Source organism: Tachyglossus aculeatus, chromosome 9 (assembly GCF_015852505.1).
Source record: "Tachyglossus aculeatus isolate mTacAcu1 chromosome 9, mTacAcu1.pri, whole genome shotgun sequence".
Classification (NCBI taxonomy): Eukaryota; Metazoa; Chordata; class Mammalia; order Monotremata; family Tachyglossidae; genus Tachyglossus; species Tachyglossus aculeatus.
Window position 1 is genome coordinate 64,691,029 of NC_052074.1, and position 60,948 is coordinate 64,751,976.

The 60,948-nt window shown below is 45.1% G+C and overlaps 1 protein-coding gene and 1 non-coding gene across 2 annotated transcripts; one reads left to right on the forward strand and one right to left on the reverse strand.

Annotated features, from left to right (window-relative positions):
* Window positions 1-33,753: 33,753 nt before the first annotated feature.
* Window positions 33,754-33,860, reverse strand: LOC119932633. The gene has a single exon (XR_005452378.1). It is a non-coding gene; the product is annotated as a U6 spliceosomal RNA (small nuclear RNA).
* Window positions 33,861-47,191: 13,331 nt separating this feature from the next.
* Window positions 47,192-58,237, forward strand: LOC119932470. Its single transcript, XM_038751682.1, has 4 exons — window positions 47,192-47,368; window positions 49,304-49,400; window positions 51,387-51,447; window positions 56,691-58,237. The coding sequence occupies exons 1-4, from the start codon at window positions 47,198-47,200 to the stop codon at window positions 58,096-58,098; spliced, it is 1,737 nt and encodes a 578-aa protein (XP_038607610.1). The 5' UTR covers window positions 47,192-47,197; the 3' UTR covers window positions 58,099-58,237.
* The last annotated feature ends 2,711 nt before the right edge of the window (window positions 58,238-60,948 follow it).

Sequence of the window (60,948 nt, forward strand, 5' to 3'; positions counted from 1 at the left end):
CCCCACCCTCCGGGTAGAGATGAGTGTTAGCCCGACTATCAGTGATTCATTCATTCAATTGTATTTATTGAGCACTTACTGTGTGCAGAGCACTGTACTAAGTGCTTGGGAAGTACAAGTCGGCAACATATAGAAATGGTCCCTACCCAACAATTCATTCATTCATTCATTAAATCGTATTTATTGAGCGCTTACTGTGCGCAGAGCACTGTACTAAGCGCTTGGGAAGTACAAGTTGGCAACATATAGAGACGGTCCCTACCCAACGGTGGGCTCACAGTCTAGAAGGGGGAGACAGACAACAAAAAAAACCATGTGGACAGGTGTCAAGTCGTCAGAATAAATAGAAGTAAAGCTAGATGCACATCATTAACAAAATAAATAGAATAGTAAAGGTGTACAAGTAAAATAGAATAATAAAACTGTACAAACTGATATACAGGTGCTGTGGGGAGGGGAAGGAGGTAGGGCGGGGGGGATGGGGAGGAGGAAAGGAAAAAGGGGGCTCAGTCTGGGAAGGCCTCTTGGAGGAGGTGAGCTCTCAGTAGGGCTTTGAAGGGAGGAAGAGAGCTATCTTGGCGGATGTGTGGAGGGAGGGCATTTCAGGCCAGGGGGAGGACATTTATAAAGCCTGGAAAATTCATTATTAATCGGATTTTAGTTTAAGTAGTTATCGTGATCATGGCTAAAGCACCATAGTGAAAGATCCCACAAAACACATCTAGCCTTTATTAATAATAATAATAATAATAATAATAATAACGGCATTTGTTAAGCGCTTGCTATGCTACGAATCAATCAATCAATCAATCAATCAATCGTATTTATTGAGCGCTTACTATGTGCAGAGCACTGTACTAAGCGCTTGGGAAGTACAAATTGGCAACACATAGAGACAGTCCCTACCCAACAGTGGGCTCACAGTCTAAAAGGGGGAGACAGAGAACAAAACCAAACATACCAACAAAATAAAATAAATAGGATAGAAATGTACAAGTAAAATAAATAAATAAATAAATAAATAGAGTAATAAATATGTACAACCATATATACATATATACAGGTGCTGTGGGGAAGGGAAGGAGGTAAGATGGGGGGATGGAGAGGGGGACGAGGGGGAGAGGAAGGAAGGGGCTCAGTCTGGGAAGGCCTCCTGGAGGAGGTGAGCTCTCAGCAGGGCCTTGAAGGGAGGAAGAGAGCTAGCTTGGCGGAGGGGCAGAGAGCCCCTGTGAGAGACCCTGTGCTCAGACTGTGAGCCCCCCGTGGGACAACTTGATCACCTTACAACCACCCCAGCGCTTAGAACAGTGCTTTGCACATAGTAAGCACTTAATAAATGCCATTATTATTAATCCCCTTTTTACAGATGAGGTAACTAAGGCCCAGAGAAGTTAAATGACTTGCCCAAAGTCAAACAGCTGACAAGCAGCGGAGGAGATGGGTGACCTGCCCAGAGCCCTTCTGTAGAAAGATGATCCGGGCAGCAGAGTGAAGTGTTCTGTACACAGCATTCATTCATTCATTCATTCATTCATTCATTCATTCATATTTATTGAGCGCTTACAGTGTGCAGAGCATTGGGCTAACCGCTTGGAAAGTATAATACAGAAAGAGAGACAATCTCTGCCCACAAAAGGCTTGCAGCCTAAAAGTGGGGGGAGATACAGGCATCAAAACAAGCTCTCTACCTATGATTGAATGAATGAACTGGGTGAAAGACAAAAGTTTTTGAAGCAAGAACCCCTGCTAGTAGGCCGGACAATGTGGGCAGGGAACACCTCTGCTAATTCTGCTGTATCGTACTCTCCCAAGAGCTTAACACAATGCTCTGCAAATAGCTCTCAATAAATAACACTGACTGATCGATTGATTTATGTAGAACTGAGAATACACCGTTTCCTCACTCTTTGCCGTTTGCAAGAAGGTTAGGAAACATTTGTCTGGAAACTCAAGATGAAAAGTGGACGATTCCAATTCCACCTCTAAAGAGGCCAATGCTTAGGTACTTTTCTGCATTACCACATTAACAAGAAATAAGTTCTGACTGGAGAGAACAAAGGAGACTAACATCAGCGGCTAAATTATTTTCCAATCATTTAAGTCAAAGAATTCAGAATTCCCCAACTTTTATCATAGAGAATCCTGAAATGTAATCAATTACGTCGCAGTGCCACCAACAGCAGAGCGTGGCAAAATCTTATTTTCCATTAGTTCATTTCCTTCGGGAAATACAAACACCCTATATGCCTAATAGTCCAAAATATGCATGTCATTGCACTTGAAGATTGCCCATTAATGAGCATTTGGGTTTTTATTAAAAAATAAGGATCTCTAAAAACAGTGTTTAAACGCTACCGTACCTATTTGCAACATTAACAACGTGAATCCATCAGTTTCTAGTGTATCTTTTTAATAAAAACATCTACATGTGCTGTATTTACATTGCATTTTGAACTCATCTGAAACGGCTCATTCTCTCACTAATCTTAGGCAGGACTTCATTCGCACTCATTATGGGCAGGAAATGTGTCTGCTAATTCTATTGTATCGTACTCTCCCAAGTGCTTAGTACAGTGCTCTGCACATAGTAAGCACTCAATAAATACCACTGATTGAGTGATTGATTCACTAAAGTAAGAAATTGGGCCAGATGGAATGTCCCCGCAAACAAATCCAGCTCTTCAGTGGCAGAAAATTTCCACCGGACCCTATAAAGCGGACCATGGGAACCATAGGGAAATCTCTCTGCTGGCCATCGCAGGCAAGATTCTTTCTAGAACCCTTCTGAAAAACATTGTGGTGAACTATGGGCTAAGTAGTGAACTACGAATCAGTTAACAATGTAGTGAACTATGGGCAACGTAGTGAACTATGAATCATTTTGTAAAAGAGTCCCATCAGGGAGTCAGAGGATCTGGGTTCTAATCCCCGCTCTGCCAACTGCTTTCTGGATGACCTTGGGTAAGTCATTTTACTTTTTTAGGCCTCAGTTCCCTCATCTGTAAAATAGGATTTCAATACGTGGTCTCCCTCTTACTTGGACTGCAAGCTCCTTGTGGGACAGGGACTGTTCCCACCTGATTACGTTGCCCCTATCCCAGTACATTAGGAATATGTTCGGTGTGTAGTAAGAGCTTAACAAATACCATTAAAAAATGTCAGTATGCATCCAGATCTAAGTGCAGCACAACTGATATGAACTTTGCAATGCATCAGACCTAGGAAAAGTGCAAAGAGCAGCACCAGGCGTTCTATGCCATGTTCCCTGACCTTATCAAAACATGAGGAAAGCGTGATGTCAATCAGACGGTCCTTGAGAAATACACCAATATTTTTTGACTACTGCATGAAGGAATGATTGATAGAGTCCGCAGTGAAAGAATCCTTTTCCCCTTCAGTCAATGGAAGGCGATTATCAAAAAAATCAACGGACCGATTCTGTAGGGTTGGGAGGAAAGTTTCTACCAAGAGCCATATTCGTCGGTGAGGACGCCCTCTCTGACTCTATTTCTGCAACTTCTAGCATATGTGTACAGAAAGACACAGCCTGATGAAATAAAAAGAGTGGACTGGAGATCAGATCAGGACACCAACTCATCTAAGAGATGGATTTTTTTCTGGTCCCGCTATGAAACCATCTGAACCGTCTCTCGGGACCGTTCATTCATTCAGTCGTATTTATTGATTTATCGTATTCACTGTTGTAGTTAAAGCATTTATTAATGGTATATTTCATGCAAACACATATAGGGAGTTATGGGGAAAAAAATGTAAAGTGGAGAAACAGACCTCAACCTGAGCTTACGTCTTAATTATATACGTGGCAGTAGTAATAATATTTATTAAGTAGAACAGTGTGTAGGAGAATGTACTAAACCCTGGATAATAGAATGCACAGGTGAAAGTAGGATATAGATTTATGACCTCATTAGTCCCTTGCTGTCAAAGAAAGGTTGTGAGGAGAGAGGGCAGCCGACAAATAAGGAATGGAAAAATGACAAAGCAACAAAAATAGCATAAAAGGCGAGGATAATGCTACGAACAAGCCCAAAAGGATATTGGGGCTAGAGGAGTGGAATTTCAGGCTGCTTCAGATTCAAAGTCCACCATTGAATCTGAAACATAATAATAATAATAATAATAATAATAATAATAATAATAATAATGGGATTTATTAAGCACTATGTGCTGTTCTAAGCGCTGGGGAGGTTACAAGGTGATCAGGTTGTCTCACGGGGGCTCTGGTTGTCTCACGGGGGCTCACAGTCTTAATCCCCATTTTACAGATGAGGGAACTGAGGCCCAGAGAAGTGAAGTGACTTGCCCAAAGTCACACAGCTGACAATTGGCGGAGCCGGGATTAGAACCCATGACCTCTGACTCCAAAGCCTGTGCTCTTTCCACTGAGCCACGCAGCTTCTCACATGACATCACAAGCACATGACAGTAAAATGTTGTCCAACATCACATGGTTCTCTACCTCCAGTAATTATTGAACTATTATTCTTAATTCCATATAACTCGATAATTTCAAATCAATCAATCAATTGATGGAATTTAATAAACATTTATCATGTGCAGAGTGCTCTAGTAAGGGTGTGAGAGAGTACAATAGGGTTGGTATACATGATCGCTCCCTACAAGGAGCTTACAATCTAGAGGGTGAATTTACCACCTGCCACATATTATTGAAGGAGCAGACATTGACCCGGATTCTCCTAAAGGAAATGTCTCCTTGGAAATAGGGTTATTTGGAAGATTATTTCTGAAGACATAATTTTGGTTCATTAAGTCTTCTTAATAGTAGTACTAGTAGCAGTAGTAGAGATAGTAATAGTAGTAGTTGTTATAATGAGATTTATTGAAAGTCCAAGGGGTGCGATACACTGTACTAACTGCTTGGGAAATTACAACAAAAAGAAGAGGCCGACATGAAAATATTTACAAGTAGTATCATCCGAGGACATAACCGAAAGTGCAATTGAGCATTGTCTGGAGGGTTGAAGGTAGGTATAAACAAATATTTTTATTAAAATCTGCATAAAGTTCTTCATGTTTTCCATGCATTCATCCTGTTTGCTTCCTGTATGTTGACTACTTTTCTCAGATAAAAGCCTCAGGCAAAGAACAGACTCTCCTTTGAACTCAATATGGCCCATTAATTTATCCCTGGGGTTCATCCACTACTTAACAGCCCTCAATCTATTTTCAAGCCTCCCTGAGCTCTCTCGAATTATTTGTTTGGCAAATGCTAAGTGTAAAAAGATGCTCTTTAAACTCAAGTATTGTTCAAAGAGCAAAGTGTTGGTCATTAGAAACAGGATAGGTCCTTGGCATTCAGGAACGCATATGGCATGGGACATCTTACCCATGAGGTGCTTTGGGCATTTGAAGTGTCAGTGAAAATCAAATTTGGTCACACCTAAGGAAACTCTTGTTGAACGCAACAGAAAGCGACCTAGCAGAAAGCAGAGTTTTCGCACGTTTAGTAGAATTACTATTTTTTATTAGAATTAATATTTATTAAGGCCTTATTGCATGCAAAGCAATAAGCACTGGGAGAAAACGCCCAAATCTCTCATGGGACTGAGGCTAAGAGTTTAAAGAAGAGATTAGAGACAAGCACATTAAGATTGATGAAGCGTTGAAATACAACACAAACGAATGGAGAAAATGGGCTCAAAGTCTTGGTGGCAGAGGAGTGAGGGGTCTGAGAGCAGAAAGGAGAATTCAGGGGGGTGCCAGGACCCTCCTTAGGTTTCCATGGGGATTAACATGCTACAAAAAACAGTTGGAGTAAGTAGAGACCTAGAAGGAAGATAAGCACAACCCAGCCCAGGGAAATCATCATCTCACCATTTTTTAAATCATATTTCTTAAATATTTACCATGCGTCAAGCACTGTTCGAAACGCTGGGGTAAATAAAAGTTTATCAGGCCACCTGGGGCTCACAGTCAAGTAGGCGGGAGAACAGATATTGAACCCCCATTTTACAGTTGCTAGGCAGACTTTCTTTATCTTTATCTTTATTCTATCCTATTTATTTTATTTTGTTGGTATGTTTCGTTCTGTTCTCTGTCTCCCCCTTTTAGACTGTGAGCCCACTGTTGGGTAGGGACTGTCTCTATGTGTTGCCAATTTGTACTTCCCAAGCGCTTAGTACAGTGCTCTGCACATAGTAAGCACTCAATAAATACGATTGATTGATTGATTGATTGATTGATTGATTATCTGGGCTTTATCCGCTAGATAACACGACTTCTCACTATCCTGTGTAATGGTCGGATCCTCATTTCGGGATTCAGCGTTAGTCTCCTCAGGAAGATGCAACTAAAACAAAAATCCTGCCTAGAAACTTTTGGAGTCAAGGTCCCCGTTTAGGATTAGATTCGCTCTCCCTCTAGGCTGCAAACACTTTATGGGTAGGGAACGTGTCTGCTAATTCTGTTGCATTGTGCTCAGTAAGTAATCAATAAATATGATTGATTAATTGCTTGTCTCACTGACCGATCAGGAACCAAAACTTTGGTTTTTCCTTTTCCTCTTAATTGAATTATCTGACCTAGATTCCTGAAGAGGCAGGAATAACTCATTTCCCAAATCCTGAGGGAACTGTCTGAATAAATAATGATGGTATTTTGTTCAACGCTTACTATGTGCAAAGCACTGTTCTAAGCACTGGGGGGATACAAGGTGATCAGGTTGTCCCACGTGGGGCTCACAGTCTTCATCCCCATTTTACAGATGAGGGAACTGAGGCCCAGAGAAGTGAAGCGACTTGCCCAAAGCCACACGGCTGACAATTGGCAGAGCCGGGATTTGAACCCATGATGTCTGACTCCAAAGCTCGTGCTCTTTCCATTGAACCACGCTGCTTCTCTAATATCCTAATATTCTATTCTTCTCTGAATAGCCATGTTCTTTGGATGCTTTAGAAAAGCTTTTTTTAAAAAAAATTTCTGTCATTTGTTAGTTCACGGAACTCTAAATCGGGTTAATTTCTCTGATTTTTAGGACTGGGGCTCATCCATCATTTCCAGTGCTCGAGTCCATCATCCTAAGTAAATACTGATTATCCTTTGATAACCCAGGACGTTGCCTATGTGGTAGCAACTCTATTTCACGGGGCAGTGAGGCTTTGGATATTTTCCCAACCCTGAAACTCCCTTTAATTGTGATATTTTGTCAGCACTTTCTACGTGTCAAGGATTTGTACTAAGCGCTGGAGTAGATGCAAGATAATCAGGACAGGGAGCGTCCCTTTTCCACACAGCGTTCCACCGTCTAAGGATGGGAGATGTATTGAATCCCGATTTTACAACTGAGGAAAATGAAGCCTGATAGTCAGAAGATCATGGGTTCTAATCCCTGCTCTGCCACTTGTTGGCCACGTGACCTTGGACAAGTCACTTCACTTCTCTGTGCCTCAGTTGCCTCATCTGTAAAATGGAGATTAAGACCATGAGCTTCATGTGGAAGCCCTGTATATATGTATATATGTTTGTACTTATTTATTACTCTATTTATTTATTTTACTTGTACATATCTATTCTATTTATTTTATTTTGTTAATATGTTTGGGTTTTCTTCTCTGTCTCCCCCTTCTAGACTGTGAGCCCACTGTTGGGGAGGGACTTGTACTTCCCAAGCACTTAGTACAGTGCTCTGCACATAGTAAGCACTCAATAAATATGATTGATTGATTGATTGATGTTGAAGCAGTGTGGCTCAGTGGAAAGAGCCCGGGCTTTGGAGTCAGAGGTCATGGGTTCAAATCCCGGCTCTGCCACTTAGCTGTGTGACTTTGGGCAAGTCACTTCACTTCTCTGTGCCTCACTTCCCGCATCTGGAAAATGGGGATGAAGACTGTGAGCCCCACATGGGACAACCTGATCACCTTGTAACCTCCCCAGGCGCTTAGAACAGTGTTTTGCACATAGTAAGTGCTTAATAAATGTCATTATGATTATGATGATTTTGATGATGACAGGGACAATGTAGTAAGCACTTTAAAAATACCATGATAATAATAATCGTTATTATTGTTATGGATGCTTCCCATGCTTTTTGGAGTTTTTAAATCTAAGAGTAAGGGGATGATTCCCGGAACCCAATGGGATAATTTTCGAGCGCGCTGTCTAAGGAACAAGTCCCCACCCTTGCTATAAATAACCAAAGGCATTAGGGTCCTGCAACTATAACGATATTCCAGCCTCAGAAGCGAAAGGAAATGTCACAGTCCCCAAATCCCATTTAGGTTAATTGCAATTGAGGCATACTAGGATTGCCAGCTCAGCTCAAATCTACAATTAAGTTAAGTGCAAAAGAAGCAAAGTGAAGTCACTTTCTCTTGCTCGCCATAGAAGTGTTGTGAGACTTGACAAGCGTAATGTGCTTTGAGTTCCTCAGGTAAAGAATAGATAGAAATACAAATAATGCTGCGTGTGTAATAGCAACAAAATTGATTTTCCCTGAATTTGGGATTCAGGGTGTTCGATTTCTAGGGAATCGATAATAAGCAGGACCGTTCTGTAAGCCACAAAGTGCTGAGTGGGCGTCGATCTTAATTACTCTGCTTCCATAAATAAACCTCAGACACTCCAGAATGCTTTGTCACCTCTGAATAAATAGGACTATAAGGACACAGAAGCTGTGCCATTTCCCCATTATGGTAATGAAGTCCACTTTGGGCTCATTTTGGTCAACCAGGAAAAAAAAATGATGCGTTACCATTTCTGGCTAAGCCAACTTTTAATTAGATGAAGCTAAAACAGTCCGGCGAGATTTATCGGCCGTCGCCCTTGGTTGTCTTGAATCCACTTAGGAGAAACAGTATTGCGAAGGGTAAAGAGTACAAATCTGGGGTTCTAAATCTGGCTCTGCCGCTTGCCTGCTCTCTGCCCTATTTAATGTCTCTGTGCTTCAGTTTCCTCATCTGTAAAATGGGGGTTCAATACCTAGTCTCTCTTCTACTTAGACTGTGAAGTCCGTATGGACTAGAGTGAGTGTCTGGAGTGATTGTCTTGATAATAATAAAAATAATAATAATAATGGCATTTGTTAAGCGCTTACTATTTACAAAGTAGTGTTCTAAGCACGGGAGGGATACAAGGAGATCAGGTTGTCCCACATGGGGCTCACAGTCTTCATCCCCATTTTACAGATAAGGTAACTGAGGCTCAGAGAAGTTAAGTGACTTGCCCAAAGTCACACAGCTGACAGTTGGCAGAGCTGGGATTTGAACCCCTGACCTCTGACTCCGAAGCCTGGGCTCTTTCCACTGAGCCACGCTACTTTTCCTTTTATATTCCAAGCAATTGGAATAGAAGTCATGGGTTCAAATCCCGGCCCTGCCAATTGTCAGCTGTGTGACTTTGGGCAAGTCACTTAACTACTGTGTGCCTCAGTTACCTCATCTGTAAAATGGGGATTAAGACTGTGAGCCCCTTGTGAGACAGCCTGATCACCTTGTAACCTCCCCAGCGCTTAGAACAGTGCTTTGCACATAGTAAGTGCTTAATAAATGTCATTATTATTATTATTATAAGCATTTAGCCTCTCACCCACATCCTGCCTCTGGCCTGGAACACACTCCCTCCTGTATCTGATAGACAATTATTCCCCCTTTCAAAGTCTTATTGAAGGCATATCTCCTCCAAAAATCTTCCCTAAGCCCTTTTTTCCTTTTCTTCCACTCCGTACTGTGTCCCCCGACTCGGCTCCTTAATCATCATCAATCGTATTTATTGAGCACTTACTATGTGCAGAGCACTGTTCTAAGCGCTTGGGAAGTAATCCATTTCCCCTCCCAGCCCCACAGCACTTATGTACATATCCATTAAACTTTCTCCCTCTCTGGACTGTAAGTGCACTATGGGCAGGGAATGTGTCTGCTATGTTGATATAACGCACTCTCCCAAGCGCTTAGCACAGTGTCCTGTACTCAGTAAACTCTCAATAAATACAACTGACTGAACAAATATCTTTGTTGTTATGGTTATTATTATTATATTTATTATTTATTTCTCCGATTTTTCAGGCAATCAAATAATGAATCACATTGCATGATCTAAAACCCAAATGAAGAGGCAGAGTTATCCGTGTAATGTTCTTGAGAGATTTATCAAAATTGAAGCCCCCTACAGAGACTTCTTAGCCTAATTCAAATGATAAAGCAAGGGAACATGGAAGGCAAACAAGTTAAGGCCTTATCAAACATTTTAAGTGGGATCCTGCAGACTGAAGGGCTCAGGTAAAACTGTAGAGGTTAAATCCTGGCCATTGAAAAACAACAAAAAGGGTCAAACAAAACAGAAAGAGCATCACTGTTTATTGACTCAGATACCCTGACTTCCTCCTGCAAATACTCTCAGATCTTAGTTTAAGAGATTTGTGGATTGATTGGATTGACTCATCTCCCTTTCCCAATGAACAGCATTCCAGAAATGCAGCAGGAAAATAAATCTATTCCCTTAGGGTGGGAATCTTTCTACTTGGCTCTCCTTCCATCTCAAATTTTCACAACCACCATCACTAAGGGCCTTCTTCTACCTCTTGGAGACCTTCGGTACTGAGACTCAAACCAGAGACCGGTGGAAAAGGATTATCATTAAAAGCTTTAGCGTCTCAGGCAGAGTTGGCTTCAAATGGTAAGCGACTTAAGGAATGGTCTCAGGGCAGCATACGATGGGGGTGATGGCAAATCTCCTGGCCCTCCCAAGGTGGCCATCACTTGGGTCATTCAAGGCGATGCCCAAATCAGAAACCTCATCAAATGTGTACGGTCCCTAGCAACTCTCCTCTTTCTGCCGCGTATGTGGAAGCCTCCACTTTCCCTTCCCGTGTCTGAGAGCCGCTGAGTTTGGGGGCCAGGACCTGCGGACGCTGCCCGTTCTGGGCCTCGGGAGCACCAAGGAGATTCTTGGTTCAGGGCCAATTTGGCAAGGATCCACCGTCAGGGTGGACAGTGTGAGGGTGTGATCTTGGGGCTAGCTGAGCCCCAGAGTGGTATCATTCAATCAGTGGTATTTATTGAGTGCTTACAGTCTGTAGAGCGCTGTTCCAAATAATAATAATAATAATGGTATTTGTTAAGCGCTTACTATGTGCAAAGCACTGTTCTAAGCGCTGGGGGGATCCAAGGTGATCAGGTTGACCCACATGGGGCTCACAGTCTTCATCCCTACTTTACAGATGAAGGAACTGAGGCACGGAGAAGTGAAGTGACTTGCCTAAAGTCACGCAGCTGACAAGTGGCAGAGCCGGAATTTGAACCCATGGCCTCTGACTCCAAAACTCCTTCTACTGAGACATGCTGCTTCTCTAAATGCTTGTGACACTACAACAGAGGCGGTAGACACACTCCCTGCCCACAGTGAGCTTATGGTCTAAATAATTCCCGCCTACTTGCCCCTGAGGGGTAGCCACTCTGGGGAGGGACAGTTACGGTCTGAATATTGGGATGCAAACCCTTTGTTGGAAAGCCGTATCAGACGTGATAGGGTTGCATGATAGGAAGCAGCATAGCCTAGTGGTTAGAGCATGGGTGTGGAAGTCGGAAGGATCTGGGTTCTAATCCCGGCTCCGCTACCCCTCTGCTGTGTGGCCATGGGCAAGTCACTTCACCTTTCTAGGCTTCAGTTACCTTCAGGTAGAGAAGCAGCGTGGCTCAGTGGAAAGAGCCCGGGTTTTGGAGTCAGAGGTCTTGGGTTCTAATCCCGGCTCTGCCGCTTGTCTGCTGTGTGACTGTGGGCAAGTCACTTGACTTCTCTGGGCCTCAGTGACCTCATCAGGAAAATGAGGATTAAGACTGTGAGCCTCATGTGGGACAACCTGATCACCTTGTATCCCCCTCCCCCCGCGCTTAGAACAGTGCTTGGCACATAGTAAGTGCTTCAGAAAAACCATTATTATTATTATTATTAAAATGGGGATTAAGTCTGTGAGCCCTAGGTGGGACAGGGACTGAGTCCAAACTGATTAGTTTGTACCTGCTTGGCACAAAGTAAGCACTTAACAAAGCTTTATTTCTATTTATTCTGATGACACCTGTCCACATGTTTTGTTTTGTCGTCTGTCTCCCCCTTCTAGACTGTGAGCTCGTTGTTGGGTAGGGACCGTCTCTATATGTTGCCGACTTGTACTTCCCAAGCGCTTAGTACAGTGCTCTGCACACAATAAGCACTCAATAAATACGACTGAATGCATGAAATACCATCATTATTATTGCAGAGCTTTTGGTGGGACTTATCCCACAAAGAACATACTCCACTTGTAGACACAGACCAAGACAAAGACCCGGTGTTAGCATGACATTCCCTGAATTTAGCACGTCAGCCCAACTGTTAGCATGACATTCAACAGCGTATAGAAAAAGCAATTTAAGTAGTGTAACAAAATACATGTCAGAGCTTGTATAAACTGGTCCATCCTCCCAATAAGCTGTGCCTTGCTGCCAATCAATCGATCAATAGCATTTATTGAGCATTTATTCTGTGCAGAACACTGTACTAAGTTCTTGGGAGAGTACAGTGTTGAGAATTTGGGTGATTACAGTACAACAGAGTTGCTAGACTGATTCTCTGCCTTTAACAAGCATACCGTCCAGGGATTAGAGAAGCATCGTGGCTCAGTGGAAAGAGCCCGGGCTTTGGAGTCAGAGGTCATGGGTTCAAATCCCGCCTCCACCACCTGTCGGCTGTGTGACTTTGGGCAAGTCGCTTCACTTCTCTGGGCCTCAGTTACCTCATCTGGAAAATGGGGGTTAAAATTGTGTGAGCCCCCCATGGGACAACCTGATCACCTTGTAACCTCCCTAGCTCTTAGAACAGTGCTTTGCACATAGTAAGCGCTTAACAAATACCATCATTATTATTATAAGTCACAACTTCTCTGGGCTTCAGCTACCTCATCTGTAAAATGGGGATTAAGACTGTGTGAGCCCCCCGTGGGACAACCTGATCACTTTGTAACCTCCTCAGCCCTTAGAACAGTGCTTTGCACATATTAATTGCTTAACAGATACCATCATAATTTTATTATTATTATGATTATAAGTCACAACTTCTCTGGGCCTAAGATACCTCATCTGTAAAATGGGGATTAAGACTGTGAGCCCCCCATGGACAACATAATAACCTTGTAACCTCCCCAGTGCTTAGAGCAGTGCTTTGCACATAGTAAGCACTTAATAAATGCCATCATCATTATTATTGTTAAAATAGGGATGAAGACTGTGAGCCCCCCGTGAGACAACCTCATCAGCTTGTAACCTCCCCAGCGCTTAGAACAGTGCTTTGCACATAGTAAGCGCTTAATAAATGCTATCATTATTATTATTAGGGGGGAAACAGATACTAATATACCAACAATTACGGCTGTTAGCTTCAAGGCTCTCCACCATCCGGCCCGCTTTCCCTTGTCGCTCTTTTTTCCCACTATTCCCCAACTAACAGTCTTCAATCCACCAAATCAAACTTCCAGCCACTTGTTCTCAACTCTCCAGGATCTGATTATCCTGCTCCCCCATCTTGGAACGAAGAGCACAGGCCTGGGAGCCAGAGGACTTCGGTTCTAATCCCAGCTCTACCATTTTCCTGCTAAGTGATTTGCCCAAGTTCACACAAGTTCTATGTGCCTCAGTTTCCTCACCTGTAAACTGGGGTGAAATTCCCGTTCTCCCTCCACCTTCGACTGTGGGTCCCATGTGTAACAGGGACCTAATTGTATTATATCTATCTCGGTGCTGAGACAGTCCTTAGCAGTTACCAATTACTATTATTATAATTACTGTTGTTATCAGACACAATATACCACAATTAAATACCACTTCTTCCTATAAATTTTCCCCAATTAATTCCCAGACATCTGAGCCATATTAAACCCTTAGCCATCTCTAACACTTCTGAACGTATTTACCACTTCCTTAGACCATATATATATATATATATATATATGTATATACAATGATTTATTTTGGCCACTCTAGTTATAAACAGATTTTTGTTTATCTGCACCATTGGAATGCAAACTCAATGTAGGTAGGGAATATATAATAATAATAATAATGGCATTTATTAAGCACTTACTATGTGCAAAGCACTGTTCTAAGTGCTAGAGAGGTTACAAGGTGATCAGGTTGTCCCACGGGGGGGCTCACCGTCTTAATCCCCATTATACAGATGAGGTAACTGAGGCCCAGAGAAGTGAAGTGACTTGCCCAAAGTCACACAGCTGACAGTTGGCGGAGCTGGGATTTGAACCCATGACCTCTGACTCCAAAGCCCGGGCTCTTTCCACTGAGCCACACTGCTTCTGCTATATCACTTCTTCATCACTTCTTTATTTCCCAAGTGTAGAGTACAGAGCACCAAACCAAGAGGATATCTGCTCAAATTACTACTACTACTACTACTACTACTACTACTACTACTACTACTACTACTACTAATAATAATAATAACTGTGGTATTAAGTGCTTACTATGTGCAAAGCACTGTTCTAAGCGCTGGGGAGGTTACAAGGTGATCAGGTTATCCTACATGGGTTTCACAGTCTTCATCCCCATTTCACAGATGAGGTCACTGAGGCACAGAGAGGTTAAACAGCTTGCCCAGGGTCATACAGCAGACAAGTGGTGTAGCCAGGATTAGAACCCACAACCTCTGACTCCCAAACACATGATCTTGCCGCTAAGCCGTGCTGCTTCTTCAGCTAGTATCACTACCACTACTGCTACTACTACAACCAGTTTGTTTATTGGAAATACTATTGATCGAGTGATTGATTATTCTTATTGCTAAATATACGCTCCCATTAATATTGATTGCATTGCATTAGAGAAGCAGCGTGGCTCAGTGGAAAGAGCCCGAGCTTGGGAGTCAGAGGTCATGGGTTCTAATCCTGGCTCCACCACTTGTCAGCTGGGTGACTTTGGGCAAGTCACTTCACTTCTCTGGGCCTCAGTTCCCTCATCTGGAAAATGGGGATTAAGACTGGGAGCCCCATGCGGGACAACCTGATTACCTTGGATCCCCCCAGTGCTTAGAACAGTGCTTGGCACGTAGTAAATGTTTAACAAATGTTATTATTATTATTATTATTATTATTAGTTGCCTGTTTCATGAAGTGAACTGGACTATAAGATACACCACGTCTAATCTCTAACTGCTATCTCCTGGTGACTACTATACTATAATAACAATAATAATAATAATGATAATAATGATGGCATTTATAAAGTGCTTACTATAATAATAATAATGGCATTTATTAAGCACTTACTATGTGCAAAACACTGTTCTAAGCGCTGGGGAGGTTGCAAGGTGATCATGTTGCCCCACAGGGGGCTCACAGTCTTAATCCCCATTTTACAGATGAGGTCACTGAGGCCCAGAGAAGTTAAGTGACTAGCCCAAAGTTACACAGTTGACAATTGGCGGAGTCGGGATTTGAACCCATGACCTCTGACTCCAAAGCCCGTGCTCTCTCTACTGAGCCACGCTGCTTCTCTAAGCATGCTCTAAGCCACGCTGCTTACTATACACTTCCCTCAACACGTTTGCTTAATAAATGTCAACTGGCCGATCACTTCGGTTGCAAGCCAATTTCTGGATTGTTCTAGACCCCAATCCTACAGACCCGACATAGATTTAAACTTCATTTTCACAGCAGGGTACTTGGCATTTATCGCTATTTACTACTGCAGCACTTTACAGCTTGAACAATTCTTTGTTTCTATAGTACTAACTCACATCAACTCACTTGTCGGCCCATATAAGAAATAATTCAAATGGCTTCTGTACAATTTCCGCTATCCCTTCAGCAACCCAGCTCATTTTCTGACTTTAAAAAAATGAAAGCATAAAGCAATACAGTCTTGCAGCTCACAGATCTTAATTTCTAGTAAGTTTGAAATATTCAAGTAGTTATCATTTGTCTTGGAGGCCACGTAAAATAAATAATATGCAACTGCAAGATGAATCGGTACTTCTGAGGGAAAGGAAAATGCAGCCAGCCTTGGAATTCACGAGCAAACCATCCGGTTTTCAAATGCAGAAACATAAGCCTATAAAAGGTAAAAACTTCAAAGCAGCTGGGAAAGAGCTCAAGAGCTCACTCGCAGAGTTTGGGAATAAATAAATATTTTCTCCCTAATAAATGTTCTTCCTCATTCCCATTATTGGGTTTTCCCCTATAATTAAGGACATTCTCGACCAACTGGAGCTAGGTGAATGGGTGATGATTTCTTTGCATCTGCAGCATGGCTCAGTGGAAAGAGCCCGGGCTTTGGAGTCAGAGGTCATGGGTTCAAATCCCGGCTCTGCCAATTGTCAGCTGTGTGACTTCGGGCAAGTCGCTTCACTTCTCTGGGCCTCAGTTCCCTCATCTGGAAAATGGAGATTAAGACTGTGAGCCCCCCGTGGGACAACCTGATCAATCAATCAATCGTATTTACTGAGTGCTTACTGTGTGCAGAGCACTGTACTAAGCGCTTGGGAAGTACAAGCTGGCAACATATAGAGACAGTCCCTACCCAAGAGTGGGCTCACAGTCTAGAAGGGGGAGACAGAGAACAAACCCAAACATACTACCAAAATAAAATAAATAGAATAGATAGGTACAAGTAAATCAATCAATCAATAGAGTAATAAATATGCACAAACATATATACACATATACAGGTGCTGTGGGGAAGGGAAGGAGGTAAGATGCGGGGGATGGAGGGGGGATGAGGGGGAGAGGAAGGAAGGGGTTACATCACACTGTAACCTCCCCAGTGCTTAGAACAGTGCTTTGCTCATAGTAAGCGCTTAATAAATGCTGTCATTATTACTTACACTTGGCCATTTTATGGTATCTGTAGAAGTACAGATGCCTATGGAAGTACAGATCAGCTTCAATACTGTTATTGGATCAAACCAATGCTCCTTACACCCCAATATTTGGTTTTTGACAGTGGAAAAGGATGCTCACAAAAAAGGAGATGGTAACTCATCCTCCTTGTTAAAGCTGGACTCTTTTACGCTCAAACCTTCCTCTCGAGATCCCTAACTGAAATAAACCATCATAGACTCTATCCCCTCTAGACTGTAAGCTTGTTGTGGGCAGAGAACATGTCTACCAATTCTGCTATATCATACTCTCCCAAGCACTTAATACAGTGTTCTACATGACGGTAAGCCCTCAATAAATGCAGCTGATTGATTGATTGATTGAACCTCCTGTCCATGAATGGGCCCAAATCCTACTTGAATCTAGTCATATTTTCGACCTGCGGTATTTGTTACGCACTCACTCAGTGCCAAGCACTCTTCTAAGCTCTGGGGTAATAATAATGATGGCATTTATTAAGCGCTTACTATGTGCCAAGCCCTGGGGTAGATACAAGGCAATCAGGTTGCCCCACCTGGGGCTCACAGTCTAAATCCCCATCTCGCAGATGAGGTAACTGAGGCGTGGAGACATTAAGCAGCTTGCCCAAGGTCACACAGCGGACAAGTGGCGGAGCAAAGCACATTTCCTGTGGTTTGTCACCAAGTCTCAGGGGCACTACTTTGTCCTGGGGGTGTGGAATTTCTTGAACAACAATTGCGTTCAACTGTCTACACCCTTTTCCATGTTGTAAACTTCAATCACTTCCCGTTCAGCTATTGTCTTTCCAGTCTTGAAACTGAATCTTTTCAATCCTCTTTCGTGGACTCTGCTTCATGATCATTTTGATTGTCTCCCACTTTTGAAATTGGAAATTATCACCCTAATTCTCCAGGACTGATTTACTTTTGAGGGGAGACAATGAAAATTAAATATAAAACACATCAGAGTAATTCGAGTAATTACTGATTTCCTTAATGAAGTGTTTCCTAATTTTTTATAAGTAAAACCTAAATACAAAAATGAAAAAAGATCCTTGTGTTTTCAAAATTTTCTGAAGCATCATTTTCCAGAAAATTCCTTTAAAACAAAAGTAAAGTTTTCCTCTTACAGGTATTTATTTGTCCCTGTTGTGGCGCAATAAGCCACCAGATCCAGCCTTCTTGACGCCCATGCCCACTGGCTTCTCCATTTGTTCTAGATCTTTCACTTCCCCCTCAAATCCCTTGTCCCAGCTCTTGCCCCTAATGTTCTGGCAGTGTACTTTATTGTGAAACATCAGGTGTGATCCCCCTAAAATCTCCTCTGCTTCTCTCCAGTCCTTCCTCCTCCTACCCCTTCTTCAACTCTTCCATCTTCCCCAACTACTGTTCACCTGCCTTCACTCAAAATCCTGTCCTCATCCAAAATTCACACCCTCCAATTGTGCATCCAACTCCAGCCTTCTGCACCTTATCAAATCCCTTGCCCTCTTCCTTCTTCCCCCTGTGACCACCATCTTCAACTGTGTGCTCTCCAATGACTTTTTCCCCACTGCTTTCCAACATGTTCACGTCTCCCCTAACCTAAAAAAACCCTCCATTGACCTCCACAGTTCCCTCCAGTTAACGCCCTCTCCCTCTTACCCTTCATCTCTCTCCAGTTTCTCTTCTCCAATTACCTCCTGGCCCCCTCCCATCTGGCTCCTGTCCCCGTCTCTCCATAGCCCTGCCCTCTCAAAGGTGACAGGGACAAATCCAACAGCCTCTACTCTATCCTAATCTTCCTTGACCTCTCAGCTGCCTTAGACACTGTCAACCACCCCTGGTCCTGGGAACATTATCTAACCACAGATTCACTGACACTGTCCTCTCCTGTTTCTCCTCCTATGTCCCCGGCCTCTCATTCTCAAGCTCATCTGTGGGCTCCTTATCTTGATTCCCTCAAGGTTCAGCTCTGGGACCCCTTCTATTCTCCATCTACACCCACTCCCTTGAAGAACTCATTTGCTTCCAGGTCTTCAACCTCCACGACATCGCTAAAATCCATCCTTTCCTTTCCATCAAAACCGCTACCACGTTAATCCAAGCACTTTTTCTATCCTTACAGAGGTAGGCCTTACGGAAGTATCAATACCATTATCAACCTCCCTGCCTTCTGTCTCTCCCTGCTCCAGTCCAGGTTTCACTCCACTGCTCGGATCATTTTTCTACAGAGATGTTCAGTCTACATCTCCCCACTCCTCAAGAACCTCCAGAGGTGCCCAGCCATCTCACATTAAACAACTGTGAGCTGCCCGTGGAACAACCTGATCACCTTGTAACCACCCCAGCGCTTAGAAGAGTGCTTTGCACATAGTAAGCGCTTAACAAATACCATTATTATTATTATTATTATTAAACAGAAACTCCTTACCACTGATCCTTACCATCTCACTTAGCTGCTCTCCTAGTACAATCCAGCCCACGACTTGCTTTCTCTAATGCTAACCTTCTCACTGTACCTCAATCTCATCTGTCTCACTATCGTCCTCGCACTCATGTCATGCCTCTGGCTTAAAATGCCCTCTCTCTTCATATCCAACAGACAATCACTCTCCCCACATTTAAAACCTTACTGAAGGCACAATACCACCAAGAGGCTTTCCCTAAGACCTCATTTCCTCTTCTCTCACTCCCATCTGTATCACTCTTGTCCTTGTATTTGCTCCCTTTATTCACTCCTCCCTCAGCCCCACCTCACTTGTGTACTACTCAATTTATCTGTTTATATGTATGCCTGTCCACCCTTGTAGACTGAAGCTCTCCGTGGGCAAGGAGAACACTGAATAAATATGATCGATTGATGGATGGCGTGCCCTGGTAGAAAGAGATGGGCCTGGGAATCAGAGGACTTGGGTTCTAATCCCACTTTTTCTACTTGTCTGCTATGTGACCTTGGGCAAATCATTTAATTTCTCTGTGCCTCAGTTACCTTATTTGTAAAAATGGGGATTAAGACTGTGAACCCTATGTGGGATAAGGACTTTGTCCAACCTGACTTTCTTGTACTTACTCCAGTACTTAGAACAGCGCTTAACAAATACCATTAAAAAACGACGTACCCATTTTTGTCCAGAGGGGAGAAAGTTGATCCTCTAAGTGGACATGGTAACACCTGCTAATTTGAGAGACAAGAAATCAGACAAAACAAATAAAAGATATGAAAATGGTTCATACATTAATAGAAATGAAAGAACATGGATAGGGATGATGTCATATAGCATGATGGACTGATTACTTTTAAATTTTCTTTTCCCTTGGCCCTTTCTTTAGCAAGCTGATTAAAAATAGAAAAGGGAATATCTTTGGCTAAAACCAAAGCTATATAAATCTCTCAAGACTGAATCTGTGCGCCCTTAGAGCAAAGCGGACACAACACATCGATTGCTCGTCTGGCAGAAGTTCATCTTTCCATAGTCACCGTCCTAGAGGGGAGTATGAAAAATTTATCTAAAGGAACACAGCTCTTTTAGAAATAGATTTTGATGCATTGACGGATCTGCGTATATAACCTAAAGCAGGGAGCTAACAGCACCCAGGCCTTCATGGCATTTCAACACTAAATAATACAGTGCTCTGCATACGGTAAGCACTGAATAAATACCATTCATTGATTGATTATTAGGGATGCGAAGACTGGCCCCTTGAGGAACTTTAGAGATGTAGTTTGAGCAGAATGAAGCAGAAGGGAAAAAATCATAAAAATTATGCCACCTTTCAAGATCACGCTTCCTCGTGGTATTTTTTTTTTCTTTCAGACTCTATCAAGTTTGTTCTGACAACATGACACCTGTCCACCTGCTTTCTTTTGTTATCTGTCTCCCCCTTCTAGACTGTGAGCCCTTTGTTGGGTAGGAACCGTCTCTATATGTCGCCGACTTGTATTTCCCAAGCGCTCAGTGCAGTGCTCTGCACACAGAAAGCGCTCAATAAATACGATCGAATGAATGAATGAAAGTCATCTTCTAAAACATCATCCTTCCTGATTCGATTATAACCTCCTTGAGGGTGACACCTTTCAATTCTACTTTCCGTTCCAAAGTCCCTGGAGATCTGCAGAGGACTTGGGTTCTAATCCCACTTTTTCTACTTGTCTGCTATGTGACCTTGGGCAAATCATTTAATTTCTCTGTGCCTCAGTTACCTTATTTGTAAAAATGGGGATTAAGACTGTGAACCCTATGTGGGATAAGGACTTTGTCCAACCTGACTTTCTTGTACTTACTCCAGTACTTAGAACAGCGCTTAACAAATACCATTAAAAAACGACGTACCCATTTTTGTCCAGAGGGGAGCAAGTTGATCCTCTAAGTGTGCAAAGTCCCTGCAGATCTCTACACACAGGAGGTGCTCAAAAAAGTACGCTATTTGTAAATATATTCTAAACGCCTACGTGTGATGAAAAGCAAAGTAAGGTCGAAATTGCACGACCTTGGGAGACTCTATCATAGTTTACCCTACCATGGTCATGGTGCTAAACAGGAGGATCTTGATAAATTCTGCTGTTCCTGATAGAGTTGAAATGCCTAATGGTCAGGAAAAGTAAAATATGATAGAAATTTCATGAATTTGGGGTACAGTAGCCTGGTCACAGTGCTAAAATGGTGTCACGTATGGGATATGTTGCCAACTTGTACTTCCCAAGTGCTTAGTACAGTGCTCTGCACACAGTAAGCGCTCAATAAATGCAATTGATTGATTGATGGGGAGCCGATGAGTTGATTGGTGTAGAACCTTCTATCTTACTTCTGTTTCTGCATCTCTACCAGGGAACTCTGGTTTTATACATGGGCTGGCATGATAGACACAAGAGTCAGTCTGAAGATCAACAAGGTTGAGTTTGTCTTGCCTCGCCTGATGCCGTTGAGTCAACTCCATCCCATAGCGACGCCACAGGCACATTTCCCCCAGAACGCCCCACCTCCATCCGCCATCATTCCGATAGTGTACTTGGTAAAAATATGGAAGTGGTTTATTATTATTAATAATAATAATAATAATAATAATAATGGCATTTATTAAGTGCTTACTATGTGCCAAGCACTGTTCCAAGAGCTGGGGAGGTTACAAATAATAATAATAATAATGTTGGTATTTGTTAAGCGCTAACTATGTGTCAAGCACTGTTCTAAGCACTGGGGGGATACAAAGTAATCAAGGTTGTCCCACGCGGGGCTCACAATCCCCATTTTACAGATGAGGGAACTGAGGCACAGAGACGTGAAGTGACTTGCCCGAAGTCACACAGCTGAGAAGTGGCAGAGCCCGGATTAGAACCCACGACCTCTGACTCCGAATCCCGAGCTCTTTCCACTGATCAGGTTGTCCCACGGGGGGCTCACAGTCTTCATCCCCATCTTACAGATGAGGTAACTGAGGCCCAGAGAAGTGCAGTGACTTGCCCAAAGTCACACAGCTGACAACTGGCGGAGGCGGGATTTGAATCCATGACCTCCGATTCCAAAGCCGGGCTCTTTCCACTAAGCCACGCTGCTTCTCAAGGACATCCAAGGAGCTAGTCCAATCTCAGGTCATCCTTTGCAGTACTGTGTTTAGCTTAATTATTCTTTTTTTGCTTACCTCTATTTTACCACTTGTACTAATTCTAATTTTCTTTATTCAACTTATTTCTGCCTGCCTTGCCCTATAGATTGTAAGATCCTTGAGGGTAGGGACTATGAGTTTAATTTTTATTGTACACTGCCAAGTGTCTAGTGTAGAAGACTGCTCTGCACACTGTAGGTGCTCCTTAATTCATTTATTCATTCAATCGTATTTATTGAGCAGTGTATTTAGAGAAGCAGCGTGGCTCAGTGGAAAAGAGTGCGGGCTTTGGAATCAGAAGTCATGGGTTCAAATCCCGGCTCCACCAACTGTCAGCTGTGTGACTTTGGGCAAGTTCTGTCTCCCCCTGTTAGACTGTGAGCCCACTGTTGGGTAGGGACTGTCTCTATATGTTGCCAATTTGTATTTCCCAAGTGCTTAGTACAGTGCTCTGCACATAGTAAGTGCTCAATAAATACGATTGATGATGACGATGATGATGAAGTTACTTCACTTCTCTGGGCCTCAGTTACCTCATCTGGAAAATGGGGATGAAGACTGTGAGCCCCCCGAGGGACAACCTGATCACCTTGTAACCTCTCCCGTGCTTAGAACAGTGCTTTGCACATAGTAAGCGCTTAACAAATGCCATAATAATTATTATTATTTATTCATTCAATCATATTTATTGAGCAGCGTATTTAGAGAAGCAGCGTGGCTCAGTGGAAAAGAGCACGGGCTTTGGAGTCAGAGGTCATGGGTTCAAATCCCGGCTCTGCCAATTGTCATCTGGGTGACTTTGGACAAGTCACTTCACTTCTCTGGGCCTCAGTTACCTCATCTGGAAAATGGGGATGAAGACTGTGAGCCCCACATGGGACAATCTGATCGCCTTGTAACCTCCCCACTGCTTATAATAAGTGCCATCATTATTATTATTATTATTGAGCGATTACTGTGTGCAGACCACTGTACTAAGTGCTTGGGAAATACAAGTCATGCCAATAATTGACCAGTGAATGGTATTTATAAATATTCTACTGTTGCTAAGCACTGTACTAAACACTTGGGAGAGTACAATAAGATGATGAGGAGCATGACGGCAAAGATAATGATGACAAATATCCCGAACTGGCTCCCCTCCATCATCAACGTGGCTCAGAGGAAAGAGCCCAGGCTTGGGAGTCAGAGGTCATGGGTTCTAATTCCGCCTCCGCCACTTGTCAGCTGTGTAACTTTGGGCAAGTCACTTCACTTCTCGGTGCCTCGGTTCCCTCATCTGTAAAATGGGGATTAAGACTGTGAGCCCCAGGTGGGACAACCTGATTGCCTTGTATCTCCCCCAGCACTTAGAAGAGTGCTTGGCACATAGTAATTGCTTAACAAATGCCATCATCATTATTATTATTATCAAGTTACTGTTGTTGCTGTTCTGTTGTATTCGTTAAGTGCTAACTATGTTCCAGGCTCTGTACTAAGCACTGGAGTAGATATAATAATAATAATAATAATAATGATGATGATGATGATGATGCTGGCATTTGTTAAGCGCTTACTATGTGCAAAGCACTGTTCTGAACATTGAGGGGGATACAAGGTGACCACGTCGTCCCATGTGGGGCTCTCAGTCTTCATCCCCATTTTTCAGATGAGGGAATTGAGGCTCAGAGAATCAATCAATCAATCGTATTTATTGAGTGCTTACTGTGTGCAGAGCACTGTACTAAGTGCTTGGGAAGTACAAGTTGGCAACACATAGAGACGGTCCCTACCCAACAGTGGGCTCACAGTCAAGAAGGAGTGAAGTGACTTGCCCAAGGTCACACAGCAGACACATAGGGGAGCCGGGATTAGAACCCATGACCCCTGACTCCAAAGCCCGGGCTCTTTCCACTGAGCCACGCTGCTTCTCTCTATAAGACAATCAAGTTGGACACAGTCCACGGCCCACTTTTTTTTTATTAATGGCATTTATTAAGCGCTTACTATGTGCAAAGCACTGTTCTAAGCGCTGGGGAGGTTACAAGGTGATCAGGTTGTCCCACAGGGGGCTCACAGTCTTAATCCCCATTTTACAGATGAGGGAACTGAGGCACAGAGAAGTTAAGTGACTTGCCCAAAGTCACACAGCTGACAACTGGCAGAGCCGGGATTTGAACCCATGACCTCTGACTCCCAAACCCGTGCTCTTTCCACTGAGCCACGCTGCTTCTTAATCCTCATTTTACAGATGAGGCACAGAGAAATGAAGCGACTTGCTCAAGGTCACACAGCAGAGAGGAGTCGCGATTATAAAGCGATTGAGTAAGCACGCAATAAATACGATTGATTGATTGATTGATTGATTGATTGATTAGAACCCCAGGGCTTTCTACCTCTTAGGCCCGTGCTCTTTCTACTAAACCATGCTGCTTCCCTCACGTTCCCCACCAAATTGAGGTGTCCAACATTCCCCAGGGCTACAAAACTTGGATTCCCTACAGAAGACCCCTCAGTTTCCCAAACTAGTCTCACCACCTGTGAGCCCACTGTTGGGGAGGGACTGTCTCTCTATGTTGCCAACTTGTACTTCCCAAGCGCTTAGTACAGTGCTCTGCGTACAGTAAGCGCTCAATAAATACGATTGATTGATTGATTGATTACCCACAGACGGTTTTCAACATCAAACGCAGGACAAGAAAGCCAACGACCAGACCCAGAAACCCAGTCAGCTCATCGGCGACGGAGTAAGGCCCACAATCAATTAGTTCTGCTGGACATCATCATCATCATCAATCGTATTTATTGAGCGCTTACTATGTGCAGAGCACTGTACTAAGCGCTTGGGAAGTACAAATTGGCAACATATCGGACGGGGAGACTGGACGCCAGCAAGATACCCAGGATTGAAAGGTTGCCCCGAAGGCAGGAGAGTAAATGATTTAGAGATGGAGTGAATCAGTCTCTAATAATGTCACCCTCTACAGAAGACAGACCGGATCGGAAGAAGTGTCGCGGCCCTTAGGGAAAGTTTTCATGAAGATTAGGAAACTAACAGGAAGGCTGACAAACAGACATAGGCCCTGAGTGGGAGAAAATCATTAGTCCAGCAGGGATTTATCTCGTATGTGCCATTCATCCATTCAATCGTATTTATTGAGCGCTTACTGTGAGCAGAGCACTGTACTAAGCACTTGGGAAGTACAAGTGCCAACAATCTGAGGAAGTATAAATCATTCATCGAGAGGATCGCCTTGCTAAGTAGTACCATCTTTGAAAAAGGACGGATCTCTCTCTCGCTCTCTCTCTCTCTCTCTCTCTTTCTCTCTCTCTCTCTCTCTCTCTCTCTCTCTCTCTCCATATTTATTGCTGTGTGACCTTGGGCAAGTCACTTCACTTCTCTATGCCTCAGTTCCCTCATCTGCAAAATGGGGGTTAAGATTGTGAGCCCCAAGTGGGACAACCTGATTCCCTGATTATGGAGAAGCAGCGTGGCTCAATGGAAAGAGCCCGGGTTTTGGAGTCAGAGGCCATGGGTTCAAATCCCAGCTCCACCAATTGTCGGCTGTGTGACTTTGGGGAAGTCATTTACCTTCTCTGGGCCTCAATTCCCTCATCTGTAAAATAGGGATTAAGGCTGTGAGCCCTCCATGGGATGACCTGATCACCTTGTAACCTCCCCAGCACTTAGAACAGTGCTTTGCACATAGTAAGCGCTTAAAAATGCCATCATTATTACCTTTTATTTACCCCAGCACTTAGAACAGTGCTTGGCACAAAGTAAGCACTTAACAAATACCGCAATTATTATTATTAATATATGTGTATATACATACATATATATATATATATATACATAAACATATATATATATATATGTATATATATATATATGTATGTATGTGTGCATGGATATGTTGGGTGCATTACTGAATGTGCATTTGTGAATTTGTGTGTTTATTGTGTATGTGTGCATGTGTAGTTGAGTAACTGTCAGAGATCTGTAGGGTGTACCTTCGGCTCTACTTCCCAAATGCCAGGAAAGATGGATTTCCCAACAGTAATTACATGCAATCTTCATCGATAATGTATTTGTTATTGCCAATTCCAACTCCGTAGATGGGATTTATGAAGTAGATAAGTTCATAAATGTCCAGCTAGGTTAGTGAGTGATTGCTAGTGCTTGGCACATAGTAAGCACTTAATAAATGCCATCATTATTATTATTATTATTATTTATAAACTTTGCTTCGAGTTCAAAAATGGCAACATTTGCGGGGAGCTCTTCTCTTTCTTGCCTCCAGACTAGGGAGAAAATGTGTTGCTGGCCAGTGGTTTCCTCCCCACTAGACTGTAGCAGTCCCACGGGGAGTGACCCAAAAACATCCATAAGCTGGTGGAAAGAACACAGGCCGAGGAATCAGAGGACCTGGGTTCTAATCCCACTTCCACTCCTCTGCTCTGTGACCTTGGGCAAGTCATTTAACGTCTCTGTGCCTCAGTTTCCTCATCCTTCAACAGTAATACTAATGATGACATTTATTGAGCACTTACTATGTGCAAAGCACTGTTTTAAGTGCTGGGGAGGTTACAAGGTGATCAGGTTGTCCCACGGGGGGCTCACAGTCTTCATCCCCATTTTCCAGATGAGGTCACTGAGGCCCAGAGAAGTGAAGTGGGTTGCCCAAAGTCACACAGCTGACAATAATAATAATAATAATAATAATAGCATTTATTAAGTGCTTACTATGTGCAAAGCACTGTTCTAAGCTCTGGGGAGGTTACAAGGTGATCCGGTTATCCCACAGGGGACTCACAATCAATCCCCATTTTACAGATGAGGGAACTGAGGCACAGAGAAGTGAAGTGACTTGCCCAAAGTCACACAGCTGACAATTGACGGAGCTGGGATTTGAACCCATGACCTCTGACTCCAAAGCCCGGGCTCTTTCTAGTGAGCCACGCTGCTTCTCTAACAAGTGGCGGAGCCGGGATTAAATGGGGATTAAATTCCCATTCCCCCTCCTCCTTGGAGCATATGGAACGGCGACTGTGTCCAACCCGATTGCCGCGTTTCTATTCCAGCACCTAATATAGTGCTTGGCACGTAGAAAGTGTTTACACACATGGAATAGCGTTATCATTAACAATATTATTATTATTATCACTACCAGAAGCAGGGACTAGATAAGAGGAAAAAGATATCTCAGGTGTGGATATCCCAGGGAGGGAGAGTGATCGTTTCTATCACCTGTCCATCGTTCAGGTAATAATAATAATAATAATAATAATATTGGTATTTGTTAAGTGCTTACTATGTGCAAAGCACCGTTCTAAGTGCTGGGGAGGTTACAAGGTGATCAGGTTGCCCCACAGGGGGTTCACAATTTTAATCCCCATTTTCCAGATGAGGTAACTGAGGCACAGAGAAGTTAAGTGACTTGCCCAAAGTCACACAGCTGACAATTGACGGAGCTGGGATTTGAACCCATGACCTCTGACTCCAAAGCCCGGGCTCTTTCTAGTGAGCCACGCTGCTTCTCTAACAAGTGGCGGAGCCGGAATTAAATGGGGATTAAATTCCCATTCCCCCTCCTCCTTGGAGCATATGGAACGGCGACTGTGTCCAACCCGATTGCCGCGTTTCTATTCCAGCACCTAATATAGTGCTTGGCACGTAGAAAGTGTTTACACACATGGAATAGCGTTATCATTAACAATATTATTATTATTATCACTACCAGAAGCAGGGACTAGATAAGAGGGAAAAGATATCTCAGGTGTGGATATCCCAGGGAGGGAGAGTGATCGTTTCTATCACCTGTCCATCGTTCAGGTAATAATAATAATAATAATATTGGTATTTGTTAAGTGCTTACTATGTGCAAAGCACCGTTCTAAGTGCTGGGGAGGTTACAACGTGATCAGGTTGCCCCACAGGGGGCTCACAATTTTAATCCCCATTTTCCAGATGAGGTAACTGAGGCCCAGAGAAGTTAAGTGACTTGCCCAAAGTTACACAGCTGACAGTTGGCAGAGCTGGGATTTGAACCCATGACCTCTGACTCCAAAGCCCAGGCTCTTTCCACTGAGCCACAGCATGCCGTGCTCACCCAGTGACACAAACTGGAGGTCGGCCAATTCAAAGGGGGAGTTCAGAAAAATCGAGTACCAGGACGCACGGGACGAAGGGCCATCTCCTCTTCAGCCCCGACTCCAGCATGAAATTTAGCTCACACTCTTCAGTTTCCCAGTGACTGTGAGCACTTAGCACAGCGTTTTGCACACCGTATAAGCACTCAATAAATACCACTGATTGAATGAATGGCAGCTATCCAGCCCCGAGGGGCCCATCCCATCTAAGCTGGAACTAAACTGGATTGTTTGTTTTGGATAGAGCACGGGCCTAGGAGCCGGGTGGTCATGGGGTCATGGGTCTAGACTGGGAGCCCACTGTTGGGTAGGGACCGTCTTTATATGTTGCCAACTTGTACTTCCCAAGCGCTTAGTCCAGTGCTCTGCACACAGTAAGCGCTCAATAAATACGATTGATTGATTCAGATCCCAGCACCGCCACTTGTCTGCTGTGTGACCTTGGGCTAGTCACTTCTCTGTGTCTCAGTTACCTCAGCTGCAAAATGGGGATTGAGACTGTGAGTCCCTCATGGGACAGGGACAGGGTCCAACCGGATTTTCTTGTAACCACCCCAGCGCTTAGGACAGTGCCTGGCATATAGTAAGCGCTTAACAAATACCAAATAATAACTATCATCAGTACCACCCTCATCTTCTCCACGGCCCCAGTGGTCCCAGCTCGTAGCTGTAGTCAAGGTTGAAACTCCCGGCTCCAGGCATGCATGGCGGCAGGATGATGGGTTGACACACCACAGGGGGATGGCCGGTGGTGACGGTAGTAGCCGTGACCACAACTGTGATGGGCTCCACTGCCGTGTAGCCTCCTCATCCTTTCTGCCGTTCCACCGCCAGCTTTGGACCCGACGTTTCGAATCACACTGCCGTACCCAAACACGCTTTGAATGACAGGTCCATGCCGCAGATAGTTTGACCATCCCACCCCTTTGGGGACAAGCGGTCACAGGGTGCCGATGGACCAGCCGGATTTAAGACCGTGGCTATTTGGGATTCCCTGCCGCTCACCAAGTATAGCACGTAAGCGCTGCTGCTACATCTGCTCGACAAGCAGGCAGAGACATCCGTGGGGATTCTAAGTGTCAGAGCCCTAAAGAAAGCCGGCTATTCCGCTTTAAAGACCTTCAGAAGCTTAATATCACGTTATCACCGTAGGTTTTTGCGTTGCTTTCCACACATTTCAGTGCGAAATGTGACCGAAGTGAAGAGGCTCTTCCGGCTATTTCCTAAAACAGTTTTCTTTACTAGGAGAGGAGGAATATATGGAAATTCTGAGGCTGGGAAAATTAGCCATCAAGCTATTGAATAGTTGTCTCCTATTGGGGGAAGGAAGAAGAGCCAGAGTCCACCTGACCTTGGATATGAGAGGCAGCGTCGGAGCAGGGGCCTGGGATTCAGGAGGACCTGGGTTCTAATCTCTCCTGTGTCACTTGTCTGCTCTGTGACTTTGAGCAAGTCACTTCACTTCTCTGTGCCTCCGTTACCTCATCTGTAAAGTGGGATTAAGACCGTGAGCCCCACGTGGGACTGCGTCCAACCCAGTTTGCTTGCGTTTAGAACAGTGCCCGGCACATAGCGAGCTCGTAACGAACACCCCAAAAAGAAATAAAATAAAAAAATAAGACCAGTTAGGTAAGCTAGGAGGGGAGCAACAAGACTGAGTGCTTTAAAGCCAGCAGTTAGGAGTTGGCACACAGTTGCTAAACAAATATCAGAAAAGATAATAATATCAATCCACCCATCAGTGGAATTTAACGAGCAATTATTGTGTGCAGAGCACTATGCTAATTATGTGGGAGAATATGATCAAGTAGACCTGATTCCTGCCTTCAAGAAGCCTACAGATTCCTGGAGGAGCTTACGATCTATAAAAGAAACAACTTTCCCCATTAGATTGGTGACCTCCCGGCTTCCTGTCTCTCTGTACTTCAATCCCTCCTTCGCTCTGCTGCCTAGATCATTTTTCTACAGAACTGTTCCATCCGGGTTTTCCCAGTCGTCAGGAACCTCCAGTGATTTTCCAGTCACCTCTTCATCAAACTGAAACTCTTTACCATTGGCTTAAACAATTCATTCAGCTCTTGCCCTAACTCCTTGACTTCGTATTGCAACCCAGCCCAGATACAGCCTGGATACAACCCAGCCTAGATACAACTGTCTGGCACCATTTTCGCTTTCGTCCTTTGTTTTACAGTCCCTTGGAAGTTTCCACCTCCTGGGACAGCCGACGCTGGCTATTCACATTGGTGGAGATGATGATGATGATTAGTGGTAAGTGCTTACTATGTGTCTAACACTGTTCTGAGTGCTGGGCGAGATAAAAGTTTTCAGGTTGACACAGTCCCTGTCCCAGATGAGACACGTAGTCTCCGAGGGAATTGTCTAAGTAGGAGAGATTGGAAAAAAACTTTCAGAGAAGGTGGGAGAAATGTGTCTCAGCCCGAAACCACCAAGAAGGCTTCCCCAACTCTGGAATTTAAAGATGCTGCCCGGCACCTTTACCCAGAGTCTTCTGGGCAATTTTACCCTTTATATCTAGTTCCCAAGCAGTGGGGACTCTTAGAATACATTTTCCACTTCCCTTTCAGTTCTCCTTTCCACAACCAGTCTGCCAACTCTCAGCAAATCATCTAGCCCGAAAAACCCGGACCCAGTCACAAGAAGCCTTTTCGCAGCGCCTTACTGCCGCTAAAGATTTCGTGTCGAACTACTGCAAACATTTGCTCAACAGTCTCAGAATGGCCTGTGGTATTTATTCCTTCTGTTTCCACTTCACTTGCATATTTAGAAAGAAGGTCTCATTTCTTTCCTTCCCCCCCAACCCCAATTCTGCCCCCAGTACGTTCACAATCTACTGAATTTAATACGACTGAAAGAAAAATCTATCAAAGCCCAAATCTGCCTGTCCGGCAGGTGTCTTGGTTAGATTCTTGGAGATGGCAGGTCTCTTTGAGGTGCCCATAATATCGGAACTGATTGGGGATTTAAGAAATGTCCAATTTCAGTAACCACGGGAAGTTTGTTTCTCTTCTCTGGCCCTATAAACTCATCCTTGACTCCCCTCACTCCAAGAAAAGGAACAAACCCAGACTGAGATCCTTGTTTCTTTAAATCAGGATAGTTGCACTTCTCACAGATTTCCAGGGGATTGTTTGATTGATGGTTATATCGCTTTGACTGTCTAGGTAATAGGACACAGAAATTTATACCCTAGATTTCTGCTGTTATTTAGGGATTATAGGAACCCACTTAGCCACTCAAACTATGTCACAGAGAGTCTCCCAACACGGTTCTCACGCATGAGACTCAATCAATCAATCAATCGTATTTATTGAGCGCTTACTGTGTGCAGAGCACTGTACTAAGCGCTTGGGAAGTACAAGTCGGCAACACATAGAGACAGTCCCTACCCAACAGCGGGCTCACAGTCTAGAAGGGGAAGACAGAGAACAAAACCAAACATACTAACAAAATAAAATAGATAGAATAGATATGTACAAGATAAATAGAGTAATAAATATGTACAAACATATGTGTACTCCTTCCAATAGCAAACGAAAATGTTGAACAGAAAAGACGGGAGTTTCAAGGGACAGTTTTGCAAAGTGCAAATAGGCCAGAAAGCCACCATTTCACATATTTGCCATTCTGAGTGGAAATTCTCAGCTCCTGTCAGAGACTTGAGGTGAATAAGGAGTGGTGAGGGAATGTGTCTACCGACTATGATAAACTATACCCTCCCCGGCGCTTAGTACAGTGCTCTGTATACAGTAAGTACTCAAATATCATTGATTGATTGAATGATTGAGCGCCGCCCAATAGCAGTGGAGGAGAAATCTTTAATATGGATGTCTTTCCATACAAGTACAACTGAGGCAATTCCCTCTCTAAACTTTAAGCTCCCTTTTTATGGTATTTGTTAAGCACTTACTATGTGCCAAGCACCGTTCTAAGCACTGGGGTAGATATAAATTTATCAGGGTGGACAGAGTCCCTTGTTCCACATGGGACTCAGGACCTAAATAGAAGGAAGTAGTACACGCCCTTTGTTCTTCCCCCCTTACAAATATCTGTAAGTTATTTATTTCTATTAATATATGTCTCCCCCTCCTCTGGACTGTAAGCTCATGTGGGCAGGGAATGTGTCTATTGTTGTATTGTACTCTCTCAAGTGCTTACTACAGTGTTCTGCGCACAATAAGCGCTCAATAAATACGACGGAATGAATGCACGAATTTCATCTTCATTTTACAGTAAGGCACAGAGAAGTTGGGTGACTTGCCCAAAGTCACACAGCTGACAAGTGGCGGAGCCAGGATTTGGGCAGGACTCCCAAGCCCGGGCTCTTTCCACTAAGCCACACTGCTCTCTCAATTCCAGACTCATGTTCTTTCCACTGGGTCATGCTGCTTCTCTGCTTCCTGTGGGCAGAGGACAAGTCTACCAACTTTTTATATGGTATTTTTTAAGCGCCTACTTCATCCCAGGTGCTGTTGTCAGCTCTGGGGTAGACACAAAGTAATCAGGTTCGACACAGTCCCTGTCCCACGTGGGGCTCACGTTCTTAATCCCCATTTTGCAAATGAGGGAACTGAGGCACAGAGAAGTGAAGCGACTTGTCCAAAGTCACACAGCAGATAAGCGGCAGAGCGGAGACTAGAACCCAGATCCTTCTAACTCCCAGGCCACACTGCTATAACTCTATTATATCGTACTCTCCCAATCACTTAGAACAGCATTTTCCACAGAGTAATTACTCAACAGATGTCAATAAATTGATTGATGCTTCCCTGATGCTGTGAACACTGGGGGTAATTATTCTACGGTAGATCTCAGCAAGCAATTTTTTAAATTTTCTTTGAAATATTATTTTTCAGTGAAATCTCTCAATCTCTCTGTGAAATTTTATTTTGCAGCATCGACATTTATTCATTCATTCATTCAATCATATTTATTGAGCACTTATCGTGTGCAGAGCACTGTACTAAGTGCTTGGGAAGTACAAGTCGGCAACACATAGAGACGGTCCCTACCCAACAACGGGCTTACAGTCTAGAAGGGGGAGACAGACAGCAAAACAAAACACATGGACAGGTGTCAAGTCATCAGAATAAATAGAAGTAAAGCTAGACGGACATCATTGACAAAATAAATAGAATAGTAAATATGTGCAAGTAAAATAAATAGAAAAATATGGAACGCTTCACGAATTTGTGTGTCATCCTTGCGCAGGGGCCATGCTACTCTTCTCTGTATCGTTCCAATTTTAGTATATGTGCTGCCGAAGCGAGCGCAGGAACTGAACGGTAGTGTCCCTTTAAGTTTCTAAACCTTGGCATGGTTTTCATTAAAATAAAAAAATCCCGTAATCAGTTCTCTTTCTATTGCTTGGGAAGTAATCAGAAATTCATTCTCTGAAATGGGTAAATCATTCCTAGAGTATCTGGAACTTGGGTGCGTATTAATGTGTTTTGGGGCTGTTTGTGTAAGTCATCATTTAAAGTGCTGAGAATTGTGATTGTGATATGAAAGTGGAGCCCGGGAATTCAGGCTGCTACTCTGATTACTTGGGTCTTTGATTAATTGCTAAGATAAATAGATATGCAGTTACTCTGAACCAAGGCAACAGGAAAAAAATCCTTTTAAACACCTGATTAAGAACAATGAGTTCTGCCCCTGAAGACCGTGGTTAACTCATGGCCTAGCTAATGCTTTAGGGTTCAGAAGCAATGTTATTTTTTTATCGCGTTGCAAAGCTTGGGTGTTTTTCGGTGAAGATGTTTTTTTGAATCCTTTATCGATTTTCACGGAGAAAAGGAAAATGTGAGATTTTCGGGCATTCCAACATGAGAGAGGTGGGTCATTTGCATTCTAAACTGCGAGCGTGCCTTATGTTTGTTAAGAATGACCAAGAGAACCCTTTCTAGCAGGGGAGAGCATCCCCTAATCTTGGAGTTTACGAGGGACGCTTGAAAAAATTCGATCCACTCCTCCCATTTCACCAGTGAGACAGAGACATGATGTGCCTCTCCTTGGGATCCAATGCACTTCTCACAACCCAGTGCGGACCCGTGCTGATTACGAGGATTGTGTACGTGTATATTTCATGAAGGACTGAACACATCTGACGCGCTTTGTAGCGGACTGACTGCCACTCTCCCCATCTTCAGGGCCTTGGAAAATCACATCCCCTCCAAGAAGCCTTCCCAGACTATCCTTGCTTCTCCCAAACCATAATCTCCCTCCCTTCTGCATTAACTATGCACTTATATCCTTCATCCTTATAATAATAATAATAATAATGGCATTTATTAAGTGCTTACTATGTGCAAAGCCCTGTTCTAAGCGCTGGGGAGGTTACAAGGTGATCAGGTTGAACCACGGGGGGCTCACGGTCCTAATCCCTATCGTACAGATGAGAGAACCGAGGCCCAGAGAAGTGAAGTGACTTGCCCAAAGTCACACAGCTGACAATTGGCAGGCTTGGATTCGAACCCCTGACCTCTGACTCCCAAGCCCGGGCTCTTTCCACTGAGCCACGCTAACACTTTGGTAGCCACCCCACTGTCCTTATCAATCAATCATATGTATCGAGAGCATGCTGTGTACAAAGCCCTGGACGAGGCATTTGAGAGAATACAATATTCAATTCAATTTCAATTCAATCGTATTTATGGAGCACTTACTGTGTGCAGAGCACTGTACTAAGCGCTTGGGAAATACAAGTTGGCAACATATAGAGACGGTCCCTACCCAGCAACGGGCTCAACGTCTAGAAGGGGGAGACAGGCAACAAAACATGTGGACGGGTGTCAAGTCGTCAGAACAAATAGAATCAAATGCAACAGTTAGTAGAGACGCTCCCTGCCCAGAAGGAGTTTATAATAATGATAATAATGGTGGCATTTATTGAGCACTAACTATGTGCAAAGCACTGGAGAAGTTACAAGATGAGCAGGTTGTCCCACAGGGGGCTCACAGTCTTCATCCCCATTTTCCAGATGAGGTAACTGAGGCCTAGAGAAGTGAAGTGACTTGCCCAAAGTCACACAGCTGACAAGTGGCGGAGCCGGGATTTGAACCCATGACCTCTGACTCCAAAGCCCGAGCTCTTTCCACTGAGCCACGCTGCAGTCTACCACCCAAGGTAGAGTCTAGAGCCTACAGTGTATATATTGCTACATGCTGTTGCCTCCCTATCTGTGATTTCTTTTAATACCTGTCTCCCTGACGGTATTATAAATACCCTGAGGTTAGGAATTGTGTCCACCTACTCTATCGGTACTGACCCAGGTGTTTAGTACAGTGCTCTGCAGACAGTAAACACTCAATGAATACCACTGATTGATCGGCAGTGCAGTCATTCACTTGGGAACGGCTGTCCCATGGAAGATGGGGAAGACTAAACTTTCTCGGCAGCATGAAGCCCAGTGTGCATACTCACTATGTTGAGAGGTGCATATATAATAATGGCATTTATTAAGCACTTACTATGTGCAAAGCACTGTTCTAAGCATTGGGGAGGTTACAAGGTGATCAGGTTGTCCCACGGGGGACTCACAGTCTTAATCCCCATTTTACAGATGAAGGAACCAAGGCCCAGAGAATTGAAGTGACTTGCCCAAAGTCACACAGCCGACAATTGGCGGAGCCAGGATTTGAACCCATGACCTCTGACTCCAAAGCCCGGGCTCTTTCCACCGAACCACGCTGCTTCCATATGGAAGAAGAAATATATTACCAGGCAAATAAATACTCACTGGTACCCCAAGACCAACCAATCTATTTAAATTCTAAATCCCATGAGTTCCCCGGCTAGTTTAACACAAAAGAAATGGCAGAGTTGGCAACCTGGTTGGATGGACTAAAGTACCAGCCTGGGAGTGAGAGGATTTGGCCTCTAATCTTGGCTCTGCCACTTACCTCTTGTGTGACCTTGGACAAATCGCTTAACTTCTCAGTGCCTCAGTTTCCTCATCTGCAAAATGGTGATTCAGCAGCCGTCCTCCTTCCTACTTAGAATTCGAGTCCATGTGGGACTTGATTATCTTGTATGCATCCCAGCACTTAGTACAGTGATTGGCACATAGTAAGTGCTCAACAAACACCAAAGTTATTATTTGGGACCACTCACTGTGCTAGAAATGACTCGACGGCATAAGACAAGTATGCAGAGTACTGTACCGCGAACTTGGAAGACTATTCGTTAATTCATCCACTCACACTCATTCATTTATTCAGTCGCATTTATTGAGCACTTACTGTGTGCGGAGCACTGTACTAAGCTCTTGGAAAGTACAATTCAGCAACAGATAGAGACAATCTCCCCAACAACGGGCATTGAGAAGAATCAGTTCCACCTGCCTGATGCCTACTTTGAACACTAATCATTAGATACACACCATTTCACACAGCTACTTTGAGCACTTACTGTGTGCAGAGCACTGCTCTAAGCACTACAGGGAGTAGAATATAATAATAAGGAGACACATTCCCTGCCCACAGTGAACTTACAGTCTAAAGGGGCAGAAACCTTCACCATTGATCACACAGCCCCAACTGCTATCCCCTTGCTTTGCATTCATCCGTGCTTAGTACAGTGCTCGGCACACAGAAAGCCCTAAATACGATTAATTAATTCATTCTATTCATATAGTCATTCAGTAAATCAGTGGTAGTCACTGAGCACTTACTTTGTGTGTGAAAGTATTTAACTAAGCACTTGGGACAACACAATAAAGTAGACATAATAATAATAATGGCATTTGTTAAGCGCTTATTATGTGTGAAGCACTGTTCTAAACGCTGGGGGGGATACAGGGTGATCAGGTTGTCCGACGTGGGGCTCTCAGTCTTAATCCCCATTTTACAGATGAGGTAACTGAGGCCCAGAGAAGTTAAGTGACTTGTCCAAAGTCACACAGCTGACAAGTGGCGGAGCCAGGATTAGAACCCATGACCTCTGGCTCCCAAGCCCGGGCTTTTTCCACTGAGCCACGCTGCCCTCACTCACTTATTCAATAGCATTGGATGCCTAATTTGTGCAAAACACTGTACTAAGAGCTGGGGAAAAGATGATAATTAGACCCAGCGCCTAGTCTCCTAAGGACTCGCAACCTAAGAATAAGTGGAAGGAGTTGACAACAGGCACTAAGGAAACACAGAAACAATAACAGCAGAAGAACATAAAAAGATAAGGAGATAAATTAATATGTTAAGAGATTTTTATAAGATCTCCTGATTCCTATAGCTGTGCTCTTTCCAACGGCCGAACAGCAGGGCTCATCTGGGAAATTATAGATTGCTGAGTTTCACTTCTACGCCTGCCAAATTGGTAGGATCTATAATTAAGTTTGGGTCAGTGAATGCTTGAAATATCACGGCCCCTCTAGGGGAAGGCAACATAGTTCTGCCAGGGAAAAATACGCTTCACTGAGCAGCTGGAGCTCTTTGAAGGGAACCTGAGAACGTAAAATACGGGGAAAGGTTCTCTACTAAAGCCTTCAGAAACAAACAGCTGAGTAACAGGATTGGAAAGAATCCTCTCATGGTTAGGAAAAATGAAAATGTAGAAATGAAAAGGTAGCCCATTTTTGGTATGGAGAAGAGTAAACCCGGGGGTCCCTAAGGATTCATTCTGGGGCAGGTTTTGTTTAACATCTTTGAAATCTCCAGGTTTGCGGATGATATTAACTTCTCGGTGGGGATATGCCATCATGATGGGGATAACCCGTTGTTGGGTAGGGACCGTCTCTCTATGTTGCCAACTTGTATTTCCCAAGCGCTTAGTACAGAACTCTGCACACAGTAAGCGCTCAATAAATATGATTGACTGAATGAATGAATAAACTCTAGGAAGACCTCATAAAGCTGAGTCAAGGGGATGAAGTTTCAGCATGAACAAGAGAAGGCAACATGCATAAGGAAAAATCATTCTAATTACAACTAGAATCCTGTGGGTTTAGATTTCTCAGTCATAACTCCGGAAAGCAAACATGGATCTTTTCCCCCCTTCAGAACCAACACGTGAGCAACTCTCCCTGTCTTCAAAGCCCTACTAAAATCATATTTCCTCCAAAAAACCTCCTCTAACATCTCATCTGCCCATCCTATGCACCCTCTCTTCTGTGTTTTTCACATCTGTAATCCTTCAGCCCTTTGAAACTCAACCCTAGCCCCATGACACTTGGGTCTATATCCTTACATGTTGCTTAGCCCTTAGAACAGTGCTTTGCACATAGTAAACGCTTAATAAATGCCATCATTATTCTTCTTATTATTATTATTTCCCCCCATCTGTAATTTCTTTTAATATCCACCTCCCCATTGTGGCAGGGAACATGAGACGATAAGCTCCTTGAGGGAGGGGAAAATGTTTACCAACTGTATTTTACTGTACTTCACTCTGCTGCCTGGATCTTTTTTCTACATAAACGTTCAGGACGTTTCCCGACTCCTCAAGAAACTTCAGAAGTTGCCCATCCACCTCCCCATCAAACAAAAGAAAAAAATCCTCATCACTGGTTTTATAGCACTCCATCACTTTGCCCTCTCCTACTTCATCATGGTTATACTCCTTCTACAACCCAGCCCACACACTAAACTCCTCTAATAATAATAATGATGGTGCTTCTTAAGCGCTTACTATGTGCAAGGCACTGTTCTAAACACTGGGGGGATACAAGGTGATCAGGTTGTCCCACGTGGGGCTCACAGTCTTAATCCCCATTTTACAGATGAGGGAACTGAGGCACAGAGAATTTAAGTGATTTACCCAAAGTCACACAGCTGACGATTGGTGGAGCTGGGATTTGAACCCCTGACCTCTGACTCCAAAGCCCGGGCTCTTTCCACTGAGCCATGCTGCTTCTCTAATGCCAATCTACTCACTGTACCACAATCTTGGCTATCTCACTGCTAACCTCTCACCCATATCGTGCCTCTGGCCTGGACCATCCTCCTCCTCATATCCGACAGAGAATTACTCTCCCACCCTTCAGAGCCTTATTGAAAGCACATTTATTCATTCATTCGGATTTATTGAGTGCTTACTATGTTCAGAGCACTGTACTAAGGGCTTAGGAGAGTGCATTACAACAACAAACAGCAAATGACAACAAACAACAAACGCATTTCCTGCCTATGATGAACTTACAGTCTAGAGAGGGGAAGACGGACATTAATTTAAGTTAAAAAAATGACAGAAAAGTATCTAACTGCTGCAGGGCTGGGAGGGGGGAAGATCAGAGGGAGAAAGTCAGGGTGATGCAGAACATAGTGGAAGAAGAGGAAAGCAGGGGGGTCTAGTCAAGAAAGGTCTCCTAGAGATGTGACGTGACTTCAGTAAGACTTTGAAAGTGGTGGGGGGAGAGTAATCGTCTGTCGGATTTGAGGAGGGAGGATGTGGATGAGGGATCAGCGGCGAGATAGGTGAGATCAAGACACAGTGAGAAGATTAGCATTAGAGGAGTGAAGTGTTTGGGCTGGGTTGCAATAGCAGAGTAGCGAAGTGACATTGGAGAGGGCAAGGTGATGGAGTGTTTCAAAGCCAATGGTGAGGAGTTTTTGCTTGATGTGGAGGTGGATGGGCCACCACTGGAGTGCTCTGAAGAGTAGGGTGTTGTGTCCTGAATGTTTCTGCAGAAGAATGATCCTGACAGGAGAGTGAAGGAGGGATTGGAGTGGGGAAAGACAGGAAGCTGGGAGGTCAGCAAAGAGGCTGATGCGGTAATTCGGGCGGAATAGGATGAGTTATTGTATTAATGTGGTAGAGGGATTTCCCTGATTAGCTCTCCTTTCCTCTTTTCCTGTTGGGTAGGGACTGTCTCTATGTGTTGCCAATATGTACTTCCCAAGCGCTTAGTACAGTGCTCTGCACATAGTAAGTGCTCAATAAATACAATTGATTGATTGATTGATTTCTTTGTCACCCTGACTTGCTCCCTGTATTTACCACTCACCCCCAAACCCCACAGCACTTATGTATGTATCCATAATTTATATTTATTAATGCCTCTCTCCCTCTCTAGACTGTAAGCTCACTGTGGACAGGGAATGTATCTGTTAAGTTGTTATATGGTACTCTCCACAAGTGCCCTGCAGACAGTTGAGTGCTCAATAAATAATATCGATTGATTGTGGTTACGTGTTCATTTTCATTTTCCATAGCTAGCTTAGATTGATGAAATTTTCCAAAATCTGCAATTATTAGGGGCATTTAATGGAGTTTTGTGCTTCATAAAAAGACAACGTTAAGTTCACGCAGTTATAAGGTCTGACACAGACCCAATCAGGCAAAGAACCCAGTGGTGAGTACTACATAGAGAAGAAACCCCTGCTTTCTTCACATACGTAACTCTTGCCATTTCGTTAATGGCGAGTGTTTCCTCATTTGAAAACTTCACAAGGCCCTATGAAGGGTTGCCAGAGAAATTCATTCATTCATTCATTCAATCGAATTTATTGAGCGCTTACTGTGTGCAGAGCACTGTACTAAGCGCTTGGGAAGTACAAGTTGGCAATGCTAAGATCCCATTATTATTAAAGAATGACAAATCCCAAATGATGAATGGAAAAATGCAATATGATGTATGGGAACTGAAGGCTCAGAAAATGAAGCAGTGTGGCTCAGTGGAAAGAGCCCAGGCTTTGGAGTCAGAGGTCATGGGTTCAAATCCTGGCTCCCCCAGATGTCTGCTGTGTGACCTTGGGCAATTCACAACTTCTCTGTTCCTCAGTTACCTCATCTGTAAAATGGGGATGAAGACTGTGAGTCCCCCCCCTTGGGACAACCTGACCACCTTGTAAATTCCCAGCACTTAGAACAGTGCTTTGCACATAGTAAGTGCTTAATAAATGCCATTATTATTATTATTATTAATGATTAAAAGAGTCCTACATCAGACTTTTTCCCCAGCTAGAGTCTTATGCCCATCTCTCATTTTCACTGTCCCTAAGCAATTATCACCATGAAATAGCATAAAAGCACCCTGGCAGTGCCCTTTTTGACAACCCATGCCCTTGACTGCCCTCAAAGTTAGAAATGGCATACGATAGTCTGACCTCCATTCATCAATTGTCAGTACATATTGGTTTGTTCTTGAAAAAACATAGCACCGTCCTAAGTTGGTTAGGATGTATAGAGGGTTGCTAATTCATAAACAGAGTTGGTTATTTCTGCACCTTTTATCTTCACCAGCAAATATACATCATCATCATCATCATCAATCGTATTTATTGAGTGCTAACTATGTGCAGAGCACTGTACTAAGCGCTTGGGAAGTACAAATTGGCAACATATACATCAGGACCAGTAGTGGATCTGCAAGATTTCAATTGAGAAAGGTAGTTTCACCTTAGTTATAGCTGGCAAAGATATGAAAGGATGCATAGCTTAGAAACCAGGGGTGTTTTGTATGTAGAGAAGCAGTGTGGCTCAGTGGAAAGAGGCCGGGCTTTGGAGTCGGAGGTCATGGGTTCAAATCCCAGCTCTGCCACTTGTCAGCTGGGTGACTTTGGGCAAGTCTCTGGGCCTCAGTTCCCTCATCTGGAAAATGGGGATTAAGACTGTGAGCCCCCCGTGGGACAACCTCATCACCTAGCGCTTAGAACAGTGCTTTGCACATAGTAAGCACTTATTATCATTATTATTTGAGAAGATGTAATTTAGGTAAGCAACCATGTCTCTGAAGATGTCCTTGGGTTCCCTTATATTGCATGCATCAACTCTGCTGTTGTCTGTTCACTCGTCAGTCAGAATCCACCAATCTAATCTACTGAGCACTGACAGAGTGCTTACTCTGCGCAGGACACTATATTAGGCATTGGGAGAGCACAGCAGAGTTAGACGACATGATTCTGTCCCAAGTGACCTTGCCAATTAGCAGGAGAGATAGAAACTAAAATCAATTAAAGGGAAGAGCTTGAAAAAGAGTGTAGATATACAAATATAATTACAATAGGGAGAGGGGATGAAGGAATCAGAGAGGCGGAGGGGTTGAAATGTAGGTGTGGAAAATAGAGGGTGTGGAGATGAAACATTAATCAGGGACAGCCTTATTGAGGAGATGTGATTTTATTTGGATTTTGGAGATGGGGAGAGCAGTGGCCTACTAAGCGCTTAGTACAGTGCTCTGCACACAGTAAGTGCTCAATAAATACGATTGAATGAATGAATGAATGGTCTGCTGAATGCGAAGGAGTAGAGAGTTCCAGGGAAACGTGAAAGGACGAGCAAGATATCGTGGACAGGAGAAATAATAATAAAAATAATGATGGCATTTATTAAGCACTTACAATGTGCAAAGCACTGTTCTAAGCACTGGGGAGGTTACAAGGTGATCAGGTTGTCGCACATGAGGCTCACAGTCTTAGTCCTCATTTAACAGATGAAGTAACTGAGGCCCAGAGAAGTGAAGTGACTTGCCCAAAGTCACACAGCTGACAAGTGGCGGAGTCGGGATTTGAACCCATGACCTCTGACTCCAAAGCCCTTTGCTCTTTCCACTGAGCCATGCTGTTTAGAGTGAGGACCAGTGAATACCTTGTCTTGAGAAAAGAAGCTTTCAAGCTGAGGTATAGTGGAAGAGGAGTGAGGAAAAGAAGGGTTAGCTTTAGGGTTAGAGCTAATTGAGTGTCTGAAAATCAAGTTTCTGTGAAATGTGGACTGGAATGGTTAAACATTGGAAATTTTGGAGGAGTTCAGATGCAAGAACAGAATAATATTTTAGGAAATTATCCAGGCAGTGATGTACGGACCAGAAGACAGGGAGATCAGCAAGAAGGTGGAGGTAGTCCTCCAGCCAGGATATAACAAATGTTTGGACCAATAATAATAACAATAACTGCGAAATCTGTTAAGGGGCTAACTAGGTGTTAAGCACTGTACACCGGAGTAGATGCAAGATAATGAGGTCAGATACAGTCCCTGTCCCATACAGGGTTCATAGGCAAAGTAGGAGGAAGACTAGGCACGGAATCCTCATTTTACAGTTGAAGAAACTGAGGCCCAGAGACGTTAAGTAACTTGCCCAAGGGCAGACAGAAAGCAGAGCCGGGATTAAAACCCAAGTCATCTGACTTCTAGGCCGTTAATCTTTCCATTAGGCCAAACTGAACCAATTTAGGACCATTTGGATAGGGAGGAAAACGCAGATTCAAGACTGAATATAGGGGTTGAAAGAGAGAGAGGAGTCAAGGATAAAGTCTAAGTTACAGGCTTGAGAGAGACTCATCCCACCTCCAACCCCACATCCCTTATATGCATATCTTTAAATTATTTATTATAAAAGATTTATTCCCATTAGTGTCTGCCTCCCCCTCTAGACTGAGAGCTCATTATGGTCAGGAAACGGGTCGGCTAATTCTGTTGTACTGAACTCTCCTGAGCATCTAGAGCGGTGTTCTGCATAGTAAGCGCTCAATAAATGCCGCTGATTGATTGATCGAGGAGAGGATTTGGGAGGGAGGATGAGGAATTAAGTTTCAGACATGCTGAGTTTGAGATGCTGGCAGAAATACGAATCTCCTTCTAGATTGTCAGCTCTTTGTAGGCAAGGAACACGTCCACCAATTCTGTTGTAGCATACTCTCCCAAGTGCTTAGTGCAGTGCTCTGCACACTGAAAGCGCTTATTTTCACTGATTGACTACAGACCTCTAGAGTGTAAGTTTGCTATGCGCAGAGAACACACTAGAGTGTGTTTGCTATGGGCAGGGAACACTTCTGCTAATTCTGTTGTACCGTACACTCCCAAGCTCTTATTTCAGTGCTCTGCACATAGTAAGTGCTCAATAAATACGATGGATTGATAGACTGATCAGGCTAACATTGTAGATGGAAGAGGAAAGATAGGTTAATCTTTTCACTGAGTCCTCTTCTTTCCCACAGTACTTTGGCTCATCCTTTAAAACTCCATGCCACAGATCAGTGTGACCTCTCAACATGAAGATTTATCCACAGATCAGATCCTGCCTGGGGCATCAATTCAGCGGAGGAGGCTGGATAGGTTGCTTGTAAAGCAATGTTTTAGCAAGAGAAATACAAATGGTAAAAGGATTTCCGGAAGACTTCAAATGTAAGGGAACTGAAGATTAGCAAACTGCATCCCTACTGTATTATTATTATTATGTGCGATCTAGTCATTTCCGACTCGTAGCGACTCTATGGATATACTTTGTCCAGAATATCCCTCCCTCTGCCATGATCCGCAAACTTTCTGTTGGTTCTTCCGTTGTCGTTGTTATGGTTTCTATCCATCTAGCTGCTGGTCTGCCTCTTCCACGTTTTCCTGGGACTTTTCCTAGCATTAGTGTCTTCTCCAGAGAATTATCCCTACCATATACCGTTACAATTTCTAGCTAACTCCCTCCATTTAGTCCTCTAACACTAACAATGACAAATGTTATAGCACTAGTTAAGCACTTACTATGTGCCAAACGCTGTACTTAGCCTAGTTGAAAGGGAACGGGAGTCAGAGGACCTGGGTTCCAATCTTGGCTCCAACACTTAACTGCTGTTGATCTCTTTTTTTGGTATTTGGTCAGCACTTGCTATGTGCCGTGCACTGCACTAAATACTAAGGTAAACACAAGATAATCAGGTTGGGCTGTGTCCAATGTCCCACATGGGGCTCATAGAACAGGGTTTAATAATAATAATGATAATGATGGCATTTGATAAGCGCTTACTATGTGCCAAGCACTGTTCTAAGCACTAGAGTAGATACCACGTCATCAGGTTGTCCCACGTGGGGCTCCCAGTCTTCATCCCCATCTTACAGATGAGGTAACTGAGGCCCAGAGAAGTGAAGTGACTTGCCCAAAGTCACACAGCAGACAAGTGGTGGAGCAGGGATTTGAACTCATGACCTCTGACTCCCAAGCCCGGGCTGTACCCACTGAGCCGCGCTGCTTCTCTAAGCAGCGTTTGGCAGAGAAAAATAGTGACTTGTCCAAGGTCACACAACAGACAAGAGGAGGAGATGGGAATAGGATCCACATCCTTCTGACTCTTAGCCCACTGGCTCATGCTGCTTCTCTCGGAAAAGCCACTTAAATTATCTATGCCTCAGTTACCTCCTCTGTAAAATGGAGATTTTTTAAATGATATTCGTTAAGCACTTACTAAGTTCCAAGCACTGTACTAAGCACTGGGGTAGATATAAGATAATCAGGTTGGACACAGTTCCGTCCCGCCCAGGGCTCACCATCTTGTTCTCCATTTTAGAAGTGAGGCAAATGAGGCACAGAGATGTCAACTGACTTGCCCAAGGTCACCCAGAAGACAAGTGGCTGAGTCAGGATTCAAACACAGGTCCTTCTGTCCAGGCCCATGCTTTTTTCTCTAGGCCACACTGCTTCTCTATGCCATCCTGTTTCTCCTCCCTTCCTCTTAGACTATGAGCCCAGCGTGGGACGGGGACTGTGTCAAATCTGATAAATTTATACCTACCCCAGCACAGTATAGTAAATGCTGAACTAATGCCATAAATAAATTAAAAACTGAGGTAGAAATGAAATAATCAGGTCAGACACAGTCACTGTCTCACATAGATTGTAAGCTCATTTTGGGCAGGGAATGCGTCTCCTAATTCTGCTGTATTGTGCTCTCCCAAGGGCTTAGTGCAGTCCTCTGCGTGGAATAAATGCTCAATAAATACCGTTGATTGATTGATTGATAGGGCGAAAGGGTAAGGGTATGGAGGAGAGGTATCGAATGTCCATTTTACAGATGAAGAAAATGAGGCACAGGGAGGTGAAGTGGCTTGCACAAGGTCACAAAGCAAGCCAGTGGTAGAGCTGGGCTTAGAACCCAGGTCCCTTAACAAGCGGGGCCTTGCTCTTTCCAAAAGTCCGTGTGCTTTCTCTTTATACCCTACCAGGATAGTAATAATAATGATGGCACTTATTAAGCACTTACTAAGTGCAAGGCACTGTTCTAAGTGCTGGGGAGGTTACAAGGTGATCACGTTGTCCCACGGGGGGGCTCACAGTCAATCCCCATTTTCCAGATGAGGGAACTGAAGCCCAGAGAAGTGAAGTGACTTGCTCAAAGTCACTCAGCTGACAAGTGGCGGAGCCGGGATTAGAACCCACGACCTCTGACTCCAAAGCCCGGGCTCAGGATGAGGATGAGGACCAATATGACACTTGCCCTCAGAGGGAAACTCCCCCTGTCCACTGGAACCAACGCCGACCTTTTCCCCATCCCAATCACCCCAAGAAGCTCCTTCCGTGACGAGAATTACCCGACCAGTCACCCATCCAACCATCGTCCCCCGAGAGTCGGCCCCGCTCCCTTCAGAACCATTCATTCATTCAATCATATTTATTGAGCGCTTACTTCACTGAAATAAGTCCCCCCCCTACTAAAGCTACCTGTCCTGCCCATGGGAGCTGCCCCTTCCCTTCTCCATCTCGAACTGCCCCCACCATGGGACCATCCCCTCTGAAACTATCATTCCCCCCCAACCCTCTCTCCCCTTCCCCCTCCTGTCTCCCATCTCCCGAAGAGCCCCCCTTCCTGTGACTCGGCTGTCTTTGTGACACAGCTCTGTGATGCAGTTCGCGTAGCCTGGAAGCAAGCTCCTCGTCAGGCAGGGCAAGAAGAGGCACCTCAGTCCCGCTGGGCCATGTGGGACTTACTGGAAGCCCTTCTTCTCCCAGTCGTCGCCATCCTGTGGGCCTTTCGATGGCCCTTCCCTGACGAGGGATTCATGCTTCTCTTCCTCATACTGCTCTTCTGGCAGATCCAGAGGGGCCATGTTGAAGTGTGGAAGAAGGAAGACCAAATCTGCAACCTGGTAGGGATCCCGGGGATGGCCCTTCTCCCTTGGGTTTGTGGGGTCTCCGAGAAGAGTATGTCCCCCGCTCCAGCCTTCTTCCTCTCTCCAGTCTCTCCTCTTTCCTTTTTTGTCCTCCTTAGGGCAGGCGTCCAGCCCCAGACGACGATAACCGACCTTCCCACTGCACCAAGGCCTGGCCAGAGCCTCCGCAACCCACGGGAATCTTTCCTTGTTCGGGTTTATGGCTTCCCAAACAAGGAAAGACTCCCATGGGATGCGGAAGGCCTGGCCAGGGCCTCCGCAACCCACAGGAATCTTTCCTCGTTCAGGTTTATGGCTTCCCAAACAAGGAAAGACTCCCGTGGGATGCGGAGACCCTGGGAATTGTCAGGGCTGGAGACAGGCTCTCTGGGCTTTTGTCTGCCAGACGTTTCCTCCAGTTCCCACTCTCAGTTTCCCCGCTGTCATTCATTCATTCAATCGTATTTATTGAGCGCTTACTGTGTGCAGAGCACTGTACTAAGCGCTTGGGACAACAGAGACGGTCCCTACCCAACAACAGGCTCACAGTCTAGAAGGCTGCCCCACCCACAAGTCTTCTGCAACAGATTCACAGGGCAAGACCCGTTGCTAATGATAATGATGGTATTTGTTAAGCGCTTATTATGTGCCAAGCACTGTTCTAAGCGCTGGCATAGATACAAGGTAATCAGGTTGTCCCACGTGGGGCTCACAGTCTTCATCCCCATTTTCCAGATGAGGCGGCTCAATGGAAAGAGCCTGGGCTTTGGAGTCAGAGATCATGGGTTCAAATCCCAGCTCCGCCAATTGCCAGCTGTGTGACTTTGGGCAAGTCACTTCACTTCTCTGGGCCTCAGTTACCTCATCTGGAAAATGGGGATGAAGACTGTGAGCCCCACATGGGATACCCTGATTACCTGTATCCTCCCCAGCAATTAGAACAGTGCTTTGCACATAGTAAGCGCTTATTTTGAGAAGCAGTGTGGCTCAGTGGAAAGAGCCCGGGCTTGGGAGTCAGAGGTCACAGGTTCGAATCCTGACTCTGCCAGTTGTCAGCTGTGTGACTTTGGACAAGTCACTTAACTTCTCTGGGCCTCAGTGACCTCATCTGTAAAATGGGGATTAAGATTGTGAGCCCAAGGGACAACCTGATCACCTTGTATCCTCCCCAGCACTTAGTACAGTGCTTTGCACATAGTAAGCACTTAAATACCAAAATTATTATTATTATTATTCAGTGACTTGCCCAAGGTCACACAGCTGACGAGCGGCGGAGCTGGGATTAGAACCGGCTAGTGAGGAGCAGCATGCATAGTGGGTGGCGCCTGGGCCTGGGAGTGAGGTCATGCATTCCAATGTCCGCTGTGCATCCTTGGGCAAACCACTTCACTTCTCTGTGCCTCAGTTACCTCTTCTGCAAAATGGGGATTGAGATTGAGCCCCACGTGAGACAGGTACTGTGTCCAACCTGATTCGCTTGAATCCACCCCAGTGCTTAGAACAGTGCCTGGCACATAGAAAGCGCTCAACAAAAACCACAATAATAATAATTATTATCCATAAAGAGAAGTTCTCCTTCTAGGAGAAAGAAGACGCAAGCAGAGCACACCCAGGCTGGGAGGGGCAAGAAGCAAAAGAGAGAATACAGCTTTTTCAGCCTTCGTGGCTCAGTGGAAAGAGCCCGGGCTTTGGAGTCAGAGGTCATGGGTTCAAATGCCGGCTCTGCCAATTGTCAGCTGTGTGACTTTGGGCAAGTCACTTCACTTTTCTGGGCCTCAGTTACCTCATCTGGAAAATGGGGATTAAAATTGTGTGAGCCCCCCGTGGGACAACCTGATCACCTTGTAACCTCCCCAGTGCTTAGAACAGTGCTTTGCACATAGTAAGTGCTTACCAAATACCATCATTATTATTATTCTTCTCACCTGACAGGGAGAGCGGAGCCCAGCCCAAAGCCCTGCTAACCATCCTGCTTCCATCCTGAATCGGCATCGTCTGAAGTATCGGCTGGAGGTCACGTCAGATGAAGGTACCGTCCTCTGCTTCGCTCTTGGTGGCCAGGCTCGCCACCAGGAATCCCGACGTCTCCCCCGACGTCTCTCAGGGGAAAGAGGACCGGGCCCTGTGAAGTGGCTCCTTTCAGCCCCTTTCAGAGCTCTGACACAGAGCCTGATTGCCGGGGACAGCTCAAATGACCTTGGATCTGTGACCTAGACTGTAAGCCCACTGTTGGGTAGGGACCGTCTCTATATGTTGCCAACTTGTACTTCCCAAGCACTTAGTATGGTGCTCTGCACACAGCAAGCGCTCAATAAATACGATTGAATGAATGAATGAATGAATTACCTTTGAGTGGAGCCGTGACCTTTGAGCATTTGGTAGTCAGTCCCACGGCATTTATGTGCATACCGTGGCTCAGTGGAAAGAGCCCGGGCTTTAGAGTCAGAGGTCATGGGTTCAAATCCCAGCTCCGCCAATTGTCAGCTGTGTGACTTTAGGCAAGTCCTTTCACTTCTCCGGGCCTCAGTTCCCTCATCTGGGAAATGGGGATGAAGACTATGAGCCTCCCCGTGGGACAACCTGATCACCTTGTAACTATCCCAGCACTTAGAACAGTGCTTTGCACATAGTAAGCACTTAACAATTGTTATCCTTATAATTATTATTAGTAGTAGTATTATATTTTTAAAACAATTATATTAATGTCTGTCTCCCCCTTAAAACTATAAGCTCATTGAGAACAGGCTTCGTGTCTGCAACTCTGTTGTATTACACTCCCCCATTCTGCACACAGTAAGAACTCAATAAATAATTCATTCATTCAATCGTATTTATTGAGTGATTACTGTGTGCAGAGTACTGTACTAAGTACTTGGGAAGTACAAGTTGGCAACATAGAGAGACGGTCCCGACCCAACAGCGGGCTCACAGTCTAGAAGGGGGAGACAGAGAACAAAACAAAGCATATTAACAAAATAAAATAAATAGAATAAATATGTACAAATTCGAGTAATAAACAGAGTAATAATAATAATAATACTGGCATTTGTTAAGCACTTACTATGTGCAAAGCACTGTTCTAAGCCTTGGGGGGGATTCAAGGTGATCAGGTTGTCCCACAGGGGCTCACAGTCTTCATCTCCATTTTCCAGATGAGATAACTGAGGCCCAAAGAAGTTAAGTGACTTGTCCAAAGTCACACAGTTGACGAGAAGCAGCATGGCTCAGTGGAAAGAGCCCGGGCTTGGGAGTCAGAGGTCATGGGTTCAAATCCAGGCTCTGCCAATGGTCAGCTGTGTGACTTTGAGCAAGTCACTTCACTTCTCTGTGCCTCAGTGACCTCATCTGTAAAATGGGGATTAAGATTGTGAAACCCACGTGGGACAACCTGATCGCTTTACATCCTCCCCAGCGCTTAGTACAGTGCTTTGCACATAGTAAGCACTTAACAAATGCCATCATTATTATTATTATTATTACGAAGTGGCGGAGCTGGGATTAGAACCCATGACCTCTGGCTCCCAAGCCCGTGCTCTTTCCACTGAGCCATGCTGCTTCTCGATAAATAATAATAATAATAATAATAATGATGATGGCATTTGTTAAGTGCTTACTATGTGCAAAGCACTGTTCCAAGCACTGGGGGGGAATACAAGGTGATCAGGTTGTCCCACGCAGGGCTCACAGTCTTAATCCCCATTTTACAGATGAGGTCACTGAGGCTCAGAGAAGTGAAGTGACTTGCCCAAAGGTCACACAGCAGGCATGTAGCAGAACTGGGATAATAATAATACAATAAATAAAATAAATACCACAGATTGATGGATTTTGGGGAAAGGGTGGAGGTGCGACATGGGGTAAATGCTGTCAGGGGGCTCTTTCACCACCCTGGTTTATGTTTGGCCTGCGGGGCTTGTAGGGTGGAGAAGCAGAGATCCCGGGCCCAACCCAGTTCTAAATAGCAGGAATAGCTTTTCCCAAGAACCCCCAAGTAACCCATTCTCTTGGTTTTCAGTTTGGAGGCTAGGCCAAGAACACACCAGGGATCCCGAGGCCATCCTGAGTCTCCTGAAAAGGTGATCTGTCTTCCTTTTTCACACATTCTGGGCCCAAACATGAAATCCGGTGCTCCCCAAGGAAGAGGTGTCCAATCTTGGGGGTGCAGACTTGATTTCAGGGAGTTCCTGACAACCTATACTGATATGATCGTATTCAATCAGCATTCACCCTCCTATCTTACCTCGCTGATTTCCTTCTACAACCGAGAACTGTACCTCGGACTCTTCTGATTTCACCTTTGCCCACATCCACATCCCTTTTGATTGTCTTGATGGGTAAAACTACTCTCAGGCTAAGGGGCCACGTATGCTTGAACATCTGATTCAAATCCCTTTCTTTTCCCAACCCCGTTGTCCAAAAACAACCGAAAGCAAACCCTGAGACTTGAAAATTTGAACAAGGAAAGCAGTTGGCTGGTAAATTAGTTTAGTAAAAGGAGACACAGTCGAGGTTAGTTTTGCTCTATAATTTTGATAGTTGTCTTTTTCACTCAAAAAAAAAATGTCTTTCACATCGTTTGTACATAAGCGTAGTTAATCCATCAAAAACATTTATTAAGTGCTTTCAGTATGCAGAGGCCCTATACCGGAGTTACTTGAAGTGAACCCCTCCGGAAAGGAAAAGACCTCCTCCATCTCCATGGTAAAATAAATAATCTGAGAAAGAGAGGATGCGTTCAGAAGTCCAAAACAACACAGTTCAAAGGCTCACCCCAAACCGCTGCACAGACCAGTGGACTCCTGCCCGAAGAGCAAAGATTATTGTCCCCTGATTCGTCTTTCACCACCTCCAAAATCCTTTGCCCTTCTGTGCTTCTGCCTTAAAAGTAGGCTTCCTCACCTCTGACATCACTCTGGGCAATAATAATAATAATAATAATAATAATGGCATTTGTTAAGCACTTACTATATGCAAAGCACTGTTCTAAGCGCCGGGGGTGATACAAGGTGATCAGGTTGTCCCACGGGGGGGGGGCTCACAGTCTTAATCACCATTTTACACATGAGGTAACTGAGGCTCAGAGAAGTTAAGTGACTTGCCCAAGGTCACACAGCAGACATGTGGCGGAGCTGGGATTAGAACCCTCTGGCTCCCAATCCCGTGTTCTTTCCACTGAGCCACGCTGCTTCTCTAAGGTACGTCTGCATATTTTCAATACTCCTCCTGGAGATGATGGATTATTGGCTAGAGCAGGTACTGGGAGTCAGAGGGTCATGGGTTCTAATCCTGTCTCCACCATTTGTCTGCTGGGTGACCTTGGGCAAATCACTTTACTTCCCCGGACCTCAGTTACCTCATCTGGAAAATGGGGATGAAGACTGTGAGCCTTGTGGGGAACAAGAATCGGGTCCAACTCGATTTGTTTGTAACCACCACAGCACTTTGTGGCTCAGTGGAAAGAGCCTGGGCTTGGGAGCCAGAGGTAATGGGTTCAAATCCCGGCTCCGCCACTTGTCATCTGGGTGACTTTGGGCAAGTCGCTTCACTTCTCTGGGCCTCAGTTCCCTCATCTGTAAAATGGGGATTAAGACTGTGAGCCCCAAGTGGGACAACCTGATTACCTTCTAGACTGTGAGCCTGTTGTTGGGTAGGGACCGTCTCTATATGTTGCTGATTTGTACTTTCCAAGCGCTTAGTACAGTGCACAGCACACAGTAAGTGCTCAATAAATATGACAGAATGAATGACCTTGTACTCCCCCCACCAGTGCTTAGAACAATGCTTGGCACATAGTAAGGACTTAACAAATACCATCGTTATTATTACAATGGTGCCTGTCACATAGCAAGCACTTAATACCTTAATTATAATCTTTACCTCTTCTCATTGTATTCCCTTATCCTTCTCTTTTGTGGTTGTAAATCCTCTAATCCCATCCTCCTTGTGTTTTATTCATGGCCGTGCTACTGTCGGTAACTAAACTGCCCACCCTGTCCTCCAGTTCCTTTCAGTATTCACCCATAATAATAGTAACGATTAATAATCATGGTATTTGTTAAGCCCCATGTGGGGCTCACAGTCTCAATCCCCATTTTACAGAAGAGGGAACTGAGGCCCAGGGAAGTGAAGTGACTTGCCCAAGGTCACACAGGTGACAAGTGGAGGACCTGTCATAGGCCCGTGCTCTATCCACCTTGCCACGCTGCTTCAAACATGTAGTTAGAATGGCTCAAACTTTATCTATCAGCCAATGCCCCTGCAACTTCAATATCAGCCCTGACTAACGGAGAGGTGATACGGTATCCAGGAGGGGCGACTGGATATAGAGAAGATGGCAGACACTGTGGACCACTGTGGACAAGTGGTGTGACAACTGGGCAGAACTGATGAGCCATCAGGAGCCCAGGATTCCCTCAGACCGAGGAATTTGTCCCCCCAACTCTGCGGAGGAGAGGCCTGACTCTCTTCTTACTACCAATCTGGATGTGCCCTCCATTCCCTGGGACACTGGGACTGAGGATAGACTGGAGATAGGAACCGATGGAGAGTAACCGTGCTTGAAAGTTCACCCCGTTTTGATAGAAGAAATTATTTATTGAATGAGGAGGAGAAGACATAGAAACAGGACCAGGCCCAACAGTGTGGAGAGTCGAGAGTCAAAACTTGTTTGGGTTTGTTGTCCGTCTCCCCCTGCTAGACTGCGAGCCCGTTGTTGGGTAGGGACGGTCTCTGTATGTCTCCAATTTGCACTTCCCAAGTGCTTAGTACAGTGCTCTGCACACAGTAAACACTCAATAAATACTATTGAATGAATGAATGAAGAGGGACCAGTTGATGAGAAGCATTAATGCTGATTTGACATAATAACCATAGTAGCAGTAATAACGGTCAAGCACTTATTATGTAGCAAACAATGTGCTTAGTGCTGGGGTAGGTATAAGACGTCTCTGTCCCACATGGAAACTCAGTCTAAGGAGGAGGGAAAACAGGTACTTAATCCCCATTTCGCAGCTGAGGAAATCGAGGCACAGAGAAGTTAAGCGACTGAATCAAGGTCAAATGGTGGAGGTGGAACTAGAACCCAGGTGTCTTGACTCCCAGTGGATGGTCTCCTGCTCAGACTGAGAAGTCTGGTGGGTCCTGAGGAAGGGGATTTCATATATGTGGTGGTTTGACAAGGGCCCCGCTACATTCTCCCGCTGCTCTCATTCATTCAATCGTATTTATTGAGCACTTACTGTGTGCAGAACACTGTACTAAGTGCTTGGGAAGTACGAGTTGGCAACAAGTTGGCAATCCTCGCCATTAGCCAACAATCTCAACCCCTTTACGGCTCAGCCCTAGATATAGTCCCTAGGGTTCTTGGCTCTGGCTGCCTCAATGCTGTTCAAATCATTTTCTTTCTTTTTGGGGGCTGTTTTTCAAGTGCTATGTGCCAGACACTGTACTAAACACCAGGGTAGATAGCCCACACACAACATGGCCCAGTGGATAGAGCACAGACATGCCTAGAAGTCATCCCGCTCCATCACCTGCCTGTTGTGTGACCTTGGGCAAGTCACTTTACTTTTTCAGAAACTCACCACTGATCAGCAAGGTTAGCATGGAAAGTTTTTACTCGGTTTTACCAGTGTGCAAAGGAGTGACACATACATACACTCACTCCTTCACTCCAGCAAGGGCCCAATACCAATCTGCTGGTCCAGGGAGCCCGTTCTGCCATCGCTTCTTCTTTCTGCCTTCTCTTACTTTCCAGTGCTCCTTACTTTGCAGGCTTCCTTGCAACTTAAAACGACCGCCTTTTATCTGCCTTATTCATGGCACCTGTGGCTCTGCGTGGCGTTCGTTGATTGTTGAGGCCTGTTACCAGAAAAAACAGGGAGAGAAGGCCGCAACTCCCTCCCTTCTCCACTTCTCAGGCCAGCAATCACCTGCGTCCAGTAAAGTCCATTGCGGCCTTCGCACATCTCTTCCTTGTGGTTGTTCACTGGGTCATAAACGGTCACGAATAAGGCAGTTTGTGGGCTCAACACTAGACGGTGAGCCCATTGTTGGGTAGTGACTGTCTTTGTGTTGCCGATTTCCCAAGCGCTTAGTACAGTGGTCTGCACACAGTAAGTGCTCAATAAATACGATTGGCTGAATGAATCAGAGATTAAGACTGTGAGCCCCACATGGGAGAGGGATTGTGTCCAATCCAGTTTGCTTGTATTGATCCCATCACTTAATACAATGCCTAGCACGTAGTAAGGACTTAATGAATGTCCCCATTATTGGTAGAGTGGATAGAACATAGGCTTGGGGTCCGAAGATCAAGGGTTCTAATCCCAGCTCCGCCACCTGTCTGCTGTGTGGCCTTGGGCATGTCACTTCACTTCTCTCTGCCTCAGTTCTCTCATCTGTAAAATGGGGATGAAGACTGTGAGCCCTGTGGGGGATAGGGACCTTATCCAGCTCGATTTGCTTGTATAGAGAAGGAGCGTGGCTCAGTGGAAAGAGCCCGGGCTTTGGAGTCAGAGGTCATGGGTTTAAATCCCGGCTCTGCCAATTGTCAGCTGTGTGACTTTGGGCAAGCCACTTCACTTCTCTGGGCCTCAGTTCCCTCATCTGTAAAATGGGGATTAAAATTGTGTGAGCCCCCCGTGGGACAACCTGATCACCTTGTATCCCCCCGGCGCTTAGAACAGTACTTTGCACATAGTAAGCACTTAACAAATACCTTTATTATTATTATTATTACACCTCAGTGCTTAATACAGTGTCTGGCACAGAGTAAGCACTTGCCAAATATCATTATTACTGTTATTATTACAAGAGAATTGGGTTGGACACAGTTCCTGTCCCACAAAGGGCTCGCAATCTGAGTCAGAGAGCATAGAATCCTCCTTTTACAGATGAGGGAACTGAGGCCCAGAGAAGGTAAGCAATTTGCCCAAGGTCACCCAGCAGACAACTGGTGATCATTCATTCATTCAATTGTATTTATTGAGCACTCACTGTGTGCAGAGCACTGTACTAAGTGCTGGGATTACAACCCAGGACCTCCATCTCCCAGGCCCGGGTTCTTTCCACTCAGACACCCTGCTGCTCTAATCCCCGTCTCAGTCCAAATCCCCGGCCTCATCCTGACAACAGCGATCAAGTCCCATTCCCCATCCTGTCCGCCGTGGTTCCTGATCATCGAGGGCATGGTGACCCATCTAGAAAGGAGAATGAAACAGGGAGCCAACTGCGGAAACCCTAGCGCGTGAGAGCCGGGCAAGTCAGTGACGGGTGTCTGTTTCTCCTCGGCTGGAAAGAGTGGCTGTTCTATTTACAGGTGCGGCTTGGACACGTTCAGCGGCAAAGACAGCTGCATCATCTGCCAGTACCTCAGGAACGAAACCCAGAGGTTCCCACCACCCCCGACTGGCTGGGATGAGTGGCCTAGGCCCAGAGTGTCTTTCCGCCGAGTCTCACGGCCCTGTGACTCCAGATTGGCCCGATGTACCTGTTGCGCAGGGGCTCTGCCTCCCCACAGGGATGAAAGACCTCAGATTCTGCAGGTAGAGGAGAAATGTCGACACCCTCGTGGGCCAGGGTTCCGGCGCTCTGGCTCCAGACAGTCAGAAAACCCTAAAAAGGAAGACCGTAAGGACCTTCAGGCTCTGCCTGAGGCCTTCCCCGTGAGAATGAAGCCCCTCTCCCGGCCCTCTCTCCTCAGCCCGGAGACCCGCAGACTCCTGGAGCAGCATTTGAAGTCCATGCTCCACTTCCAGCAATTGGGGCTGCCCAGATGGGTCCTGGAGGCCCAGTGGCTGTTAGCTCCTCAGATGGGAGATGAAGACATCCAGCCCAGCTTTCCCTGGAGAAAAGGTTTGGTCACGCCTGAAGACTCCCTGAAGAGCAAAAAGGAGGAGCACATAGAAGAGCACATGGTAGATAAAAGCCGACAAATTATCCCCTCAGTGGTGCCCAGCTCCACACCACCACAGGCCCTTCTCAGCTCCCAGGGCCCCCCAGTTCTCTCCGGCCCCAAAAGTCTGGCTCCCCCTTCTCTGGACCCTCTTGAGACCAGACCTCGGACACCGGACCGGAGGACCGCTTCTTTTCCGAAGCTGAGTTCAAACCTCAGACCGCGGGAGGACCGACGACCCCCGGCCAAGCCAGCGGTCCCGTCCGAGGCTTCAATGAAGAGCCTGGATTCGGTCTTGAGGGAGAAGTACCGGGATTTCCTCTCCGGGTTTGGTCTCGTGTACAACGGAGCCATCGGCAGTGCTGTGTCTCAAGCCGAACTTGCCCGGATTTCAGGAAGCGCAGAGGGCGAGCCTGCCCCCGTCAAAAGACATCTGGAGCGCAGTGGGGGAGATGAACCGAACAGGGAGGAATCTAAAGAGCCAAGACTCTCTCTGACCACTGACTGCAAAGAGGCTTCACTGGAAGGGAGGCGACATCGCCACTCCAGGGAAGCTCGGGATCGCGACCGACCTTCTACCCAAACGGCCAGGGCACCGCGACGAAAGAGCCGGGGCCCACATCATCCTGATTCATGCCCCTCCAAGACATCGCTCTGCCCTCCCAGGGCTGCAGGAGGCTTGGGGGCTCCCACGGGCATCCAGGAGAGGAAGAAGAATATCGGCCAAGGCCGCGGCAGAGCCCCCGTCTCTAACTTGGCAGCAAGGGACGTGGCATTCACCAACTCCTGTGGCCCTAAAGTTCTCACATTGGGCCCGGAGAGGGACAACTGAGGCTTCCAGAAGCTGCCCAGAGAAAGATGAAAATCCAACAGAGACCTCGTGCTGAAGGGAATCAGCCAATTCTCACTATAGCCCAGTCACCAGTTTCATTCACCCCTTCTTGATTTCTTTTCAAATATAGTGCTCTTTCTGTGGGAGAGCTATGTCTTCCGTCTGTCCCACCGGCCCCGGGTTGCAGCCAGGACTGGGAGCTCTGACACGCTTGGGGGATTTGGATTGTTTTCGCTGGGGGTTGGGACAGAAAGTCCATCAGTCGGTCAGTCTGTCGGTTAGTCTTATTTATTGAGTACTTAGTAGCATGGCTCAGTGAAAAGAGTGTGGGCTTTGGAGTCACAGGCCATGGGTTCAAATCCCGGCTCCGCCAATTATCAGCTGTGTGACTTCGGCAAGTCACTTCTCTGGGCCTCAGTGACCTCATCTGTAAAATGGGGATTAAGACTGTGAGCCCCCTGTGGACAACCTGATCACCTTGTAACCTCCTCAGTGCTTAGAACAGTGCTTTGCACATAGTAAGTGCTTAATAAATTCCATTATTATTACTGTGTGCAGAGAGCACTGTATTGAGCATTTGAGAGAGTACAATATAACAACAGAACGGACACACTCCCTGACTACAACGAGCTTACATTCTAGAGGGGCAGACAGATATTGAGAAGCAGCGTGGCTCAGTGGAAAGAGCGTGGGCTTTGGAGTCACAGGCCATGGGTTCAAATCCCGGCTCTGCCAATTGTCAGCTGTGTGACTTCAGGCATGTCACTTCTCTGGGCCGCAGTTCCCTCATCTGTAAAATGGGGATTAAGACTGAGCCCCCCGTGGGACAACCTGATCACCTTGTAACCTCCCCAGCGCTTAGAACGGTGCTTGGCACATAGTAAGCGCTTAATAAATGCCATCATTATTAATATAAAGAAATAAAATTACGGATCTATAAATAAGCGCTCTAGGGCTGGGTTGGGGGGAAGAATAAAAGGAGCAAGTCAAGGAGATGCAGAAGGAATTGGAAGAAGAGGAAAGGAGGGCTTAGGGAAGGCCCCTTGGAGGAGATATGCCTTTAAAAAGGTTTTGAAGGTGGGGAGAGAAATTGTCGTCCGTTACAAAGAGGAGGGCACTCCAGGCCAGAAGCACAAAGTGGATGAGAGGCTGGCTGCGAGAGAAACAAGATTGAGGTTCAGTGAGCGCGTTGGCACGGGAAGAGTGAAATGTGAGGGCTGGGTTTTAGTAGGAGAGTAGCAAGGTGAGTTAGGAGGGGATTGAGGGCTTTAAAGTGGATGGTGAGGGGTTTCTGTTTGAAGCAGAGGGAGATAACTACCACTGGAGGAACAGGGATGAGCAATGAGGGGTGGAAGTCAGGAGTGGACAGAGGACAGAGGAGGGGAGCGTCAGGCGTGAATCCTCCCCCACATTAGCACCGGAGGACAGCTCGAGCTGAAGCAGGTCAAACTCATTAGGAAAGGCTTCACTTCTCAGAGCTGATGGACAGGGGTAGAGCAGGGGCCTGGGCAGGAAACTTCTAGCCCAAATGGAACCAGTCAAAACCAATCCAGTTCAAATCACCGTTCACTGGATCTACTACTTCCCTGTAGGCATCCCACAGCACATGTTCTTCTCCCTCTCCGGGGAATGGGCCTTGTTCCTCCAGAGTCCTGGAATAGTGGATAGCACACTGGCTTGGAAGTCAGAAGGTCATGGGGTCTAATCCCAGCTCCGCCACTTGTCTGCTGTGTGACCTTGGGAGAGTCAATTCACTTCTCTGTGCCTCAGTTACCTCATCTGTAAAATGGGGATTGAGACTGGGAGCCCCCGTGGGACAGGGATTGGATCCAACCCGATTTGCTTGTATCTGCCCCAGCCTTTAATACAGTGCCCGGTACAGAGTAAGTGCTTAATAAGTACCATAATTATTACTTTGGATTCTGAAATCCAGAGATCCTCAATTATGCCTCCCTGTGCTCTGTTTTCTTCCAGTGTGCAGAGCACAAATTCTCCCTCCACCTCACTCTTCCAAGCCCCCAACTTACAAACATCTCACCTCAGGGCGGCCGAGGGTCTCTCTTTCCCCAACGTGGCAATTCTATTTCCTTTGCCAATTCCCTCTCTGATTGATTCAGCTATGCCTTCATGGAGGGGCATGATGGAAGGATTTTCCTAGCTTCCTTCTCCCCCTCCTAAGTGGGTGGGCCCCAGGAATCGGTTGTGTGGAGCCCAACAAAAAATTAAGTCGCAGCAACATACCCCAGGGGGTTTTTCATTGCAATAGTTACTACAGTTCCTTGTGGACGAGGACAGACATAGTCTGCTGCCCTAAAGGCCGGCTCATCACCACCATGGCCTAGTGGACAAAGCAGAGGCCTGGAAATCAGAAGGTCATGCGTTCTAATTGTCTGCCAATTGTCTGCTGCGTAACCTTGGACAAGTCACTTCACTTCTCTCTGCCTCAGTTCCCTCATCTGGAAAATGGGGATTAAGACTGTGAGCCCCAAGTGGGACAAACTGATCACCTGGTATCCCCCCAATGCTTAGAACAGCGCTTTGCACATAGTAAGTGCTTCACAAATTCCATAATTATGATTATCATTATCGCTGAAAGGTGGGAGAAGTCCATGGTGGTCGTGGTGTTTCTTCACACTAACAACAGAACCCAATCAAGTGCGGCTCCGGTTTCCTTATTTGAGGACAGGCCGTGGCTGAAGTTGGAGAAGGGAAGGCTGAAATCAACAATAGGGGAAGACAAGGTCGATTAATGCAAAATGGGAAATTGAAAACAAAATAGAGTAAGGCTGGTTAGGAGTTGGTTTCCACAGCTGCAATGGCCAAATATTAAGCAGCTGGGAGAAATAATCC

Excerpts from the sequence above, each read along its gene's own strand:
- LOC119932470 (XM_038751682.1), top strand. The coding sequence starts at position 47,198 with ATGTGGGACTTACTGGAAGCCCTTCTTCTCCCAGTCGTCGCCATCCTG. Across the intron at positions 47,369-49,303 it reads AAGACCAAATCTGCAACCTG|GGAGAGCGGAGCCCAGCCCA; the intron begins GTAGGGATCCCG and ends CTCACCTGACAG. Across the intron at positions 51,448-56,690 it reads ATCCTGAGTCTCCTGAAAAG|GTGCGGCTTGGACACGTTCA; the intron begins GTGATCTGTCTT and ends TTCTATTTACAG.